Source organism: Armigeres subalbatus, chromosome 2, assembly GCF_024139115.2.
Source record: "Armigeres subalbatus isolate Guangzhou_Male chromosome 2, GZ_Asu_2, whole genome shotgun sequence".
NCBI lineage: Eukaryota > Metazoa > Arthropoda > Insecta > Diptera > Culicidae > Armigeres > Armigeres subalbatus.
The window spans coordinates 159,967,434-160,029,909 of record NC_085140.1 but is presented as its reverse complement, the minus strand read 5'-3'; the positions used below and the strand labels follow the sequence as shown (position 1 = coordinate 160,029,909).

The 62,476-nt window shown below is 39.4% G+C and overlaps 2 protein-coding genes across 4 annotated transcripts; both read left to right on the top strand.

Annotated features, from left to right (window-relative positions):
* The first annotated feature begins 19,643 nt into the window (after positions 1 to 19,643).
* LOC134215383 (uncharacterized) lies at positions 19,644 to 49,306 on the top strand. 3 transcript variants are annotated; one of them, XR_009980135.1, is made up of 2 exons: positions 19,644 to 21,239; positions 49,171 to 49,301. XR_009980135.1 is itself a non-coding variant. In XM_062694584.1 (2 exons), exons 1-2 carry the CDS (start codon positions 19,648 to 19,650, stop codon positions 49,207 to 49,209), a joined length of 1,308 nt encoding a protein of 435 aa, XP_062550568.1. In that variant the 5' UTR covers positions 19,644 to 19,647; the 3' UTR covers positions 49,210 to 49,306. The 3 variants fall into 3 exon arrangements, 1 of the variants encoding a protein (XP_062550568.1); XR_009980136.1 differs by having other exon boundaries at positions 19,644 to 21,011; positions 49,171 to 49,293; XM_062694584.1 differs by having other exon boundaries at positions 19,644 to 20,916; positions 49,171 to 49,306.
* Positions 49,307 to 49,468: 162 nt separating this feature from the next.
* Positions 49,469 to 51,294, top strand: LOC134215382 (leucine-rich repeat-containing protein 15-like). Its single transcript, XM_062694583.1, has 2 exons — positions 49,469 to 49,554; positions 49,618 to 51,294. The coding sequence occupies exons 1-2, from the start codon at positions 49,526 to 49,528 to the stop codon at positions 51,056 to 51,058; spliced, it is 1,470 nt and encodes a 489-aa protein (XP_062550567.1). The 5' UTR covers positions 49,469 to 49,525; the 3' UTR covers positions 51,059 to 51,294.
* The last annotated feature ends 11,182 nt before the right edge of the window (positions 51,295 to 62,476 follow it).

The window sequence follows — 62,476 nt, the reverse complement described above, 5'->3', positions numbered from 1 at the left end:
GGGAATAGAATGTTGTCCGCATGTGTTGGATCCCGTATCTGATCATAAGGCTGAAACACCTAAGAACGGAATTGAACTCCATTGTCCGTGAGGATAACTCGTGGAACTGACGTCGACTAATTGCGCCGCGTTTGCTGTTTTGAAAGCTTTTGCGATTTCATATTTGGTTACCAAGTCGATTATTACTATATGCGCTGTGTGTACTTCTTGCGAACGGACTATTAGTCCAATTCAATCAATTGACAACATTTCCCACGGTATTTTGGCAGGTTTTGTCCCTCCCATAGCTGGAGTTATTGGAACGCTGAGTTGTTTGCACGCCTTGCAGATTGCACAAGCTTACACATGTCGGCGAACATTAACTGCCATCTTTGGCCAGTAGTAATCCAATTGGATCTTTTGAAGTAGGGGTAATGACGGCTTTGGCAGGTTTTGTTCTATTATTGTCAGGGGTTTTTTTATGACGGATTATGCTCAAATTTAGCCCAAACATTCTTTGCATTCCAAGAAGAATATTGTGGCCAAATTTCATAAAATTTCATCGGTCAACAAATCCCCCCTGCCAATAATAGAACAAAACCTGTCAAAGCCGTCTGTTCCCCTATGTGATCGAATCCAAGATGCGCGGCTGTTGGTACGTCGTGAAATCTGCGAATAATTCTCTTTCTCTGTCCTGTAGGAGCATCCTTCCTCCAACGGCATGCTTGAGCTCCTGTTTCATCCTTCATCGAACAGTTCTTAAGAAGTACTGTTCCTTGGAGCTTGAGGTCAGGTGTCAAGTTCTGGTCCGGTGTCTACAATTGCATTTTTTCTCCAATCCTGCTGAGGCAGTCGGGAACGATGTTACTCGATCATTTGCGATATTTTATGTCAAATGTGAATGCATTAAGTCTTAAGTTCCGTCGTGCAAGTCGTGGAGTTGAATTTTTCATAGATTTAGGGTAAGATAAGCTGGAATGATCGCTATATGTTAAAGCATGATCCTTCTACGTATCCTCCAAATCTCTTTATGGAGCGAATAACCGCCAGGCATACCTTTTCTGTTGCTGAATATCACTTTCCGCAATCACTTTCTCCTGTCCTTCGTTTTCCTGGACGAGTACCGCCCCTACTGCGAAATCCGAGGCATCACACGCTATACTGTCGTAATATGAAAATGTGACGTATAGTCCGTTTTCCAAAAAAAATGTGTTAACGAATAGTACTTATCGAACTCTTTACTCGAACTTTTTCAGATTACGGCAGTTTAGAAAACTGCTTTATATAGTCTGAAGTATCTGAAGTATTGAGGCGTACTTTAGCTTTGGTTTGATCCGTATAAGTTGCCGCTATTCCAGAGAAGTTCATGAAGAAACGCCTATACCATCCTGCCAGGATCCACAAAGATACACAAAGACTAATGGTTCCATATCGATGAACAAGTGATTCATTACTCTGGACAAGGCCTGACTAGGCGTTGATAAAATAAAAGGAGCCACCTTTAATTGATAATTGCCTCTTACATGGTATGGTGGAATGGGGATTCTCATCGATTTGTTTTCGGCGAAAAATGATAAACGCAGTCTTCAGGCGATCTGCTTTTGCCGAAGGGATTTGCCAAAAGGCCGATTCCAAGTCGATGGAAGAAAGATATCTTGAACCTCCAAGATTATTCATGATAGAGTCGATATGCGGGATTGGGTAGGCTTCCGATGCTACTACTGTGTTCAACTTTCACGCTCCCATGGAAACATAGTCTGCAAACATAGTCTCATGCTGCCATCCTTTTTCTAGCCTGCGACGATTGGGTTGTTCCAGGGGCAACAGTTTCCTTGATCAAATCTAGTCTTATCATTCGATCCACTTTTTTATTTATGTCTGTCAACAGAAGCGTGAAACCGGATAATAACTTTGCTTGACCTCATAAGAAGAAGCAAAAATATGTTTAAACTTCTGTACCGATGCATGGTCAAAATCAATATTATCTCATTTTTGTTTCTGAAGACGAAACTAATTAAAAGGCGCGCCTTCGAAAGTCGGTGTACGCCATTTCCCGAAAGGTATAAATAGCAGTAAAATGGATTTAGGTTAAGTTTAATAAATACCTGAATAAAAAACGACTGCTTTATTTCTTCTTAATAGCAATGTAGTAAAAGGATATGCACTAAACAAAGAATACGAGCATACTACAAAAGTACATTAATGGCCGTAGTGGTTCATCCCGACAAAAGTTAATATTGAATATTCGACGAGCAATGTTAATTTGCATTTAACTCTTTCCATCGAGGCCTATACTACCGTGTTATACGTATATTTGTCTCATGTCCTGTGTATTTTAGGATCGCAATGTACATGCAGCAGTAAAAATAGTTTTAAAATTCAGAATAAGCCACCTAGCGGTGGTGTATTATAAAATGTAATGGAAATTTTACACAAGTGATGAGTATCCCGAGCAGCACAAGTCAAGTGAATCTGGTTGCAGTAACTTAATTGTGACTTAATATGGTCATATATAAGTTTCTGTGATCTATGTAAAACATGTGTGCTGCTTGGGATAGCAGTGCTCATGGGTCATGTACCCTGTGTTGAGCCGTTCTGCAACCGATGAATGGTGCAGAATTTGGTGCAAAATCTTACCATGTTTGTAAACGACTGAATTTTAATTAACTGGAAGGGTTTATTTTCGGCTTACAGTCTTTTTGATGAGCTGAATGATTTTTATGTAATCAACCCCGACGTTTCGGTGTTTGGTTGACACCTTCTTCAGGACCTATTTGTTTAAAGGAAATGCATAGGATACGTAATTTAAATTGAAGTCTAACTACAGACTTACCTGAATAAAATCTTCGTTGTCGAAAATCGTCGGCGATGATTGCATATAAATCATTCAGGTCATCAAAAAGACCGCAAGCCGAAAATAAACCCTTCCAGTTAGAAATCTTATACTTTCGAATCAACTCTAGCAGCAGAGCTGCCAGCAGGGTTGAAATATGTCAAAGTCAATGCATTGAAATACATAAATCTCAGCATATTCTACGGTCAATCTCATCGCCGCCGTCGTGAGTGTGACTATGGGGCAGCCAAAAAATCAGTCCAGCAACCAACCATTCAATTTACCATTCAACCCAACACAAGTCGCTCTGACAGGCTGCTCAGATCGTGCGTTACTGCATGAATGTGAGTGGCCCATATAATCGCGGGGTGATTTTTTGTCATTTGCTGGGTGAATGTGTACATTTGACTGTGATGAATTTCATATCCGTGGCGCACTGGGTGATGTGAGTTCTGTTGTTTACTTCTCTCCCTCTTCGGGAATGTGAGATCGATTTCAAGGAAGGAAGAAAATAAAAAAATGAAATAAAAAAACATCCCCTTCATCCAGTGTTGCCGAATATTTACAAACCTGGCTGGCAGACGTTGTCTTGCACAGTAGGCGAAAATGCGCGTTGTTGACTGCCATGCGAATCTTTTATTTAGTTTTTTACGGTTTTCTCAGCTTACTCGACTTTCGCATACGGTTGTGGTTCAAATTCCGAACATGACTCATATTCCGAACACTCGCTTTTAAACGGCCAGTTTTACTTTATTTGTGTATTTTCTCCACAGGAGCTCAAATTCGTTTTTAATATTGATCATCAGTGCGAAAAACTAATGAAAGTTTTAGGGCGCTAAAACGCCAGTGTTGAAATATGAGTCATGTTATACTACATGGAAACTACAATACAGAAAAACTTTCCTTCTTCCGGTTAAATTTTTTTAAACTACACTGATAGCTGCCACTTCATACCTTTTCTCTGGTTTTTGGCATGACATTCTACGATGACAACACCAAATATCAGATTTTTATTTCAGGGTATTTAAGATTTTTAGGCTTGCGGTAGAATTTTGACAGCTGCGTAAGAACTTTGTGGAATCCGAAAAATGGAAAACTTTGAAAAAATTCGCAATACGTTTCTAGAATATTCAACCAGCCGTATTCGAGTTATGAGGATACGACAGACCATTTCATTTGTATATAAACATGCAAAACGGAGCAAATTTTATAAAAAAAAATATTGCCTGGGAATTTTTTACACGGCCATGTAAAAAAAATCGAGTACAGATGATTTTTAATGTATATTGCGGATTTTCCTTCTTTTCTTGAATTAATAATCAAGTCCAGATTGCTTGCGATTAACTTATGCTTAAAGAAGATGATACTATTTCACTGCCAATTGTATGATTTGGTATATTGTGTGGCAAGTACAATGGATACACTAAGCCCACAGAGCCGAGAATGTTTCCCACCCGAAAACATCCTAGGCCGGACCGAAAATCGAACTCGCCATTTCCGGATTGGCAATCCTAATGCGGTTAATATCACTTTTTTAATTTGTTTATTTAATATAATATAAATATAACATTAAATATAATATATTATTAATAGTATGATCTCCGAACGCACTTCTTTTTCGACCGCGTTGTCAAATTGGCACTTGAACCAGACCCGGAAGCTGAAAGATTAGCCCGTCGCTGATCCGCAGGTAGATGGAATATGGCTTCCTTAATCGCAATAGCAACCTCTTCCAGTGTTACGTCGTCTTTCTTACGACGGTTTTTTTATATACCTGTTTATTATCACGTACAACCGACTATGTCCTGTTTTCTGGCTTCGAACTCTTCTCTGAAAGCTCGATGAAGTCATCATCCGAGGATTCCGATGATACTTGTTCTTCTTCCTTTCCAACTACGATACGTGGTACCATTCTCTTGCTTTCCTGGCTTGTTCCGCGAGCAACGTGCAACGTACCTCTTCAGCAAAGTTTTTCGGCATGCTTTGGGTTATACTTTAACGCAATGTGCCACTTGGTTTACGATGAACTGAAACTTCTAGTATGCAAAAATATACGTTTTCCCATACTAATTTCCATACAAACTTCAAACGCGATGCAGAAAGCGAGGAAGCAACCAATCGGTCCCAAATTCTGCACAGTTGTTCAGGACCCAGAATGGCTTCGAAAAACCATTTATTTGAAAAAATGACCATGACGCCCCACTCTAGTGCACAGAGTACAACTTTTCCGTCTGTACCTGACAACGCCAGCGACTGAACTGATGTATAATATGACTTAGCCAAAAGGACTTTCCTGCCAACCGATCATTTCGGCCGAATGTCCCTTTCTGTCCATTTCGGCCAAACGACATTTTTGGTCAAATAGCCTATTCGACCAAACAACTTTTGCGGCCTAATAGTTTGTTCGACCAAATGACTTATTTGGGCAAACAACTTTCGGCCTAGTAGACTTCGACCAAATGACATTCGGATGAATAATTTTCGGCCACAATTCCAAATCACTGAACGTAAATCGCCGAAAAATAAATAAAAAATGAGCCACCTGTATCGAGCCGCAGGACTGATAGTGAAGTGGAGCACACTGTCCTCCTCCGGAGATCGTCATCCCATTTGGCAGCATCGTCATGCAAACTGGATTGCACGGCTGTACCGCAGCGTATAAACCAGCCGTACACATCGATGTCGATAATCAGCATCATTATTTTGTTCGAAGCTCGTTATCTGGAGGCAGTGGCGTAGCCAGAAAATTGGTCGGGGGGAGGGGGGGGGGGTTCCGAACATTTTTTTTTCGAAAAAAAAAATTTCTTCTAAAAATTTTGTGTTTGGGGGGGGGTTATGCCCAAAACCACCCCTGTGGCTACGCCACTGTCTGGAGGGACAGCTAACTGACTCAATGTAACTGATAGGTCCTCATATTCAACACAACAACAGCCATGCCAAGCCCCTTTCATACTCAAATGCCACCAGAGTAGGACTTCCAATCTCGAGAAGGATTTTCCTTCGTGATTTAGATGCTCCATACCAATAATTCACAAAATTAATTCAATAGGACAGGGCCAAAGGTGCTGGTTGAAAGAGATGGCGCCACAACATTTGTAGTAAAATGAATTTTCTTGTATGGACAAATCACCCGTTCTCACTAACTACGCATCACAGCGATATGTGACCTAGGTAGAAAAGCTTCAATTTTTTTTCTGATTTTTTATACCCTTATTGCATTTTGCAACTTTAAATAATAAATGAGATCTGATTACTGCTCCATATTAACCTCAAGCGGTTTACTACAAATTTCTTTATGACTGCTCTCCACCTAGAGTGTACAAAAGTAACATTCAAAACTTACGCCATTCAACGACAGTTGTCACTGCTGTATATGCAAAATTATATTGATATAAAAACGAAGCATCGCCACCTTTCGCTTGGTAGTGTCAATACCGCAATTTATACCAGCAGGTGTACAAGTGTTGTTGAAATGATTTGAAAGGGCCTCAAGCGGAATTTCAGCTAGAATGCCACTGGTCTCGTCCTATTAGTTCCCATTCACCACTTCGGATAAATTAATATGTGTTTAATAATCTGCCATTAAAAGAGTTTCCTCAAACAAATTCGGTAATACGTTTCTTTATTCTTCTTTATTCTAATTCAAGAAAGTTGGGAAATTTGCAGTTCACAATTATTTCCATGGAAATATTAATGGTTTACATCAGCCTTCAAAATCGAATAAAACTTCAAAAATCGCAAAATATCGGTAGCTTTACTTATAGTTGATATTGAATACTATGGGGAAATAACTTGAGTTGTTGGATGAAGTGCATTCGCGTTATTATGTTAGACAAGCTCATCGTGTATAATTTTAATAGCTGATATGTTTTACCTAGAACAATGTCAAAACCAGAACTTTCCAGTAGCAATACTTTGAGAACACCATCACTAATGCTTACACAGGCTATTGAACTAAATTAGTCACACCCATTACTCAAAACATTTTAGAACATGTAGCATAACAAAGCCATACAACTACGGAACATAAAACTGATTGAAAATTAACAGTGAAAAAAATGTGTCAAAAATAGTATTAATCAAAGACTGGATAATTTTTTACGTATTTTAAAAACCACTAGATGAATCTAACAAAAAAAAACAAACGATATCGAAAAACGGGAAATTGAAGGTGAGAATTCGGCAGACAACCTCCACAGATGAGTGTTTTCAGCGCTTTTCGATTGCTAATCCGTTCGATGTAGCTCCGTGTCGCGGGTGATTAATTTGATTCAATTAAGTAAATGTTACCATTCCTAAACTTTTATAGTTTTGTATTCTTATGTTTACTATTTCAGTCTTTTGACATACTCTGAAGTAAGAAGATTATCTCCGTAGTATGAAGCTAGCATCATTTTTATCAAAACAACAAAACCACCTGAGTTTGAATTATTAAAACATCCATAAATTGTGAAAACTAAGAAAAGTTAAACACAAACAACCAAAATGCAATAAGTATAGAACAAACTACAGCAACACAAGCATACAAATGAAGAAAGCAACACTACAAAATGAACAAAACAGCACTGAAAACAAGAACACATGATGAAAAGCTATTTATTTCCTTTCATATATTACAGAAGCGAAGCAGAAAGTAAACAACCAGATTGAAACACATTTTTTACACTCACACACAATCAAAAAGAAATAAAAGTATTATTTAAGAGTGAATAAGCACGCTACATCTAAGCATGAAGGTACAGTCCAGACAACCAATAGAATGGATTGCAAGGAGAAAAGATTAGTGAAAAAATAGAAAACTCAGCAGTAACAATGAAAGGTGTACTATTTAGCACTAGAATAGAGAATTGAAGTAAATCGATGAGAAAACTAGGAAATAAACTAGCGGAAACAAAACTGTAGTTTAGACAAAATATATTTTTTACGAACTTTTTTTTCGAGACAAAAAAAATCGTAAAAAGAAGGAAGAACGAAGAACCGGAGCAAAGTGTTGCTGAAAGTTGCTGAAAAAACACTGAGCCGAATGCGCATTTCCCTGTCCTCCCTAAGAACAGAAACCGCTTCCAGTATTTTCCATATTTTCCCCATATTCTGGCAATCCTTTCATATTGATTTAGAGCACAACTAAATAGCTTAAGCTTTCTTGCAACTTCTAGCACAAAATACATTGGCGTAATACTTTTCGAATAAATATTTTTAAGAAATTTTATAGTTTTATAGCGCGTTATATCCCTCCCAATTGAATGATACCAAAAATGAGTTGTAAGTGAGAAACATGTTAATTGTGGCTAAAGTTTGAAGTTTATTACTTAAGTTTGATTTCCGTTGATTAATTGTATTGTTGCTTTACATTGAACGCCACAGGTAAGGGTAACGTTCGACAACTTTCTTAGCAAAGCGAACCATGCTCACACTGAGACGAGAAGAGGTACCGACGCACTGAAAGAAAACTGATGAAGCAAAGTGTAATAATGTGTAAAATAGCGACACGGTGAGCACGGCAGAAGCATGAAATCCAATACGATTAAAGATAAATTTAAAACAATAAAATAAAGAAACGAATTTTATACAAGCTATATTTAAGGTTAAACTAAGACAAACACAGAGAAGGACACGTAGAGCAAACCGGAAACTCTATGTTACGTAAGATAAGGCAATCTGCTAGAAGCTAGTGAGGATTTTGTAAATGAATTCCATTTGGTTTGGGAGCACTGGTGAAGTTAGTTGAAGTGCGGCCAATTGATCGCGTTTGGTGCTGTTGCCGTGGGGAATTTTTGTATTCTTCCGAACGAACCGTTGGATAAGTGGTGCCATCTTGTACCGAGGGGCGCCATTGGCGGAGGAAAATCTGTGTGTGTTCTGTTCCGTGTGTTGAACAATGTAAATTTAGAGGTCTGATTAGTGGTTTTTTATATAGGAATCAAACAACAAGTAACAAGCGTCTCTATCGGTGGAACTTAGTTTCGTTGGAATGGGTGCGAAGACAGAGTACGCGCAGATTGCAACGAGAATGGATGCTGTTTCGAATTATTTATATTTGTTGGATTTTGGACGGGCATCTGCTGCTTTACATGGATCCCAAGTAACAGTTATGCACAGATAAAAATATGTTGTGATTTTAAATGTATTTTTATGCACATATTTGGAGCATGCAAATAAACGTAACATTCAATTGATCTCACTATTCTTTTAAATCGAAATAAATTTAAACGGAGCATACTTGTAAAATTCAACCAAATTTTATTGAATATTGAATGTTAATTCGTTTGAAGGGAAAGGCTGCAATTTTACAAGTCGTTGAATTTTCAAAATTATTTGCTGTGGGGTTCTATAATGCTCTTGTCACAATGTCACACAATGTCACAAATGTTTTATTTCCTCAGATTTGTTTACAGGCGCAGAATTCAAGCCAAACAAATTCTACATTCCCATCAAGTCATTCCTTAAAACTAACACTACTGTCTCATCGGTCTCAACTCACACGTCTATGATCTTCGTCTTGATAAAGTAAATGATAAAGCTATCATAGACATATTTAGTGGGACATAATCTTCCGCTACTGTCATCCAGCAAGCCGATTGACGCAGCTGACCACTTCCGTGTATAAGAAGCTTGATCAGGATTTCATCTAACCAGCTATAGTATTTTTCAGCTCATCGCCTTGTTTACTATTTAGGATCTTTACAAAACATTTCTTAAGTATTTTATTCTCGGTATTTTTTATGTCGTTTTATTTCCATTTTTAATGTCAAAATACTATTTCGTTGCGGATACCCAGCAAATATTTTACTAACATTTTTTTTAATGCGTGATTGATTTGAAAAAAAGTCACACATATATAATTATCTTCACATTAGGGATGGTAATTTCTAATTTCTAAATTCTGAGCCTTCCAGCTCACTTCAAAGGAAAGACTACGTCAATACTGAGCAAAATTTAACGATAATTACTACACCATATTTCGTATGAAGCAGCAGATAAAACAATAATTACCTGAATGTCTTGATTTACAAAGTGAAACAATAATTGTACCAATAAAAATAATAATTTTTAAAATAATTATTGTATTACTTTGTCTACTACACTACAAACAATAAATTTCAAACGCCCAGATATCCGAAAAAAGAAAACTGGAACAGAAATCCTATTCTTGTTGTAATCAGATTTGTCGAGACAGCATTCCAACGCCAGAATCGTTTCTGCTAGACTAATTCTATGTCTTTTGCTGTTCATAAGCTGTTTTTCGTTGTTGGAATGAATGTAGAAACAATGAGTCGCGCGATGTGTAGAGTTGGAGGCAAACGGTCAACATTTTCATCACTTTTCATGCATGTACCCATTGAGACACACACCCACACACACACATTCTTACATACACAAAATCTTGAAGATTCTTTTGGAAAGACTTTCGGAAAATCTTTTTTATATTCTCTTGATATTTTCACTGTAATGTCTTAAAAAATTTCGTCGTTTTTAAAGAGTGGAAGAAAGTATGCAACGGTGAAGAGTAGAACCTGAATTTGTCAACCAGAACAGAAAACGCATTTTAAACAAGAGACACGAAGGAAAAAACAAACGGATAATCATCACAACCAAAAGAAAATGATTACCATAAATGTAATTTGTTATATTTAAGATCATTAATCAATTAAGGAGTGCATCATAATTTTTAGCATGCGCTAGTTTTACAATCATCATTTGTTCTTCTTTTTATTCTTCGTCTGTAAGCATTGTAAATCAACTCTTTTTGTGCGATTTGTGCACTGAAGCGAAAGGATACATTCGTTATATTTTTTTTACTTTACTTGAAAGAATCGATGGGCTCGTCGCCATATGAGGAGAATAAATGAATATATTTGCCATCAGCGAATCCCGTTAGTTGAGTTTTGCTTGAGGATATTTCCCAGAAAAAAAATAATGTTACTTTGTTTGGTGCAAAACTATCGAATTAAGATTTATTAGACAAGAGAGCATAGAATCTATCGAGCGGATGCAAGCTAAGACAAATTACAGCCAGAGGAATAACACGTGTACATAGGAAAATTGAAGCAAATAAGTAATTATAAGTAAATAAGTGATATTTTTCAGTAGTTTTCAAACGAAAATAATTAGTGAGTAAGGGAAAGCGAACGAGCGGCCGTGCTAAAGATGAGAGAAAAGCTATTTTTATGAAAAATTTATAACTGTAACCGTATTTGATAGGAGCGAGAGTGAGTCTGAGAGATGTGAACCACGTGGCAATGGTTTTAGTTGTTTAAAACGTACCAGTAGTAGGAGAAACGGTGGTAGAAAACGGAACTATTTCGAGACATGTTTGTTTGGATTGATTGTAGGTAGATGAAGAGCAGGCCATTCAGTTGATCATAGCGAAAGAAGAGTATCGGGCAAGTAAGAAGAAAAGCAAAGAGCACGGAATTCTTTCGGAATTTGAAATTCTCATAGTTGTTGATATAAAATTTAAATCGAATAATTACTTTGACATCAGTCTAAGTTGCTTTCAAGACTTATTCAGATTGTAAAAGATCGTAAATAAATTTTTATGACAAATTTTACTAAATGTTTTGGCATCACGTAAGATATTCATTGTTTGCATCTTAATGTTCTAGCTTTTTAAACAAACTACAACAGGAGAAAATCGTAAACCAAAATGCTGTAATACTGTAAGTATTAATCAACCGTATATTTGCTGGCTTTTCTGCTACTGATTCGAAAAGAAGAGTATATTTATTATTCATTCGAAGCAAAGAATGACAAAAACTATGAATATAGAAAGCAAGGCTTTCGTTGTGCAAGATATATTTAATATAGTAATTGAACCGTTAAGTACATGATATGACTTTAAATCAAAAACTGCTTATTATTCATTGATCGAAAGCATAATATTTTACCAGGAAAGCACAAAGATGAGTCGAAACACACCTTCAAATGAAAAGAACGGAAACAGATGTAATCTAACAATCAGTTGCAATTAATCAGTATCAATGTTTGATTCCAATAGGATGGCCCATCGCAAGCCTGTATAAGAAACTTGTTTGTAATGAAGACCGACGAATGTGGCGACGGGGAACCTCTATCGATTCTTATCATAATTTGGAAACTACCTTCAACTTGGAAGAAGTGAATGAAAGTTATAGCTTAAAATTCTGCTATGTGCATATTAAATTTAAGGAAAAAATAAACGTACGTTCCTGTTACAAAAATGAACCGAACCGTGTAGCCTTTTGTTAATTACATCCGACATAGTCCCCAAGGTCTCCCCTCAGAATGGCAGCCCAGCCGAAAGTTTCAAAAGTGCTAAACTACGTAACGACATGGTCCTCCGTTTCCTTACCTCGGTGTCGCAGCGCGCTCGGTCGTTTTCGGTGCAACACCCTTCCACGCTCCGTTTCCTGCTTATGGAGGAGAAGCGAACATAACGAATACTACATAATTATTTAAACGAAAATGGTTGTTTACTATTTGACATGACAAGCGAATTGAGTATGTCATTTGAACTGAGCGCGAATTGATCGTCTAAACATCTCTATTTAATTCACTTGAATGAAAAGAATGTTGAACAAGTTGAATCAAACTTTTCACTTGTTTTGTGACAACGCAACATAAGTGGTTCCAGATGATTTTCGGAATGCTGGTAGATATTTTTACAGCATTAACCCATTCCTCAAAATGTTGCACCTTCCACTTTCGTTAGACACCCTGTAAGCGGTGGTTTCGACTTTTCGTTTTGATGATGAAACCAAAGCAAGCGTTTTTCGGATCAAGGGAGAATCTGTTTTCGTTGTCCATGGTTAGGAGCACCCTTGGGAAATCGAAAATTCTTCATTTTTTTCCGAGAATTATCGCACAACAAGACGTATAAAAATTGTTTGTCCACAGCGGGACTCGAACCCAGAGTATTAACAATAATAGCCGTAGGGATGCGCTTACTCACTTTGTTCCACATAAGCTAGTATCGTTCGCATTGATGATGACACGAAAAGTCTAGAATATGAAACCAACTTTCCGCGGCAATCGATGTGAGCAAAAAATTGTTTTCACTCTCCAGACTATGACAAACGGGTTGCTAGGGAAAATTCTTCTAAGTCTTGACGTTTACTGGCCTTGTGGATATTCCTATATATGCCGTTTAGAACTTCCTTTATAATTTCCATTCAGACTTGAGAAAATCTTAAGGAACTTGAATTTGCTTATAAAGTTCATTCAGGAATTACCACAAAAAGTTAAAAAAAAAATCTTCCAGGAATTGGTACGGAAATTTCTTCTGGTACGGAAATTGGTCTAGTAATTCCTTAGAAAAGTTTAAAAAAAATGTCGGAAGAAATTTACGAAGCAATATCAGAGGGAATTCTTGGAAGAATTTTCGAAAGAATATCTGAAGAAATTGCCAAGGAAGTTTTTCTAGAAATTTTCGAGGCAATACCTGAGGAAAGTTTCTAAGCAACATCGGCCCTTAATCTTCTATGTGCGTCGTCCGTGAAAAATGTTATCCTATTTTGAATAAAAAATAACATTAAATGAGCTGTATGACCCCTAAATCCCCTATAATTCAATATGGTCTATCAATTTGTTGACCTGTTATTACACAAAATACAGGAAAACAGGTTGAAAATTACATCAAAATTGGTTAGGTACCACTAAAATACCTTTTCCTTTTCTCTGCTTTGCACCAATAGTTGCGGTAGTGTTCCTATAGTTGCGAGTCCCATGTGAAAACAATGGGATTCGCAGCTATAGGAACACGAATTAAGAAATACCGCAACTATTGGAACACTGCACTATTAATTGGAGGTATCATTTTAGGTAACAATGATGGATGCTGCTGCAATTATAACCCCTTTCGGATCAAATATAATTAATAAACTTCCATGTGCACCCTTAAGGTAAGTGAAATGAAGTATAGGCTTGGTGTGAACCAACAAATAGTGGTGGAACGTGCTTAGTTCCTCTACTATTGGGTCTTTTACCCCTTCAACAATTGTATTCAAATCTTCCGAAATTGTGTATGCCAAATTATTATACAGTTTCTGTAAGGTTCTCATTAGGGTGGCTCAAAAACACTTTTTCAAATTTCTTGATGGGCCGCCCTCTTATTCGGTTCTATTTGAGCATCAGGGCGCTCTGGACAAAATTTCAGTTAAATAGGTCAACGTTTGTTTGGTGCTAAACTCGTTGGAAATTCATATGAAAAAATGTATACAGAAACATCCAAAAACAGTGATTTGCAGTTGGACGGCACAATTTACGATCAAGAACCATGATACTCATTCAGTTCTTATAGAATTAAATACAGAATGTAAGTGAAGATTAGAGTTTTTTAAACAAAGATATTAGAATTTTACTGGAGTGTTGTAGGGGTGAATTTATTTCTTTTCAAAGGTAGAAGAAACGAAATTTGCTCAAACCCCACTTCAGAGAAATTCTAACTACTTAGCCGGGCAAACTCTAATCTTCTCGCGATTTTCTGCATAACATTCTGCAGTACTGGAAAAGGTTGCGATCGTCATAAGGCAGAGAGCAAAGCGCCTTTCTCTATTTCAGGCGATCAAATGAAAGAATCGTGGGTACTTTGATCAATTTCGCATAAAAGACACTCATGAAAGGATGTTGTGCTTTATTTTAAAATTTAAATTTCTAAGTTGTTTTAATAGATACATGCGAAAAATAGTGACTAGTCGATAAAACAATCATACTTCTTTAATTCACCGAGTTGAAAGTGAAAATAAACACAAAAATAAAACAGATATTGCACACTTTCATGACCTGTTACGGAATATTTTTATATGTATATGTTACGGAATATTTTTTGAGATTTTTGTAGCATGCCATTCACCCTTCGCGTTTCAATAGATTTTGAAAGTGACATCTCTTATTGAAAATGAGAAATTCCAGTACTGACATTCTGTATTAAATTCCTTAAGATCTGAATTAGTATCATAGTTCTTCATCGTAAGTTGGGCCGTCCAACTGCAATTCATTGTTTTTGGATGTTTCTGCATACATTTTTGCATATAAACTTCCAACGAGTTTAGCACCGCCCAAACGTTGACCGATTTGGCTGAAATTTTGTCCAGAGCATCAAGGCATCAAATAAAACCGAATAAGAGGGCGGCCCATCAAAAATAGTTTTTCCCATACTAATTTGAGCCACCCTAGTTCTCATGCATAACTGTATTAAAATCTGCCATCCGATGTTTAGGTGATAGATGTCGTAACGACTAAATTTGCCTATTGCCTACCTTACGGTATTCACAAACGATTTATAGTGAAAAATGCACCAACTTTTCAAAAGCTGAAAAACATCCACCACTAGAGCCAAGATTTGGAAAATTTACCAAACATGAAGTCATTTCGCCCGAGAATCTTGATTACTTAATTAGGAGATTATGCATAATTATTGTTGTTTTTATTTATCTTGAATGGAACACTAAAGAATTAAGTTCATTTAATTACTATTTGATCTTCGATACTTTAATTCATTTATCTAGAGAGTGTATTTAAAGTCGAGTCAAGTACAAGACACTGAAGACGACCACACAGTTGTGGTCGAAATACGTATCTGCAAAGATAACGAAAATTAACTGGTGGAATTAAATGGACAGTACTTAATTCGTCTTAGACGGTTTAATACATTCCACTAAACGAGCTTAATATATTTTTCTATTTAAAGCTGTTAAACTTTATTTCACGTGAACCATTTGCATCTTTGGATCATTATGGGACTAGGGAAAGATGGGACTTTTGCAACAAAGCTGCAAATATTAGTGCAAAGATTACCCGAGATGTCTGAGTCATTTACCTACTATCAAGTTAAGGGAAATTTTAAAACGATATGGAATTGAGTAAAGTGACCAGTTTTTTCTTGGATCAATCAGGGACACTTTATGCATTATTTATTTTCAAAGCATTCAAGCTTAAATATTTTAGTTTTAATAATAATTTATTAAAATTGAAATTAAACCGTTTCAAAAGATTTTTGTGTCCTATCAACCTTCAACATTTTTTTTAATCTTTGTTAATGTGTTTTTTTAATCTATAGATTAAGTTCAACACCGACAACCTTCAACACCCAATATGATGCCAACTACTCGATTTCTTAGATACAATTTCTTAGGATTTTCTTAATATTTTTGATAGAAATATTTTGCAAACTTGATCTCGTGGCCTTGCGGTTTGCAGCGCCGGTCGTCTGAGCGTATGGTATAGTATATGTGTATGAATGTTGCGCATTATAAGCTGAGAGTTAGATTCCCGCTGCAGTCGTGGAAATTCTTCGATAAGCAAAACATTTTTCACTGGTCTGGTCCATTGGGTATTTTCCGTTGTCCTTCATCTTACGTAAGTTTTTAGTCTGGAAAACCAGTGAATGAAGACGGTGAAGTTGTTTTTTTTTTCAATTCTCAACTGCTTCAGGCTTTTTCCTGATTTGAATGATTTTTGTATATTTGGATGCTTCAGATTTTACACATTTTCTGGTATACTGATTTCCAGATCCTGGAGTAGTCATGACCTAAACTCTTCAAAATACTTCGACATATTTTTAGTTCCGTACATCTAACTAATTTTCAATACCCCCAACAGTATCCAGACCCTTAAGGTTTCAAAAGCTTTTAGGATTCTGGGTTTTTCTACGGATTCCATAGTCTCTTGAATTCACTGTCTGGGACAGACCCGCATAATATGAGACGTCTGGTCACTTTAGGATTTAGGATAGACCACATTTACGATCCTCAGTTTTAAGCGAATTATAAGAAATCTATTAAATAAAGCTTACTTCACTTTTGTGAATTTCACTAATAATATACCGCAAATAATACAAATAAGTGTTGAGCGGCAGAAAATGAATAATTGGTGTTCCGGAGACGAGCCAGCCTCGAGCTGTAGGTCTCCTAAATAAAGACAAAAAAAAATTATTGTTTTTTTTTATTCGAATTGAATACTTAGAAGATTATTAGGAAGAAAATAATAATAATGTATATATTGAGGTTTATTAGATTTAATAGACTTTTCCAGACCGGTCCAGGATGTTTTTGGGTGGGAATGGGAAACATTCTTGACTCCCTGAGCATAGTGTATCTTTGTACATGCCACGCACGATGCATACTCATGCAATGGCGCGCATAGAAAGCTTTCAATTAATAACTGTGTAAATGCTAATAGAACACTAAGTTGAAAAGAAGGCCAAGTTTCAGTTGAAATGTAGAGCCATAGAAGAAGAAGAAGACTTTAAATCGGGTACTGAATTGATTCAAGTACTTCCATTCGATACTTACTTGGTATCGGGTATCAAAGTATCGATTCCAAAAGTATCGTAAGTATCGAATATTTACTCGTATTTACTAGTATCGATTAATCCCTAGTTTCAATATATTAAGATATGCAAGAATAAATGTGCTCAATCGCAGTACACTAGGCCAAGTTTTGAGCCATATACTCTCTTGCAAAAACTACACTCTATTCTTCTTCAAACATTCTTTCAATTGCCTATAATAGATCTAACTATGATCTATTGCATGTCGTATTTTGATAACATCACCATGGTTTAATTCCTAAAAGCGATAGAAAAATATTACCTGGTGCATTCGGTAATACCATCCCACACAACGTTCCTTCCATCACTCCCTCGGGATGCATAGATCACACAAAACACAACAGCAATGTAATTAATGTTTGTTTGTTTCTTGCCTCGTTGATGATGAAAATTGCTGATGTTGGTGCTACTGCTACTAACTACTGCTGCCAGTGGGATGGGAACTGCAAATGGAGGACTATAATTTAGGATGCTGCAATATGATGAGGGTCTGGCTGAGAAGCACAACCGAGATAACATATCCAAAGAGCAACAAGTTGACAAATATGGGGTTTTCGGTGTTTTTAATCGTGTGTAATTTGAGTTGCGTCTTGAGATCGAAACTTTAGCTCTGTTTGTAGTAGACGAAAGGTAGTCATGCAAATTGTATCGATAAAACGCCAAGATATATTGAATGTAAATAAAATCTATGCATCGATTATTATTTATTTTCGCCTTAGTTTTTTCTACATGTCAATTTGAGGAGCAATCAAACATTTACAAGTTCTTTTTTATCCAATCACATTGCATCTTACTCTGGGACATTATCGCCTCGCAGTTTAGTGTTCTTCAAGTAGTTCCACAGCTATTAAATGCGAGGTTCTTAAGCGAGGTCACCAGTTATCGTACGTATATCTTGAGGCTAATGCCTTCAGCATGGCCGTGCTTTATTTTTCTGAAGTTTTGGCTGTTACGCCCTTTTCAAATTTCCATTTATTTATTTATTTATTTATTTATTTATTTCGTCAACCGACGTAGACTAGTACAAATACATATACATGTTTTTTTTTTCTTTCGTAATGCTATAGTAGATTATGGAATACAATAAAAAACATAAAAAAAATATTTTTTTTGCTAAAGTTGTTTGTAATTATGAATTTAAATTGTTTAATTTCTTATGTTTGTTTTTTGAAAATATTGTTTAATGTTATGCCGAGACATTGTTAAGTCAATAGCTTCGCAGTGTTGATTATAAACAGCCATCATTCGGTTAAGAGGTCCAAATTTGGCATAATTTGTTCGGCGGTGGTTAGTGAAAAATAATGGCCTATGTCGAAGTAGCCGAGAAGGTATGTAAAAATTTAATTTCGACAAAATTTCAGTTGAGTCAACACGTTGAGATACTATATCGTTAACAAATGAAACCGTTGCAAACTCTCGACGCTGTTTCAATGTTTGTATGTTTATAAGCATGCAACGTGATTCATAAGATGGAAGAGGAAATGACGTCCAACCTAATTTACGAAGAGCGTATAGTAGAAATTGTTTTTGTACTGATTCTATTCTTTCTTCATGTGTGGTTAAGTAAGGCGACCATACAATGCTACAATACTCCAGTATGGATCGTACATATGAAATATATAGTGTTTTGATTGTGTAGGAATCCTGAAAGATGAAACAGAAGCGCTTGATAAAGCCTAGCATATTATTAGCTTTGTGAATGATTGTGTTATAGTGATCAACAAGAGTTAGTTTTGAATCTAAAATTGTGTGTGCTTTATAGCAGATAGTATCGCATCTTACTGCTAGATCAAGTAAAGCCCCCACGTTTTATGATAGAATAAAACAAGGTAGTACTAACTAATGTAATTTGTTGATTATTTTCGCAAATAATTATGCTTTTCTAGCACGACCTAATTAAATATTTTATGGGTAAATTTTATAAGAGCATATCGGCTATTGGTATACCTATCTACAATTCTAAAATGAGTATTTGAAATTCGTTTATGCACAAATCTAAAGTCGACCAAAGACCAAAAATCTAAAAATAGTTGAATAGTGCAACTGCAGATATTGTCTGTCACTCTATTATACCCGTCTTTCATAAACTATGGACATCTACTAACAAATTTGAGATTCAAATGCAAATGTTGTTACATAATAAAATGTATTATCCAAACGAAGATCCTGTTCCATTCATGATATACATCTCCAGAGCTATTTATGCTTCAGGTTTTTATAGCATCCAAACCACCAATTTCGTTTTGTGTTGGATGAACAATCCGATAAACAGCTTATTGGTTTCCAATTTGCGAAACAATGTTCATCATTCAACAGGCACAAAAACGGTCTCCGTCCGTTTTCGAGCACGTCCATTCATCCGCGTAAATTATGCTCACAGCGATAAAGATAATGGCACCCTAGCCAGAGACCCCGCCATTGAAAGTAAAAGTGAACTCGCCGCGGTGCTCTCGCCACAAGTCATTACGGACCTTGGAATGATTGGATCCACGCTACTGGTCACAGTATAGTTCATAACGGCTCAGCGATGAGGTTGCACGCGTTTCGGTGGGTTTCGATAGTTCAGGGCTTTCTTACGTTGACGCTCGTAGTCACCATAGCCCACGTCGCGTCTGAAGTGGTAATTTGTAATTATGAAAAATTCGAGCTGTACGACAGTATGTACCAAAAGAAAAAGGACGACTTTTGTGTATTCAACGAAGTGTATATGTCTGGCAATATACGATATGGTGATTTCATGGCTAGCAGTTTGGATTTTCAGAAAATTGCATTTACCAACTCGAAGTTTCCGATTGTGCCACCTTCGCTTTACCGAAACTTTGACGACATACGCGAACTGTATGTCCGTCGATGTTCGCTAGAATCGATAAGAATAACCAGGCTGATTGAAAAAATGTACGCGGGCAGTAATCAAATCACATCCGTCATTATGGACGGAAACGGATCAAACAACTTGAAAGAATTGTATTTGGAAGCAAATATGCTTCAAGACCTCGCAAATATCACCAATTTGCCAAACTTAGAAGTGCTCGTTTTGGAGAACAATCCACGCATTGGAAATGTAGACCTAGCGATTTTTTCTCGAATGACAAAATTGTGGAAATTGGATCTGGAAAACGTGGGCATGACGAGATTTATAAATAGCCTCAAACTAAATCTGCAAGAATTGAAAAGACTGGACTTGTCGAACAACCAACTTACCTACATCGATATGCAACTGTTTCAAACAGTCTCCAAATTGGAACATTTGTGGCTCAATGGAAACAAGATCTTCTACATGGAACTGGAGCCGATCAGAACGTTCTTGCCGGATATCCGCAGCATTGTGATCGACGACAACTATTGGGGCTGTCAACAATTGTCTATAGTTAGCAAGTATTTACTCGATAACAACATTATCATTAGAAGTAGCGAATGTAAAACACGAGCTGTCCATAAAGTATGCTGCTCGGATACAACAGACCTGATCGATCATCGCTACATAATTGAAATGAGCATCAAAAGTGAGATAAAGTTTCAAAATCAAATAAAAAGTCTCAAGCTGGAAAACCATGTCTTGCGCGACACCGTGGAAGGAATGCGGCTTCAAATAAACACTCTGATACAAAACTACACAGGAATACTGGAGGGTCTGAAAAATGTTGCACATTCTTCGGCAGCATTACCATTAATGCCCAAATCCGTCGAGGATTATTCGTACTATGAGAGCGGAGAGCCGGGGCAAGGTGCGACATCGGAACGTAATGAGGATCAATCTGGATCCGAAGCTGAAGAAGACAATTTGACCATTGAAAAGGTGAACAGTGATGAACGAAGCCTTCCGAAAAATGAGGTGTGAAGTGGTAGGAAGACTGTGATCGTGGATAGCTGCCATATCTAACGGAGAGAAATGTAATGAGTGAACTTTGTCGACATGATATACTTATCAAATGATCATACAATGTGCTATCAAAATTCGTGCTATAATTAGATATCAAATTATAAAGAGAGCAGTGTATAAGGAACCATACATACATCCGTTCCATGTTATAAGGTAGCAAAAGAAGAAGCGTCATTTTATTTTGAAGAAATCAAAGATTGACTCGAGTCATTAATGTACACGAAATACATATAATAAAGGTATGAATCCCAATCTACACAATAATTGTTAACATCAGATAGGAGTAAAAAATCGTGAGTAAATATTCTTGACTGATAAAACTTGACCAGATCGGCGAATCATGATACCTGGTTTACATTTCGTCTTTGAGTGATGAAACGGCCTCTCAATGAAATGGGTGCTTTAATGGCCATGATGCAACTCAAATGAGTTGCATAATACCGTGGGGCATCGAAATCCGTACACTTAAGCACCTTAGTACATGAAAAAGTCATTAGAAAATAGGAATCGAATGTAAATAAAACGTTTGTCATTGACACAGGCGCATGGAGGCTTCTACTTTTGAAGTGTTTCACATTTACTCATTAAAAACTACGAAAAACATGATAAAATAATGAATTAAATCAACTACTCTTGACTCGAAATCCGTCCACCGTGGACGGATTACGAATCTAAGGATCAAAATCCGTACAGCTATTTCTTAGCTAAATATCTAAATTGAAACAGTCTGATTGACTAAACTACCACTGTAAATAGTTCGATATGCACCTTGAGAAGCGATCCCTTCGATTTGTATTCCGCTTATCTTATATAATGATTTGCAATTAGCAATTAAAACACAGTTACTTATGGTGCCATTATGCTCTACCCGAAAACAAAATGGCGGCACAAACTCCGCATTTGGTGGGTGGAGATTTGTTTTTGATTTTTGTGGTTTTAATTTCAAATCCTTCTTTCCAATTCTATGCCCTAAAAGCTTACTGTCAAGTATCTGAACAGGATAAGATTAATTATTCCTACATTAATTTCCTTTAACCTCCTTTAATTGATTGATATCTCATGGGGTGGACGGATTTCGGTGCTGTACGGATTTCGGTCCCGCACGGTAGTAGTTTGTGCAACTAGTTGCAAAAAGATGATTTTTTTCAGCACGAGTTGTACGATAAATATAACGAGTGCTGAAAAAATCGAGTTTTGCAACGAGTTGCACACGCTATTTTTTGCAATGACGAAAAATAGGCTTTAATATGATAAATCTGTACCAAAATGGTACAATTTACATGATCAATCTTGCCAAAATACCATGGTGCTGCAGGAAACAAACATATTCCATGTTATCGTGCCACATTGTATGCTCGACAGACCATAAAGCGATAGAAAAACCTGCCTTTGAAGAATTTGATGTCATGTCCATCAAATTATTTAATTTACTATGTGACACGGAGAATACACTATTTGAACACTCACCCAAGCTAATTGAGCTAAATAAGGTCATGTAACTACTGTTCTAATGATGGCATCCAAATGAGTGCTATAATAGATTTTTTGCAATTCCTGATCATAATACCTGGTTTACAGTTCGCCTTTGAGTGATAAAACGGCCTACTTTTCCATACCAAAGAAATGGGTGCTTTAATGAACATTATGCAACTCAAATGGGTTGCATAATATTCATTATAGCACTCATTTGGGTGCTATAATGAAAACCCAACATCAGAACAGTAGTTACATGAAACCATTTTGCTGAATTAGCTTGGGCAGCTGTTCAAATAGTGTATTCTCTGCGTCGCGTAATAAATTAAATAGTTTGATGGTCATGATATCAAAAAATTCCAAAGGCGAGTACATCTATCGCTTCATTATTCATCGAACTATGCAATGTGGCACGGTAACATGGAATCTGATTGTTCTCTGCAGCAACATAATTTATTGACAAGAATGATCATATGGAGTAAAGTAGAGTGTACAATTTTGGTACAGACACAGATGGTACAGATTTATCAAATTTATGTCCATTTTTCGTCATTGCAAAAAATAGCGTGTGCAACTCGTTGCAAAATTCGATTTTTACAGCACTCGTAGTATTTATCCTAACGTACAACTCGTGCTGAAAAAATCATCTTTTTGCAACTTGTTGCACAAACTATTATTATGCAACCCATTTAAGTTGCATAATGTTCATTAAAGCACCAATTTCATTGGTACGGAAAAGTAGGCCGTTTCATCACTCAAATGTCAACTGTAAACCAGTTATTATGATCAGGAATTGCAAAAAAGCCATTGTAATACTTATTTGGGTGCTACAATGGAAAACCAACATCAGAACAGCCGTTACATGACTAAATTATGCTGAATTTGCTTAGGTTAGTGTTCAAATAGTGTATTTTTTGTGTCGTGCAATGCATGAAATAGTTCGATGGAATCTGATTGTTCTCTGCAACAACATGACTTATGATCATGTGCAGTAAATTAGACTCCTCAATTTTGTAACATATTTATCATATTAAAGCCTATTTCTAGACCAACATTTGAAAAGGGCGTAACAGCCAAAATTTATTCCTTCTGATTCTTCGTCCACATACATAGCTATATATGTAGACGAAGAATCAGAAGGAATAAATTTTGGCTGTTACACCCTTTTCAAATGTTAGATTTTTCGTTGTCTGCAACTCGTTGCACAACTCGATTGTTGCAACTAGTTGCACAAATTCCAGGCACCATTACCGCTAGGTGTATGACTCTGTTATTTCTTATTCAAATCTTTAAAAAAAAACTGTGATAGCATCACTTCAAGGTCTTTGGGCAGCGAATTTTTGACCCTTCCTTCGGAAGTGTCTATAATTTCATTTTGTATGCGTCACAAGAGATGTCGTTGGGTAGTAATAGATTAAAAATTAACCACAAGAATCAATCGATTAATTTGCGACATATTAAACATGTCGGAAAATCCCGATTAATCTATTACATAGCAACTAATCAAGTACTCTCGATTTTCATCGATTATTCAATCGATTAATCGTTGGAAAGCAATATATTCAAAATTAATCGATTATCACAACGATGAATCGAATAATCAAAGTAATCGATTAATTTGCGACATCTCTATTTTTTTTACTCATTTCGTTTATTTTACAGGCTCAGATGTTTACAATAAAACTCTAGGGAGCCAAAAGCTCATAAACAATTCAATTTTATTCTGAAGTTGTTTCTGATGTGCTGTGAGAAGCATTCCTGCGAGAGGTTTTCTTCGGTGGCGACCGGTCTATGGAACCTGCCGTAGTTAGATCTAGTCGCTGATTCGCCAATCGTGACTGTTTTTTCTCCTCCTCCTTCCTCAATGCGCTTACACAGTCTGTGTAGCCCCTTACTCCTTTCTTCACAAACCAGATCCGATCAGTTTTATTTTTGAAATTCATTGTTTCCGCCATCTTTTCTGCTTTTCCCTACTTTCTTGCCATGATCCTGATTTTCCCGACTCCTATTCTTCCATTGTGGACATAAGTCCTTCCGATGGCCTTCTTCTCGACACACGAAGCATTTATTTCGAAGCTCTTGGTAAAATATTCTGCCGGTCCAATTTAGTACTTCAAGCGACGGTGGAACTTCCTATGATCAAATGATCCAATCCTAAGTTGGGCGGAAATCTTTCCCGGATCACGCGCTCTGCTTTTCCGTATTCCACCAGATGCGACAATAACTCACTATCCGGTAATTCAGGTGGTAAGTCAAATACACGGATGTAGTGGACATTACTGCCTGCAATCACCATATTTACTTCAACTGTTTTTCCACTAGAATAATGAAACTTTTTTGGTTCCACATTCTTCTTCAATGCATCCTGCATTGCATCCAGTGTAACAAATTTAACAAACAGTGATCTGTCCATTGCTGTTTTGTAAACAGTTTCCATAGACGATACATCCACATCTAATTGCTGCACAAACCCGGCGATTTCAACCCAGCTCGGCCGGGGAGCAGAAACAGGGAAACGAAATTGAACCGTATTCTCTATCATTTCGCACTCTATTATCTACCGCGACAAGCAGACAAAGCAAAAAAAATCTAAACTGATCGGTACCTACCGTTTTGACTCGAAGTCCGGACACCTAAGCAGTGCTGAATTTTCATTTCAATATTTCAAACGGAATTAAGTACCCGACACTGAGTGATAACACACCCTGTCAAGATTAACTTATCAAATTTGCTGTAGTGTATTAAAAATGGCATTTTGTGTGCATGAAATAGCTAATATAATCGAAAACATTGAGCATCGCTTGATTCGAAATCCGGACACAGTATAAGGGATGCTTCAAATACCGGACAATTTTGCTTCGAATTTCCGGACACCTCGAGTTTGGCCTATATTTATTCTCAATTAGCCAATTTAATCCGTTCAAAGACAGCTAGGATAAAGCATTCATATTTCTCGATTAATATAAATCCGTAAAGTATGGTTTCTATACAGATTTGTATGGAAATATGGCATCCCCCGGTTGTGTGAACCATCCGAAGTTTCTGCTCTGAGATTGATCAGCTACCAAAACACAGCCCTTGAAACCAAGCGAGATCATTTAACTGCATGGCAACAATGGGAATCTAATAATTTCATAGAATCTCCCCCCTCTCCCTTTCAAGGTAGATCAATAATAACAGAAATAAATATGATAGGGGGAACTGTGCCGATTCCCATCTCACTGAATATATATTCATCTCATGGCGAAACAAAGAAATACGGCACCAAATTCTTCGATTGTTTTCATCAACCTGCGTGCTCACTGCGGGAAAAACACAAAATAATAAAGAAATCAAACACCTTTGATTTTTTTGTTTTTGATGGGATGAACATCGAAGAATTAAAATTATGCATTATCTTATTATTGTTAAGATATACTTCGAAATAAAGACATTAGTGGAATATATGTGTTTTTGAAATCCGTTTCACTTTGCTAATAGAAATCAAGGATTGAAAGGAGTGATTGAACAATTGAATTCATGCGGGCGTGTCCGAGAAAAGTTGAGTTTTTATTATTTGACGGGTGTCGTTCACAACGTGTCTTTTTATACAATTCTGTTAAAAAAGCTAGTTTTACGACCGTGCTTTTTTTTTCTACAAAAATGTGAATGGTTAAAAATACATTTGAAGACATCCTTTCACTAGAAACTGAAGGCAAATTTTGCTACTTGTGTACGATTAATAGAGTGATATCATTTACAATATGTGTATAAGTATATTTCGATAAGCTGAGAGCAAGCAATGTTCCTTTTAGGGTGTAGCAACTCAAATCTAATGAAATTGTAACTATGCTTACTCATTACGAATTATTTGATTTCAATTAACTTAACTGATAAACAGTTATTTAACATCATTTCTGTATGTCCGGAAATCGAAGCAATTGTAAAAACTTGCCTCGAAGTCCGGACATACAGAAAATGTAATAAAAATTATAAAGCAATGAATTCCCAAGCAATTTCTCCAATTCATGATAAAGAGTGCTATCATACTATGTTAATGAATTACTAATACCCCTTGCAAATGATACAATATAGAAAATATGAGCTTAGATTTTCTAATGTTGAGACTTAAGCTGCATTCTAAGAAAAACGAAATTCACCGTTGATTATGACATGCCTTCAACTTTTACCTCTAATTTTCAAGTTTTTACCACAGATCACGGATTACTTACATTTGTTATAATGGTTCCAAGTCTAAGAATCGTTTCCTGCATTGATAACTCAAACAACTTGTTGAGATGGTAAATAAAGTCAAATAACAATTGAAGTGTCCGGCTTTCGAAGCGTCCGGCAATTCGAAGCAAAACGGTACAACGGTTGCCGTAGTCCGAAAACAATCTGCTGCTAGATGTCCACGATTGAAGAAAGCAGAATAACAACTGTGGTGCGACATCTCAAGTGACGACAAGCTAGACTAGTTGATTCTGTTCCATAAATGACTTCTGTTCCATAAATGATTCAACGAAGTGTATATGTCTGGCAATATACGATATGGTGATTTCATGGCTAGCAGTTTGGATTTTCAGAAAATTGGTCATGGTTCGCGTGAAGCTTTTTTTTAACTGATTTTATTTGCTAATTATCTACTAGGTACATGCATTCCTCTCTTAGACTAGGTGTTCCGGTACTAGGTACACTATTATCCTTATTTGCTATGTCACTTTTTAGTTATTATTAATACATTTCAATTGCCTCTGGCAGTTAGGATTTTTCCTCTAATTGAATTGAACCATGTAGGAATTACAATGTTTTTAACTTACACTAAACCTAATTTATACCCTTAGACAAGGAGCTAACCCTTAGACAAGGATTTGTACCCTTAGACAAGGAGTTAATCGTTGCAATAGAAGATTGCAACGATTTTTGTCTAAAATTGGAAATTATTTTGTTGGACATTTGTTGCAATGTCTCAATATTAGAAATCCTATGAAGTTCATTGGTACTATACCACGGAGGCAACTTCAGAATCATGTTCAAAATTTTATTTTGAATCCCCTGAAGTGCCTTCTTTCTGGTATTGCAGCAACTAGTTCATATTGGCACAGCATACAACATGGCTGGTCTAAACATTTGTTTGTAAATCAAAAGTTTGTTCTCAAGACAAAGTTTTGATTTTCTGTTTATAAGTCGATATAGACACTTAATATTTTTGTTACATTTGGCTTGAAGGCCTTCAATGTGATTTTTAAAAGTTAATTTATGGTCTAGCAGAAGTCCTAAATATTTAGCTTCGCTAGACCAACTAATTGGAATCCCATTCATAGTGACAATATGTCTGCTAGAAGGTTTTTCGCAAGTAAGTGGAGAAAATATCCAAAAGATTTTTGACATCCTGGTGGTAAATCAGGTAAGTCAGAAGGAAAAATGTTATACAATATGGGCCCCAGTATGCTGCCTTGGGGGACACCAGCCCTTACAGGTAATCTATCAGATTTTGAATTCTGGGCCTCTGGGTCTGCCTCTGCTGCGATGTCCCGCTGGGTTCCAGTCTCAGTCATTGCCAAACAATGCTTTCTCTATATCAAGAAGAGCAATTCCAGTCGAATATCCTTCAGATTTGATGAGCCGAATTAAATTCGTAACTCTTAATAACTGATGGGTGGTTGAATGCCCATGGCGAAAACCAAATTGCTCATCAGCAAAAATAGAATTGTCATTAATATGAACCATCATTCTATTTAAAATAATCTTTTCAAACAGTTTGCTTATTGAAGAAAGCAAACTGATTGGGCGATAACTAGAAGCCTCAGCCGGATTTTTGTCCGGCTTCAAAATAGGAACAACTTTGGCGTTTTTCCATTTATCTGGGAAATATGCCAATTGAAAACATTTGTTAAATAAATTAACCAAAAAGGATAAAGAGCTCTCAGGAAGTTTTTTGATAAGTATGTAGAAAATACCATCATCACCCGGTGCTTTCATATTTGGGGCTGTCCATAAACCACGTAGACTCTTGAAGGGGGGGGGGTTCAAAAAAGTCTACGATAGTCTAGGAAGGGGGACGGGGGGGGTTACCAAAAGTCCACGTAGACTTTTTATTTTTTTAAACGATTTATACAGCAGCTTTGTGAAAAGTTCACTCGTTTGATATTTTTTAGGATTTTCCGGTTTTTTTCTCCATGAAAATGTAATGAAATTCTTCTGTGTTGAGCAGGAAAATTCTCCAAAGTTTTTCTCCAAAAATTTCAAAATCTTCACTTGGATTTTATTGTAGATTCTACTAGATTTTTTTTACTGTCGGCAGGCACATCTTTGGAAACTATGGAAATTAAATAATGTTGTACTTCAACGGATTTTTTTTTGGAATTTACAAAGGATGCATTTTGGAATATCAAAGAAAAAGTCTTTGGAATGCCCAAAAGATATTTTTTGGAACTTGTAAAGGGGATTCTCCGAAATTTCCATGAGAAAACCTTCAGAATATCCATCAGAGTCCCCGGAAATTTTTTCTTAATTTCGGAAATTCTTCGGAATTTTTGCGAGGAATTCTTTGAACATATAAAGAAAATTCTTCGAAATTCCCGTGGATAATACTTCTTAAATTTCTTTGGCAGTTCTAATGCAAATTCTTTGGAATTATTGATGGAAAATCTCCGGAATTTCTAAATAAATTGTTGAAAACTTCCACGAGAAATTATTTGAATTCCCCACCAAAAACTGTTTGAGTTTCCACAACAAAAAATTGTTTGCAGTTTTTGTAAAAACCTTTGTAATTTTCATGAAAATTTATTCGATTTTTTTACGAGAAATTTGCAAAAAAATTTAACTGGAAATTCTTCATAATTTCAACCGAATATTATTCAGAAAATTCTTTGCAAGAAAAAAATTGCGAGATGAATTTAAAAAATAAAGTGTATTTGCCAAATGTTGAACGGCTAATTTCTTCGCCAATTGCTGAACGCACGTGCATTTCTTATGAGAGTTCTACAATAGACGACAAAATTAGCCGTTCAACATTTGGCGGTTTCCCCTAGTAAGAAACCATTCTAAATTTCCACAGGAAATATATCGGAATGTCTGATTAAACTTAAAATTACCTCGGGAAATAATTCTACATTATAACGGAGAAACACTCGGTTTTTTAACGGGGAAATTTTTGGAATTTAGAAGAATATTCTTGGGATTTCAATAGATGATTATTCAGCGGAATATTGCATGAAATTTCCAAGAAAAGCATCGGAATTATCACGGAGAGTTATTTGGAGTATTATCTGATAGCTTTCAAGGTTATCAATCGGGAAATTTTTATGAAAATTCCACGCAAAACTTCTTGGAATGTAGACTTGACATTCTCGGAATTTTAACTCGAAATTTCTCGAAAATCTGAAAATTCTTCGTTTTTCACAAATTTGAACCGGCATTCAGTTATAGGACAGATGCGTGACAGATTTTAAGCAGTGGCGCGCCGATGCAAAAGTGTCGGCGATGGTGGCGCACACCTCTAGGAGGGATCGAATGCAACAGAAATTAAATTACTTGGCTTTGAAATTTGATTTCTGGAGCTATGGACAGAAGAATAAATTTGATTTCCTTTCAAAATGATTTTTGTTTTGTTGGATTTTGTTCAGTTTGTTTTGGTTATGTTTGAAATTCGAGTTTTATTGTAACATGGGAATGGATTTGAATAGCTGAATTGCTTGAAACGTGGTTGATTTCCATATTTTACCAATCACATATGATGTTTTGTAAAATTTGGAAAAGTCTACGTAGACTTCAAGGGGAGGGGGAGGGGTTTCGGAAAAGTCTACGAAAGTCTACTAGGGGGGACGGGGGGGTTTGAAAAGGTACAATTTCGGTCTACGTGGTTTAAACGAACGTTATTTCCCGTTGGAGAATGGGTATGAAAGTCATTCATCGTCGGTAAATTCTCAGAAATGAAATCTTGCCTGCTTGCAGCGATGCATTATTATTATTTATTCAGACTAAGGCCGAAGTGGCCTGTGCGGTATATACACGCTAAAAATGAACTACTCAAAATTGAGTCGAATCCGGCTCATTTTCGTTAAATACGGGACAACTCAAAATTTGAGTAAAAGATACTACTACTTCAATAAAATGATGATTGCACTTAAACTAGGAGTCTGTTTGTCGTAAAATGCACTTAGATAGATAGATAAACTTGATTCGCATCTGTCGTATTAAAAATTGATAAAAGGCCAAGCTTAACTTTCGCGAAATCATCATTTTATTGAAGTAGTATCTTTTACTCAAATTTTGAGTTGTCCCGTATTTCATGAAAATGAATCGGATTCGACTCAATTTTGAGTAGTTCATTTTTAGCGTGTAAGAGTCTTCTCCATTCGGCTCGGTCCATGGCTACACGTCGCCAACCACGCAGTCTACGGAGGGTCCGCAAGTCATCTTCCACCTGATCGATCCACCTTGCCCGCTGCGCACCTCGCCTTCTTGTGCCCGTCGGATCGTTGTCGAGAACCATTTTCACCGGGTTTCTGTCCGACATTCTGGCTACGTGCCCGGCCCACCGCAGTCGTCCGATTTTCGCGGTGTGAACGATGGATGGTTCTCCCAACAGCTGATGCAACTCGTGGTTCATTCGCCTCCTCCACGTACCGTCCGCCATCTGCACCCCACCATGGATGGTACGCAGCACTTTCTTTTCGAAAACTCCAAGTGCGCGTTGGTCCTCCACGAGCATCGTCCAGGTCTCGTGTCCGTAGAGGACTACCGGTCTAATGAGCGTTTTGTAGATTGTCAGTTTGGTACGGCGGCGAACTCTATTCGATCGGAGCGTCTTGCGGAGTCCAAAGTACGTACGATTTCCAGCCACTATACGTCTCCGAATTTCTCTGCTGGTGTCATTTTCGGCAGTCACCAGTGAGCCCAAGTACACAAATTCTTCTACCACCTCGATTTCGTCACCACCGATGCAAACTCGCGGTGGGTGGCTCACATTGTCTTCTCTTGAACCTCTTCCTATCGTGTACTTCATCTTCGACGTGTTGATGACTAGTCCGATCCACTTAGCTTCCCTCTTCAGTCTGATGTAGGTTTCCTCCATCTTCTCAAAGTTACGTGCCATAATATCTATGTCGTCGGCGAAGCCAAATAGCTGAACGGACTTATTGAAAATTGTACCACTCGTGTTAATCCCTGCTCTTCGTATTACCCCTTCCAAAGCGATGTTGAATAGCAGACACGAAAGACCATCACCTTGCCGTAATCCTCTGCGCGTTTCGAAGGGACTCGCGAATGCCCCTGAAACTCGAACTACGCACATCACCCGATCCATCGTCGCTTTGATCAACCGTGTCAGTTTATCCGGAAAACCGTGTTCGTGCATTAGCTGCCATAGCTGGTCCCGATCGATTGTATCATATGCGGCTTTGAAGTCGATGAATAGATGATGTGTGGGCACGTTGTATTCGCGGCATTTCTGCAGTACTTGGCGAATGGCGAACACCTGGTCCGTGGTGGAGCGTTCGCCCATAAAACCGGCCTGGTACTGCCCCACGAACTCCCTTGCAGTTGGTGCTAGTCGGCGGCATAAAATTTGGGAGAGTACCTTGTAGGCGGCGTTCAGCAATGTGATTGCGCGGTAGTTGCTACAATCCAGCTTATCGCCCTTTTTGTAGATGGGACACACGACACCTTCCATCCACTCCTGCGGCAAAACTTCCTCCTTCCAAATATTGGTAATGACCCAGTGCAGCGCTCTAGCCAGTGCCTCACCACCGTGTTTAAATAGCTCTCCTGGTAGTTTTTTTTTTTTTTTTTTTTTTATTTTTATTTATTTTTATTTATTTATTTTTTGTACTGTTTTCTCAGGGAGTAGGAAAACCACCTGGAGGTAAGCTCCTTTCAAGCTTTTTCCTCCAGCGGGCACAAAACCTCTCATCTTTTCTCAAAAACAAGTTATTTTCACAAAATTACAATGCCATTTTTATATATCAGTATGATCGGTGAAGGATGTTAGCAGCGTTGGCGTGATGAGTGCAGGCGGTGGGTGGCAGGTGGTGGGTGGCAGGTGGCGGGTAGCGGTGGGTGGCGATGGGCGGCGGCGAGCTATGGAGGCGGATGACAAGTATAAAATCGTATTTCTCACATTAGTAAGTGACAGAAACTGGTGGTGATTTTTGTTTTTGAAACGTTGAGTGCTCGAAGAACTTAAGCTCCTAGTGAGATTAAGATATCTCTTTGAAGGGAGCTTTAAAAAATGGTTTCCGAGTATTGCACTGGATTCGCTGGTCTACAGTATGTAGTTTTCAAGGTGGTTTTTAATCCATAATGTTACATTTCGTTTAAAAATGTGAGGATTTCGCTCAGATCTTATAGATACTGGAAGGGCATTGTATTTTGTTCTACCGTAGTATGTTTGGGATTTTTCCCGTATTCGGTATTGGGGTGACTAATAGATAGGGTTGGAGGGTTCCTTGCTTCGTAACGGTGTGAACTGCGATGAAAATGTTGATTGTGAAGCGCTGTTGGATTGTGGAGCAGTTTTTGGATTTGTACTAATGTTTGCAAATCTCGCAAGGCAGCAACTGGTAATATTGATTGAGCTGCCTCGGAATAAAGGCTATAGGTGGAATACAGCCTCGGCTTCTTATAAATGATCTTCAAACAACGATTTTGTGTGGTCTGGATCAATTTGAGCTTTGCTTTACTTGCAGCTCCCCATATGGAAACTAGATAGGAGACTTTCGATTGCACGAACGCGTGATAAAGCAGCATTAGATGTTTCGATGGTATAAACTTGCATATTTTCCATAATATTCCGCATGTTGAACTGATAGTTTTCTGTAGTGTACTGATGTGATTATTCCAAGACAACGTTGAGTCAAGTGTAATTCCCAAGTGTTTGAAACTATCAACTTCATCAATTTTTGTGGAGTTCACCACTAGGTTTTCATTTCTTGAGATGATTAGGCGAGGCGAGTGGAATAAAACATACTTCGTTTTGGTCAGGTTTAACGATAACAGATTCTCCGAAAAGAACTCCTGAAGTTTGTCCAGATCTTGTCTCATTGAATTGACGATCTGGTCAGCGTTTGTACCGATGTATGAAATAGAGGTGTCATCGGCAAAAAGTCTTGGTTTTCCATGCAGGCGGAGATGCGGCAGATCATTGATATAAAGTAGGAATAAAAGTGGGCCTAAGTTACTACCCTGTGGTACTCCTACCGATAAACTTCTGTATCCGCTAGTAAATTTACTAACAGATACGAATTGTTTTCTGCCAGTCAGATAGCTGCATATTAAACTGTTTGCTGTTCCTCTGATTCCATAGATATTGAGTTTCTGGAGAAGGATGTTATGGTCAATCGTGTCGAACGCTTTCTTGAGATCAAGAAATAGAACTCCGACTATCTTACGCTTATCCATTGCATCGTAAATTTCATCAACCAGTTCACTGGCTGCAATCAACGTATTTGACCCAGCGCGAAAACCGTACTGGTGCTGATACAGGATATTATGAAGTCCAAGGAAATTAGTCAACCTGTCCACAATAAGTCGTTCGAGAACTTTGTTGAAAACCGATAAAACAGAAATCGGTCTGTAGTTAGATGGATCCTTTTTAGAACCTGTCTTGTAAATGGGAATCACACGAGCGGTTTTCAAATAGTCCGGGTAGGTACCAGAATCTATACTTTCATTGAAAACATTCATTAGGATACTGGCGAAAAAGTCGTAATGGGTTTTTAGAAATGATGCAGGAATTCCATCTAGTCCAGCGCTTTTGTTGTTGTCCAGTTCTTTAATTATCACGATGACTTCTTGTTTTGTTGTGGGAATCAAGTAAATGGAGTTACTGATAGATTGTAGGCTTCTGAATTTGTTGAAATCTCGCTGGCTAGGTATTCGGGAGGCTAGCTGGGGTCCGACACTACTGAAGAACTCGTTGAAGATTTCGGCAACATCATGAGGGTCCTTAGTATTGCAGCCGCCATGCTCTAGTTCAATCTGTTGAGATTCATTAGAGTTACGGCCCAAAACATTATCTAACGTTTTCCAAATATTTTTTGGATTAGGGTCGCGTAACAGCTTTCCATAGTACAGACTCTTGGCTTGCTGTTTAGCACGCCTGAGTAATTTTGACACGTACATTAGTTGCTCTTGCAAGTGGCTATCACGGGATATCTCTTGCTTCTACTTAAGGTCCTGTCTTTCAGCTGCATAAGTTTCCAAAGATCGAAGGTCATCCAGGGACAATAACCTTTAATTTTCGCTTGCACTGTAATTTTTCTCGAGCATTTTTCTTTCAAATGCTGGTACAGTTTAATGACGTATTGCGGGAGGGAGATTTTGAATCGCCATTGTGAACTCTTCATTGAGTCTAGTGTGATCGATTATAATTTTCTCCAAGCTACGGGTACAGATAGCCCTAGTATTCTGGAACGTTGAGAGTACGAAACAATGGTCACTAATGTCAGAGTATATTGTTTCATTGACGACGTGATCGAGAAGAACATTCGAACAGGTGACATGATCCAGGATATTATTACTTTCAGGTCTTGTTGGGAACGTGTTTGTAACTTTGAAATTGTAGCAATTCAACAATGTTAAATATTCCTCAGTCAACCTATTGTTCGTTTGGTTGGTAGGTATATTGATATCACCAACCACGATGCAAGATGACCCATGTTTAGTAGAAGACAGAACTGCGTCCAGCGTTTGAAGAAAATGACTAGTATCAAACGACGGTGGTCTATACATAGCGAATACGTCAAAGTAAGAATCGTGAATAGCAATTCGCAAGGAAATGCGGTGGAATCCATTGATGTGTTCGTTTAAAAGCTCGCTATATATCAACGATTGGCGTACGTAGACAATAAGACCTCCTCCCAGGGATTCAGGACGACACGAAAACAAGCTGTTGTATCCGTCTATGTAATAGAGTTGCCGACGCTCTTCTTTCACCCAAGTCTCTCCAAGTACTACGACATCGATCTCTCTATCGTAGGTTACCAAAAACTCCTTTATTTTATCAAATTTTTCAAGCGAATTCATGCCACGAATATTAAATTGTAAGACTCTTATTGATACACGGTTTGGTAGATTCGATAGGTTTTTATTCAACTATGAAATAGTATTAAAATAATAGTTGTTGTGATCGAAATCGGTAAATAATCAGATGCGACTGGTACCGGAAACTACTCATGCAGAGATTCTTTTTGCAGCCGGAGCTTGTGGCGATGAAGTTGAACTAGTGCTAGACATATTCAGTAGCCTCTTCTGAGACGCATTTGAGAACGTTTCGAGATCCTTAAGCGAAGCTATTTTTTCCACTTTTGCACCGTCATACCGCTTAATCAGGACTTTTCCATCTCTACCCATCCATACATATTTCAGATCAGCCAAAATTTGAAGATCCTTGGCCTTTTGAAGAAGATTTTTCCCGTATGATGTTATTTCGTCACGTATTGTAATCCGGTTCGTTGATCCGACAAAAGCATCACATACAACTGATGCTAGAAGAACTCCATGGGCACGCTTTTTCTCGAAGAAGTCTTCCTTGATGTTTTCATCACTGAAACGAACGATAATCGGTGATGCACTTCTATTAAAGTTCCTACTTTGAATCCGCTTAGCATCAGCGATGCCTTCTGCATTGCACGAAGCACCGACAACGTTCATGATATGGTGTACAAGTTTTCTGGTGTCTTCATTTTCCAACGACGGAACCCCAAGAATGATAGCGTTTTTTGCCAGCGATGAACGGTTAACTTTATCAAGCTCACTTTCCAGCAGGTCTACAGTTGATACTAATTGGTCGTTCTTATTTTGCAACGCGTGAACCTTGTTGAGTTGGTCAACCCCAGGGGCTTTGTTGTTCTTCAGCCGGCCGATCTCCTCCTGGATTTCCTGGAGATTCGGAGCCGGTAAGATTATGTCCTGCGCGCGTTCTCCCAGGTCCATTACCATACCGCCATGTTCGTCTGCTACATCGCCATTCAGGTGTTCTTCGTAGTGCTGCCGCCACCTTTGGATCACCTCACGCTCGTTCGTAAGAAGGTTCCCGTTTATGTCCTTACACATATCAGGCTGTGGCACGTGGCCCTTACGTGAACGGTTTATCTTCTTATAGAACTTTCGTGTGTTATTAGCGCGGTACAGGCAGCGATGCATAGAAGGGCGTGTTTGAAAAATAAGAATTCGACGAATTGCTCGGTACCCGGTGAGAGTTAGGAGCAAAATTTGTTCGTTGATTGTGGTGGGTATGAATTGCTCGACCGGCAAATGATTGCGGATTTTGAGCGTTTGAAATATGTTTACCCGGCGAATCTGGGATCTTATTGGAATTTCCCGTCATCAATTTTGCACGGGAAGTCAAAACTTTTTTGCGTGAAGGGCATTCCCAGAAATTGGATTTATGATTGCCACCACAATTTGCACACTAAAAATTTATTGAAATCTTCTCTCACAGGACAGGCGTCCTTGGCGTGAGAGGTTCCACCACAAATCATGCATTTAGCATCCATGTGGCAATATTTCGTTCCGTGACACCACTTTTGGCACTAACGGCACTGAGTGGGATTTTGGAAATTTCCCCCAGGCTTGCGGAAATGTTCTCATGTAACTCGGACATGGGATATAATACAGGCCTTTTCCAAACTTTTTATATTATTTAGTTCATTTTTGTGAAAGTGAACTAAATAAAATACTTGAGATAAACCACGATAAACCCTTCTGGGAAGTACCAGAGCGAGATTTCTTTTTCATCTTTATTACTTGGACTGATGAAAATTTCAATTCTAATCTCATCCAGTGATTTATCATCCCTGGGGAGTCCTTTCAAGACAACTTTGAACAATCGCCCAGTTTTGTCGTTGTATGTGAAGAATTTATGTCGCTTCTAAGTTAAATACTGAAGAAGACGTTTCGTCAAAGGATCCCGGCAAAACGCGGCAGTCACCCTTTCTGGCAATCTAAAATGAAACCTTGATCCCCTGAAGGTTATTCAAAATCTCATTCCTAAATAAAATTGTTTTTTTGCATGGATCGAATCACTTTAATTAGAGGTAGATTCGATTTGCTCAATTTAGTTATGAATCAAATCGAACTGATTGCTCAGTTCAATAGGAGAAGAATTATTAACAATATTTAAGTTGGAAGGAACATCTGAAGTTTCCAGCTACCTTCTATTTGTTCCGCGCTTTGGCAGGACGGTCTTGAAACATTGTTTCTTATAAGGAAGTGGAGAATTCAGAGACTCACCCTTCCTTCCTTTTATTAATACGCATTGCTGAGTGTGGAGACGTGACCATCTATGAGGTTTTTCCCAGAACAGTGTCCCTGCAGGATTACCACCGCTTGTCGAAATTTTGCTTCCGCAAACGTAAAACGAAGGCACGGGTTCAAGCAAAGATCGTAACGGGATCAGTGGGTACAAATAGCGCTGAGAAGCACTGCTGAAATTAAAATAGCTTCGGGTAGTATTAAAAACTTCCTTCAGCAAAGAGAGAAAAGAACCGCCCAGCACGAAAGCACGATGCGGTCTGATTTAATGATCATTACTCATTTGGGTGCTATAATGGAAACCAACATCAGAACAGCTATATTTTGCTGAATGACTATATTTTGCTGAATTAGTTTAGGTTAGTGTTCAAATAGTGTATTTTCTGCGTCGCGTAATAAATGAAATAGTTCGAAGGCCTTATCAGCTACTGACTACCGATGACAGTTATCTAATTTAGCATTTTATTGTACAGAAATTTGACGTTAAAAAGCACCACAAATCAAGACAAAATTTTCAAAACGACTTATCTGCTTTTGTAAACAAAGATTCAAACAATGATTTGACTAATCTGATCGCTCTCCCACGCAAACCAACACCACCAATAGGTAGGTGAAGGTTTACGCTACCTGTCGATGGTGTTGGTTTGCGTGGGAGAGCTCTCAGATTCGTCAAATCGTCGTTTAAATCTTTGTTTACAAAAGCAGATAAGTCGTTTTGGAAATGTTATCTTGAAATAATGATTTTGAAACCATGCGGGGTGAGATGCGCCAGTAGGTGGGTTAAAACGCGCATGTGCTCATCGTACTGATTTTCATTTAAATTGCTTACATTAAGGCAGTTAATCGAATGTTTCAGCTGTTTCGATCATACGTAATGAGCATGGGCGTTAGAGTGATTCAAATTTTGACGGAGCTCAGCTCCGATACCATCCTTACCAGCTGCTTTATTGGTCTTTAGCTGTTGGATGGCATCCTTAACTTCCCTCAAGGTGGGGGTTGATAGGCTTCTATCTCAGCGCCATTCAAATGTTCCTCGTAGTGCTGCTTCCACCTTTCGATCACCACACGTTCGTCCGTCAAGATGCTCCCATCCTTATCCCTGAACATTTCGGCTCGCGACACGAAGCCTTTACGGGATGCGTTGAGCTTCTGGTAGAACTTGCGTGTTTCTTGAGAACGGCACAGCTCTTCCATCTCCTTGCAATCCGCTTCTTCCAGGCGGCGTGTCTTCTCCTGAAAAAGGCGGGTCTGCTGCCTCCGCTTCCGTCTGTAACGTTCCACGTTCTGCCGGGTACCTTGCTGCAGCGCGACCGCTCGCGCTGCGTCCTTCTCCTCCAGAATCTGTCTGCACTCTTCGTCGAACCAATCGTTCCGTCGACTTCGTCCCATATACCCGACGTTGTTCTCCGCTGTTACCTTGCAGCGTCGTTAATGGTTGCTTTGACTGTATTCCAGCAGTCCTCAAGAGGGGCCCCATCAAGCTCACCCTCTCCCTGCAACGCTGCCTCGAGATACTGCGCGTATGCAGTGGCGACATCAGGTTGCTTCAGTCGCTCTAGGTCGTATTATCGATGTATAGCAGTGATAGAAAGTGATATGGAAATGCTAATATCATCTTCCAAACTTAGACGTACAAGTAGATTCAGAGGCGATAGTTTAGAATTGATAGTTCCGTTAGGATATGGGATATGGCATATGACTTGTTACTCGAGTCAAGTACGAGACACTGGAGACTACCACACAGTTGTGGTCGAAATACGTATCTGCAAAGATATCGAAATAATTGGTGGAATTAAATGGAGAGTACTAAACTCGTCTTAGACGGTTGATGCAAAAAACGTTTTTTTTTTAGTTTGTCATGTATAATTAGAGTAAAATAAAATAAAAATAGCAATATTTTATATTACTTTATCGTATAGATCAGCGGTTCTCAACCTGGGGTACATGTACCCCTGGGGGTACCTTTGCTAGCCGCAGGGGGTACCTCGGACAAAAATGTGTAATAATGGATAATTCCAATCAAAATATATTGATAATGTTTTGATAATTGTGGGTTTTTTATATAAAAACTTTGTCTTGTACATAATCTGCATAGCGATCAGTAAATCAAAGCCAACTGAATCCTGACCTCCACAACCAACAACCACAACAACAAAATGTTGAAGAATATGTTAAGAAAATGCTTCTTAACTAAGATCTAGAGTTCAAAGGTTCGAAAGCCTTCGTTTGAGAGACATGACGGTTTTTTTTTTCGAAAAGCTCCGTTGTTTCGTTGCAAGAGCATTAGAAGCATATTTCAACGCTTCTCTAAAGCGATCTTCTAAGCTGCTCGAAGGTCGCTTTTCAAAGGTTCCTTTCAAAAGGCTGTGAAGGATTCCTTTAGGGGCTCGTGAGCCTAGTTCTTAGAGCCTCCTTTCAAGAGACCCGGAAGCCTTTTTTAAAGGTGCCATTAAGCCTCCTTCAAGAGGCCAGGAAGCCTCCTTTCAAGAGGTCAGGAAGCCTCCTTTCAAGAGGCCCAGAAGCCTCCTTTAAAGAGGCCCGGAAGCCTTTTTTCAAGAGTTCCGAAAGCTTCCTTTCAAGATGCCCGGAAGCCTCATTTTAAGGGGCCCGGACGCCTCCTTTAAAGAGGCCCGAAAGCTTGCTTCCAAGATGTCCGGAAAACTCGCTTTAAGGAGCCCGGACGCCTCCTATCAAGAGGTCTGAAAGCCTCCTAATAAGAAACTTGGAAGCCTCCTTTCAAGAGGCTTGGACTAAGCCTTCTTTCAAGATGCTCGGAAGGCTTCCTTCAAGAGGCTTGGGACCCTCCGTTCAAGAGGTTCGGAAGCCTTCTGCAAGTGGCCTGGAAGCCTCCTTTCAGGAGCCCGAAAGTCTATTTTCAGGCTTTGAAGAAACTCGGAAGCTTCCTTCCAACCCGAGTAGATGAAAATAGCTCAATAATATCAAATGTTGATAAGATAGCAAAATGTGATATGGACATGTATGATAAAAGAGTTAAAATATCAGACGACAATATCAATATTTTACACTAAAATATCATGAGGAAATCAAGTTGTGATATTTGTAAGAAGTGATCAATATCACGTACCATTAGTTTGTTCTTATCAATAGCATATCACGATGTTTAAATTATAACTCGGTGCATTTTTTTGATTTTTGCCTGTTATTATATCTCTTATTTCAATCAAGTCCATATCACGTTTTGTTGTTCTGTTCATGGCTTCTGTCCGGGAAGAGGCTCGGAAGCGTCCTTTCCTGAAGCTCGGCAACCTTCTTTCAAATGGATCGGAAGCCTTCTTTCAAGGGGCTCGAAACCTCCCTTCAAGAGGCTCGAAAGCCTCCCTTCAGGAGGCGCAGAAGCCTACTTTCAAGTGGTTCGGGGCTCAAAAGCCTCCCATAGACCTGTAGGAAGCTTGATGGGTAATCTTAATGCGAATTGGAAAGTTGCCCGGAATAATAAAAATTTCAGCTCACTTCATGGAGAGTCGTTAGGGATATACGCTGTTAGTACACTATGGGCCATATTTCGTTAGTTTCCATGTCCTTTTTTAGTTATGCTTATTTTCATTTACAGTAAAACATAGGGGGTACCTCAACTAATGCAAAAGTTCGAAGGGGTACCGCTCAATAAAAAGGTTGAGAACCGCTGGTATAGACTATTGAAAATAAACACAATGAGGATATTAACCCTTATTCAAGGGTGGCGCGGTTGTGACCCCTATGGGCGTGCTACCCGCACATCCCCTAACACGGAATTTCGCAAAGTTACGATCTTTTCACGAAAAACTATTTAGTACCAGTTGTATATGGATGGAGGTGTCCGCTACTACGCCTACCAAATATTTTTCCAATGAAGGGGCTTAATTTTGAGAAATCGAACCTTAGATTGCCTTTCACCATACTGGTAGAACTTCTTGTGTGCTAATGCATGGTGGGTGATTCATCAGCGTATTACGAAATTGGAATGATGGGAAAAAGAGTATGCTACCTTTCTCTAAAGCATGCTTTTGTCGTAATAACCTAAATTAACACGAATCATTCATCCAGTGGTTCCTGACTGCTTCTTTGACGCATTTGCCTAAGCCAAAAAATTAGTTTAATGACCAAGCCAAAAAATGAATCATAATTCATTTGTTTGGAGGATAGCAATTGCCTGCAGTAAGAAAAAAGCAGATATGGTTCTTTTGTGAAACAGTTCAGTTTCAAAATAATCTTGAGAAAGGTGTTTTTGGGGTATGGTATTCTGAGAGTTGAGACTTTGTGGGGAATGTAGTCCTGGGGATTGGGGAATTCAAAGAAATATTTTTTGGGTTCATGATATTCGGGGGAATGATTTTGTGAGGAGTAGTTCATTCTGGGGAAATTGCTTCTGGAGATCAACAAACAATAGAATAGAACTCATTTTTGTCAAATATAGGGGAAACTGGGGAGACTTGATCCCCTTCCCGATGTATTATAGCCAAAAATGAATAAAATTACGCGATATTCGCACATACTCTAAGAAATGTGTAATTTATCTTTACTGATGTGTTACAGTCTGTAAATTGTTGTTATTATTGATACACAATCGTTTTTTTGGTGCTGTCAAAAATCTAACTTATATAAATATTCGGGGGAATTTATCCCTCTTCAAGAACTTGCTTTAATAAAAGTAGAAAGGTGCTTTCAGATGATTCAAGTATTTGTACTCCAGATTTTCCGACTTGTTGTGTATAGTTATGAACGGAATTCAACAGCGCATCCAATCTTAGAATTTGGGGAGCCTTGATCCCCTTTCTATGATATCTACTCAATCAATATTTTTTCGAGTCTACCCTTCATCAAATCTGTCGAATCTACACAAAAATAGCCGCATGAGAACAAATTTATATAGGGGGAAAGACGGCTTTGGCAGGTTTTGTTCTATTATTGGCAGGGGGGTTTTTGTCGACCAAATTTTATGAAATTTGGCTACAATATTCTTTGATAGGTCAGTCATAAAAAACCCCCCTGCCAATAATAGAACAAAACCTGCCAAAGCCGTCATTCCCTATGTTTTAATTTTTCGTCAAATGTTTGTATGGGTGGCTAATGGGGGATCAAGTGTCCCCATATTGATGCAACAACTTGAATTCCTAATATCTTAACATTGTTATTGAATGTCAACATTTTTACCAGTATAGATCCTTTAGGATATTTACGGCTCTGTGCTGTGAAAAAAAATATAAGGTACACTGGGGCAAGATGAAACGGTTCTTTTCAAAGTAGAATTTTGAAGTGCTGTAAAAAATCACGCTTTGATAAATTTTGAATCCGTTTGCAGTTGCATTATAAATTACCTTACCAAACTTTTTTACAAATATTTTGTATACTAAAATTATTTTTTATACGTACGTTTCAACTTGCCCGCGTATCGGGGTAAGTTGAAACACTGCGCTATATACAAACAAAGGATAATTTTGCCGTATTAAAAACAAAATATATGTAGGGGAAGGTGGGTAGACTTGATCCCCGGGGAGACTTGATCACCCCCTGTTTTATCGAGAACTAAAGTAGTTTTGTTCTAGCGTATTTTTTAGTACAGATCCTCTAGACAAATGACCTTTATGTGGTGAGTTATGTTTTGGATTGACAACCTTATTTATTCTGCAGGGCGGTTTGTATGTTTTGACCTTCCTAAAGATTGTTTTTAATGGCCACGCAAAATTTGAATAACTTTTCATAACAATGACCAAATGCTTTCGTTTTTTCACAGCACAAAGCCATAAATGTGCTTAATGATTTGTACTGGTGGAAATGTCAACATTCAACAGTTTTAGGATATTTGGATTTGAAGTTATTGCCTCAATATGGGGACATTTGATCCCCCATAAGTCACCCATACAAAAATTTGGCGAAAAAATTCAAAAAAATATAAACATGTTCTCAGGCTTCTGATTTTTTGTAGATTTGACAGATTTGATGAAGGGTTATTGGCAGGAAACATTATTTATTGAGTAGATATCATAGAAAGGGGCTCAAGTCTCCCCAAATTTTAAAATTGCATGTGCTGTCGAATTCAAAAACAAAAATCGTTCATGTATACGCACAGCAATTCGAAAATTCCGCGTATTTTGAAGGAATAATATTTAAAAAATGGGAGGGCACCTTTCTAATTGTATCAAAGCAAGTTCTTGAAGAGGGATCAATTTCCCCCGAATATTTTAAAAGTAGACTTTTGACAGCACTCTAGAAAATCGATTGTGTATTAATAACAACAATAATTTAAGGACTGTCATACATCAGTAAAGTTAAATACTATATTTCTTAGAGAGTCTGTGTGGAAATCCGGTAAGGTACCCCGGGGCAAGTAAAAATACGGGGTAAGTGGGTACTATGGCTGCCGATTAATCGGTGAACGTTTTTAATGGTAACAATGTTCTAGAAAGATGAAGCAACGAATTCGCCTGGCACAAAAAAATTGGAATCAAAACCATTTGCGGCACCATACTAATGGTATTGTTTAATCATGACTTTAAACTGCCGACAAAATCTATCACTTTTATTTTAATTCAATGGATTTCCAACAAAATAGTCGTTCCTAAATTCATCATTGATGTGGAAAGTGAATACTTTGAGCAATTAAATAATTGTGTGACATCAAAAACGATTTAAGAGTTTTGATTAAAGCCAAAATCTGCCATTTTCACTTTCCCTTGATTTTTAACATACGTGGGGCAAGTGGGACATATTTGAAAAACATTTTTGATAGAGCCATTTTACCTGTTTTTAGATTGGTGTCTAGTGAAAAATAGCTTCGAAACTCATAAATCATATGGATCTGATTCAAATGCAGTTGATATCGTTGGTTTAGTTGTTAAGAAGTAGTGTACAGTTGATTTACCAAATGAGTATTATACTTTCCGAAAATTATCTGCCTCCTGGAAAAAAGCAATTGTTATAACTATGCAAAATTTTCCGTTTACAGTGCAAACAATCTACGTATTCTACAATAGATCAACAGGTTTTGTCTTGTATTTTGTTATTTTTAAACTTTGCATAAGATTAACAGATTTTAAGATAAATAAAGTGCTTAAGACATAAATTGACCATTACGTTCTATTACAAATTTACAATACCGCCTGAATAAAAACGTTCTTTTTGAGGTTCTAATTTATGTAATAATTTGTGTTAAACAGAGAAACATTCATTCGAAAAGTGAACAAAGATTTGCTCATCTCTTCCATCTAACACATTTGGTAAGAAAGTAAGCTAATGTAAAGCCAGACAACAGACAATTAAAAGGTAAACCGGCTGTTGTCTTGATTTCATATCTGCTAACATTTTCTTTTCTTTTGCTTTCTTTTGCCAAAAACAAAAGTCTGACAAGCAATAAACCTCTATCCATGATCTGAAATACTACGACTCAGAAATTACATGAGCATTATATCTATATTTTTCAAATTAGTTTCGTTCGACAGTATAGAACAGAATAGGTCCCACTTGCCCCGTTTGAAGGGGTAAGTGGGTCCCACAGGTAAATTTATTTAAATCACTAACAAAATTTTTGTAACTGAATAAATGGCTTACAACACGTCTACACTTCAACAACGGAAGTATATAATAATGTATCCGTGGTTAATGTCCCGAAATACCCTGTTTTCTAAATATGCTTCAGCGATTTTGCTGAACTAGCGTTTTTCTAGGTCCCACTTGCCCCGGGGTACCTTATATTTATTTATTTTTGGCTGTGATACATCGGAAATCAGAAAAGGGGAACAAGTATACCCAGTCTCCCATAATCAGTGAGACTCAAGATGCATGAGGTTGTAAAGTTGACTATACTGTCAGAGTTCGCATAAGAGGCCCATGTAAATTTTTGACGATTTGATATTTTATTTCAGAAATAAGCTTAAAATTGTCTCCTGTTTAAGAAAAACTGATGAAATAGTTGGTTTTGTTCTAAAAATTTTGAAATCGAATCCCACTTGTGTTGTCTCATATTGATATTTGCTCGCATAAAAGTCACACAAAAACACACAAAAATAAACTTAAATATGGTTCATTTAATTGCCCTTTAGCCATATACACAGATTAAGGTCACTCCTGACAGAATCCAAGTTTCAAATGGCTCGCGTTTTCGGTGGCACACCACTCGATACGGAAGCAACGCACAACTGTCATTTTTTTTTTTCACGCATGCTGCAACGCAGCAAAGCTGAATCAACAAAAATGACAGTTGTCCACCTCCGTATCGAGTGATGTGCCCCCGGAAACGCGAGCACTTTGAAACTTGGATTCTGTCAGTAGTGACCTTAAGAATGTAAGGTCAATTTTTTGGAAAGATTGCAAACGTTTAAATGCTCTATGTTTTATTTTTTGAGAGCCAGTGCTCACTACGAGGAAACGTAGAATGTATGTGTTTTGAATGTATTCATGGACCATTTTGAATTCTGAAAAAAATATTACTTTTGATTGCGCGGGTGACGTTTTGAATCGTTGTTTCAACTTGCCCCGCACCCCGCATTTCTATTTACCCCCAATGGGTTGAAAATGCGGAGCAATTTCAAACGCCCAAATAGAAAAATTAAAACGGGACATTGAATAATTACCTACCACGAAAATTTGATGAAAAAACTATTCCAAACGTCATTTTGAGACCTGTTTCATTCGCACGTAAAAAAGTTCGTTTGAATTTTGCAAAGGGCGAAAAAATGGCAGGGATTGATTTTAGTAGCTGCTATCTTTCGGAAATGGCAGTCAAAAAAAGCGTTTAGGGATTTTTTTTTTTTTTAATTATCAGGTCAATCGGTCATTTCCGATCTAAATTACAGCTTCCGTTTCAACTTACCCCACATTTCAACTTGCTCCGGTGTACCTTACCAAATGCAATTGTTAGAAGAGTTGCTCACCCTCCGCCTTAATGATGGAAAGATTGAACGGGTACTGAAATAAATTCCCTTAAGCATGGGCACTTTACAATCTGTGCGGCCCGGTTCTGCCGAACGAGCTATCCGTCACGGAGTGAGCTGTCTTAAGGTCACTCCTGACAGAATCCAAGTTTCAAAGTGCTCGCGTTTTCGGGGGCACACCACTCGATACGGAAGCAACGCACAACTGTCATTTTTATTTTTTCACGCATGCTACGACGCAGCAAAGCTGAATCAACAAAAATGACAGTTGTCCGCCGCTTCCGTATCGAGTGGTGTGCCCCCGAAAACGCGAGCACTTTGAAACTTAGATTCTGTCAGGAGTGACCTTAACGCGCGTGCTACTCCGTTCGTTATCCCACGAGGGAAGAGGCAATGTCATGGCCTGCTATTTACTAGTCGGTGTTGGCAACCAAACCGTTATGCGATATTTACATATCTGTAATCAATGCACTCTAAAAGTCGATTATCCAATTCCTAATATATCTCACCCTCACACAATCCAATCATATTTAGAAATTGAAACTACCTTTTGACCCCGGGAGTTACTGATGCCTTAGAAGGGGGCTAGCCTAGACCCCGAGCTGTTGGCCTAGAGCCAACAACAGCTCATGGGGTGGACACCAAAGGCATCTTTTGATCCCGGGCCCCAGGGCGTTGTAAGCGTGGGGTTGTTTTCGGCAGGTGATTCTTTGACTAGGGGAGAATAATAAATTTTATTTGCCTTTGAATACGGGGTGGATGAAAATGGGCAAAGCACAGGACTAGCTGGTGAGTTATCCGGCGATTTGATGACTTGGTCGTTTCCATAATGGCGCTCACACGCTCCGGTGTGCTGGCGATCGAGACGATCTTTTTCTCAAACTCATCCATACCAAATCGTAAGCTCAGGAGAAACGTTCTGCTATAGTGGAGTTCCCGCATATGGACGTTGCTTTCGTTGATTTGGCCCCTACGACGATGGACGGAAATACCTGCCGTGTCCCTACCAGATTGTTTGACTAAACATCAATACAGTCTGTCTATATCAAACACTTATTAGGAAAGCTTTGATCACCGCGTGACTTTATCGAAATTATTTTATTGGCTTTTTTCGGTGATAATTATACTACTCAAAGCGAAAGGGAGTAGATGAAAGTAATGAAGATACAGATTCGATTGACACCGCAAGCGAGCGGCAAGTGTGAAAATGAATAGAAACTGAAGATTAGCAGAGGGCCATATGAGAGAACAAACATTGTTGAAATCGCTGTTATTCTGCCTAACGTCCACCCAGGAACGGCTTGGATAGTGACGTGGTGATCACTGTACCAAGACAGGCAAAATAACAGCGATTTCAACCTGCTAATATGCTGTTCGGCAAGCGTAAACAGTTCTATTGATTCGGGACAAATTTCCAGAGATTCATACAAGAGCGCGCTAAATCTCTTCACGCATAACTCTCGCAAGCTCATACTTCGCCCAAATTGAATGTATAAAGCCAATAAATTAATTTCGATAAAGTCACGCGGTGATCAAAGCTTTCCTAATTATAGAATCCAATTGGCGAAAATTGATGAAATACAGTTCGAATAAGATTCAATTTGGGCGAAGTATGAGCTTGCGAGAGTTAAGCGTGAAGAGATTTAGCGCGCTCTTGTATGAATCTCTGAAAATATGTAACGAATGGATAGAACTGTTTACGCTTGCCGAACAGCACTTTAGCAGGTTGAAATCGCTGTTATTTTGCCTGTCTTGGTACAGTGATCACCACGTCACTATCCAAGCCGTTCCTGGGTGGACGTTAGGCAGAATAACAGCGATTTCAACAATGTTTGTTCTCTCATATGGCCCTCTGCTAATCTTCAGTTTCTATTCATTTTCTCACTTGCCGCTCGCTTGTGGTGTCAATCGAATCTGTATCTTCATTACTTTCATCTACTCCCTTTCGCTTTGAGTAGTATAATTATCACCGAAAAAAGCCAATAAATTAATTTCGATCAAACACTTATGTAATATCCAAATAATTCGCCGTAATTTTATCAATTTGAACGAGAGTTGAAAGATACTTGAAGCAGCACATTTGTTTCTGAAAGAATAAGCTGTCATGTGAATGGAACGTTTCAGTAGTTCTTACAGTATTTTAAAAGTACACTAGAAAATTTCTGTGCACATGCTTTAATAAATCATGTTTACTTTAGTTATCCAAACTCAATCCTAACTACCCCGAAACTGCTATTACTGTAGTAGTAACGCACCGATGAGATCCTCGGTATTTATGAGACTTTATAGAAGTTCAGAATACGTAATAATTCCAACACGAAACTTTTGTAGATTTTTCCAAAACTATGATTCAGAAGATCTTAAAAAGTTGCTCCCCCCTGCTCGAAATCTTGGCTACGCCCATGCCACATAACGATCATTTGTCTAGAAGATCTATACTTAAAAATACGCTAGAGCAAAACTACTAAAACAGGGGGGATCAATTCTCCCAACATTCCCCTATTGGTGTTATTCAGTTCTACACTATATTATTCTTGTTTTCATTGATTAAATCATTAACAACATTTTTTTTTCGTTTTTCTCATTCATTTAGGTCCTGCTTCCTTCCAGAATATATATCCACGGTAAATGAATACGAATAATTTTCTGTCGAAACTCAAGTCAGCTTGCTGTTAAATTATAATTATTACTATTTATTCAAATTGTATTTATTATACGAGTAAGATTGTTACTACTTTGTAGTTCTTTCATCCGAAATGTCCATATGCTGTTACTAAACGCACATCGCACATTTTAGACAGCTTCTGAGAGCACCGATTACACAGCCTGTAGCACGAGAGCATACATTTTTCCGCGCCAGACAATACGAGCTGATAACGCCCTGAGAGAACATAATCTCCACGCAAACCGTTTTGTATATAAAACAATCACAGCTGCTGTAAAAAGCAATGTTGGCGACGTCGTTCTGGTACTTCTTGTGAGTAATAAATACAAATCTTCGACTAACAATGTCGATCAGAAGGAATTTAACTAATTTTAGTTTCATCGGACTGTGTATTTTGGTGAGGATCGTTAATGGACGGCGCGATGTAAAGTTCAACTGTACCCTGACGGCTAATTACTATGATTGCTTATTCCGCGATGTGATTATTCGAAGTGAATCCGAAGCGGACAGCATATTTTTCGGCGAACAAAACTTCAACGATACCAGCATCGCATTCCGCGATTCTTCGATGGTTGTGCTGCCTAAGAAAGTGTTCGAAACATTCCCGGCGATCCAATATCTTTCGAGTGATGCATGTAACATACAAAAATTACTCGGTGGAACGTTTGCTAATGCTCAGCGATTACAAGAGCTCCATCTGTATAACAACAAGATATCGAAGCTCAACAACTTTGTGTTTAATGGAGCATTGCAATTAGAAATATTGTCGCTGTACAATAACACGGTCAAATACCTCGAGGAGCATGCATTTGATGGACTGGGTCATCTGCGACAACTTTACATGGATGATAACTTGATTGAAAAACTTCCGGAGAGCTTGTTTTCCGGTTTAGAAGAGCTTCAAATTTTGGAGCTGCAAAACAACAAAATCAAAGAGATAAACGATGATCAGTTTATTTTGTGTTCCATGTTACGAGAATTAAATTTATCTGCAAACTTGATAAATACATTCAACATGACACAACTGATCGGATTGAACAAACTGGAGACGCTAGATATCGGGAAGAACTATTTGGATGAAGTTTTCGTTACAAAATACTTGCGTACCCTCAACGCACAGGAGAATCAAGTCAGCCGCATACTAATGGATCAGGGTGACTTTTTCCAACTCACTCACCTCAATTTATCTCGAAACAATATTGCCAACATCAACAATATTTTCAAGTTTCGTAATCTAATTGATTTGGACGTGTCCTACAACGAACTTATCACGCTGGACTTTGTCATATTTGCCTTTATGAAGAACCTCAAGGACATCAAGCTGAACAACAACCGCTTGTGGATAATCGATAACGGCATTCCGGCTCCTGCCAAGTCCCTGCGAATGCTCAACCTAGCCCACAACAAGTTTCTCTTCATCGATTTGGCCGTTTTCGATACGTTTCCGGCCCTGGAGAACATCTACCTCCATGGAAACGAGCTAATCGATATGCGTATCGAAGAAGTCGAACAAAACTTCCCCTACCTCTCGCTGGTTTCTACCGACAACAACGACTGGGATTGTATCAATCTGATGAACATCGTTACCACCCTGGAGCGTGCCTACGTGAAGTGGTCGACCGGCAACCGGAACTGCACGAAGCCCGAGCAGCACAAGTTTATCTGCTGCACCTCGATGGAGCATCACCTGCGGGAGAAAATCGTTCGGCTTACCAAGGAGATTTACAAATCGCGTAAAATGATAAAGCAGCTTATTATGGAGAACGCCGAGCTGCGAACGGAGGTCGAAATGCAATTTCTCCCGTCCGGTGAATAGAACAACTATTCGTGGGAAAACTGTGGAAAGCTGGAAAAATGTGCGAGATAAACTTCCAGCATGGCATGCATCTCTACTGATTGTTTGGTTATGATCCGATAAGGGACAAATGGAAAAATTAAATTGCAACTCGGATATGTGCGGCAACGTATTGTACAATTTGAAATCGTTCATGTTCTTGATCGCATGTCAATAAATTAACGTTTTGTATTTCAACGTATGATAATTAAAGTTTAGTTTTGGAGTATAGTTTTTCAATCTATTAAAAGAAAGACCCATAATATTGGAACTATTTCCAAATTGAATAATACATTTGAATCATTCGAGATATGCTTGTGAAAATTCGTAAAAATATGTAAGAATTGAACAAAACATTTTGAGTTAATTTTGAGGATAGTATTCTAATTTTTGAATTGGTTGTAAAATGTAAAAATGTGTTCTATAAACCCGTTTCTTGTTGTTATGGTACTACTCATGCCAAATTTCCATACGTGTCCTAATTTCAGTTTTGATGATTTACTTTACACACCACTCGTGATTTTTGCATAAGGAAAGATCATATAAACCTGTTGGAAACTATAAAGAATGTATCTGCTGAAGGAATGACGAAAATCCATCCAGCTGTTTTCGAGTTTTCGATCATACATATATGTGGATACAAAATATGTATTTATTGATGTTTTCTATTTTGAAATTTAAACAATAGTTGTCAGGCTGTAACTAGAATTCTACTAGGCATTATCCACAAAGAATGTTAGATTTCGAAGACTATAATCGAAATTCCAACAAAATCAATTCTCATACGAAGAGTTAGTAATACCCCATTTTACTTCAACACTTGACCTAACCCTTAGGTACGTACACCCGATTCTTTTTTTACATGGGGGATGCGTTCCGTGTAAAAAAAGTTTTCAGTTCAAAATTTGAAAATCCGTTTAAAAAAAGTTTTATGATTTCTCGACAAATCATGCAAAATGGAGCAACTTTGCAAAAATTTGGTATGGGATTTTTTTTACACGGCCGTGTAAAAACAGAATCGGGTGTATTTCGATCTCAACAGTAATGCTACAGTTATTATAGAATTAATTGGTGTGGCACTAAATGGTCTAATAAGAAGAAAAGATATTCCACTAAAAAGATCTGGAAAAACAATGGAAATTTGTATAGTCCAATAGTATACTACAAGATTGATTCAGATGAACAAAGATGTCGATGTCATCCGCAAAACCAAAGAGCATTTAAGATTTGTTGATAATATAAGGTTGCGTTCTTTTGCGCATTAGATTATTGAATTGCACCTTCCAGAGCTATGAAGAATAGCAGACTAGAAAGCTCATCGCTTGTTTGGAGGCAGCAACGAATTGCGGCAGAAACAGTGGTTTTGTGACGTAAGTCGGTGTGCCTGAATTGCACCCTAACAGTCCTCAGCAGTTGCGGCGAGCTCGAGCATCGCAGATAGAGCTCTCCAGCAATCAACACACTCCCAGCTCAGCAATCCCCGTGGGCGGACAGGGGTTCCCAAGCAATATTCAGCGGACGCAGGTCATTTTTTTTACCGAAGGTAATGGAAATTTGCCAGCAGACATCTGGGGAGGCGAACCCAGGTAGTGTTGGGATGGGATCACCACTCCCACCCCACTAAAATCAACTCCTTCCTCTCCAGTCATTCCCCCGGCCCGCAATTAAGCAATACTTCGAGGGATGACTATTGGGCATTGCGCCCCCTCCATGACGTACACAAGTGCACGTATGTGCCTCGATTCTCCGACACTCCCCATGCAACACACACAAGACACACTGGCACCACATGCACACTTAATTTTTTTTTACCGGGATCTCAGCAAAATGCTCAACTTTTACCGAGATTCGCACAGCCGTGCCCCAGCAAACATGTTTTTTGCCGAGATTTCTGTCAAAATTGCTGGAAATCAGCAAATAATTTGCCGAAAATCAGCTAACAAACATAATTTTTGCCGGAATATCAGTTTATTGTTTTGCTGGCGCACGGCTGTGCGGATTTTTGCCAAGCTGCAGAAATAAAAACTAAGTGTGTGTGCCCCAACAATCACCTGCCTATGCCGCTTGAATGATTGCAAGAGGACTACCAGGGGGTACCCCATGCCGCCATCTCACAACATAGACAGTCCTCAATCAGTATGGTGTTCACCCCGTCCTGCAACAGGGTGGCACCACTTGTCTACCAAGCCGGAGGCGACCCTAGTGGTGGCTCCTATGCCGCTCCTACCTCAGCTACGAGGCAGACCCTTTCATGTCTCCTATTTCTGAGGTGCCGCAGAAGCATCAACACCCCGACACTCCTGCCAGTCATAGCGAGACTTTCGTGTCCCCTACTTCTGAGGTGCCGCAGAGGTATCTGCCCCCCCCAACACTCCTGCCAGGCCTAGCGAGACTTCACTCAATCCGTCCCTGGCAGCCGGATAACACTACTGCCTTAGCAGCCACTCTGACCATACGTACCATGCGAGTCTGACTTGTGTGCTCGCTCATACATTCAGTCCCAATCGCTTGCACCACTCTCTTGACATTCAGTCACTCACTCAGTGGGGGTTGTAATACCCCCATCTCCCATTTTATCCATTCTGTGCACCTCCTGTGCATCGATTGGGCGTGGAACAACCGGCACGTCACGCGTTCCTAACACTCACCTACCCGAGCTTTGATACTGCCAATAGGTCTCAGTCAGGTACTTTGCAGGCAGCACCCACCTATTGATATTTCGAAGCCCAGGTAGTCCTCAGTCAGTGTGAGGGTTTCCCCATCCTGCAACGGAGTGGCACCACTCACCTTACATGTCTCCAATTTCTGAGGTGCCGCAGAAGCATCAACCCCCGACACTCCTGCCAGTCGTAGCGAGACTTTCGTGTCCCCTACTTCTGAGGTGCCGCAGAGGTATCTGCCCCCGACACTCCTGCCAGGCTTCACCAGACTTTGGTCATTCTTACACTACCGACCATGCGTACCATGCGAGTCTTTCTTGTGTGCTCACCCATACACTCGGTCCCTCACTCTGTGGGGGTATTACGAGTAATATTCCTAATTCCCATTCGCTTGCACCACATGCGCACCACTTGGGGGTGTGTGGGTACCATCCACTGCCACCCGCTTGCCACCAAAGCAGTCCTCACTCTGTGGAACCTCCACAGGCTCCGTTAACAACCTGGCTAATTGTTTCACCCCCCAGGGGTTGGGGACGCCATATTGTCAGCTTCAGTGTTGTACTGAGCCTGACGATATGGCCGGATATACACCGTTACGCACTACTTCCATATATCCATATCCCAGTTTAACGGGGCGCAGGTCTGGCTGTTGACAGGTATGCGGAAGGATGGAAGAAATAACAGAAGCAGCGGACGTGAATGTTAGATGTAAGATGTGACAGAAGAAGCAAATGAAGAAAGAAGAAAAGCATACACAGTGAGGATGAGAATAGGGAAGTAGAAGAGGAATGAGGTATCGTATGAATGGATTAAAATAAAATAAGTTTGCACACTAAATTATGTTTTGTGGCGTTTATTGTTGCTAGCCGGACCGACTAATCCCCCTTTTGATACGGAGAGGTCGTTTCACAACACTGGCGCCCGACAAAACGAACCATTTAGTTTGTGTTTTGTAGTATTCTGAATTTTTGGAAATTTGTGTTTATTTGGTGGCACAATTTCTGTTTAGTAACACGTTGAGAACCTACCACTTATTTTATTAGTCGGCTAATTTTAGACCTCAAGGATCATGGATCCAGCAAGCCTGACAGAAGAGGAAATAGGTTACGAATTGACGTTGCGCCACGTAACCAATCTCGGTTCACTTCCTCGCAGAGCCAGAGCCCGTTCGTTTGCGTGCTCTAATGCAGAAAGATGAAATTAAAAACACAATGTATGACAATTCTTCCCATGTTATGGAAGCGGTTGACAACATCAGTCAATGTCAATCGAAAGTGAGCAAAATAGTTTCAGAACTCGATGGAGCCTTCAAGCGTGGTGACCTTCCAGCAGTGCGTGTAATACGATCGCGATTAAATCCTTATCGAGATCGGTGGATCCTCCAACTGATCACAGTGAAACGCATGCCACATTGTCGCTATTAGTGCAGTTTTCGTTGAAGGATACCGACGACGCATTGGGCAGAACGATGAAACAAGTGAAAACGAAAGTGAATAGTAGTGAAGGTGCGAAGCAAACTTTCGAGCATTCGACGATAACGGAGATCCAAGGGAGCAGTCAGGGGGGTTCGTAGAGTAGTTGTCTACACATCTGACTCTGAATCAGATGGTCATGGGTTCGATTCCCACCCCCTCCACATCCCTTTATAGAGGGAAAGTCAACATGACTTTAAAAGAAAGCTAAGTCTCCGGACGTAAAAAAGAAACATAACAATAAGTCTCTATGGCAGATTTTCAAAAATAAAATATATACAGGTCGATAAAGAAGATCACGATTGTAAACTCCACGGAGTATAAATAGAAATAGGTTGGACATATGGCCTGCGATGCCGGTCCAGTTAGGTGGGGTGTGTGCGCAAAAGAAAAGCACCACCCCAAACAGAAAGAAGAAGAAGAAGAAGAAGAAGAATAAGAAGAAGAAGAAGTCAGTCAAGTGAAGAAAATCAAGATTTCGTCATCCAAACCGAGGAAGTTAGACAACAATCCAGATCGACGCCAACAATGACCGATCCGTTAGCAGCACTTCCGGCGAGAAACAGTCCAAATGTCCATGGTAGTCAACACGGAGCAGCATCTCTAGACGTTCAACGAGTCCATCGAGGAAGAAGTTACTAGGATGCGAGTCAACGTCCAAACTGTCCAGAGTAGCAGGTATAGCCTACAGGAAGAATCCAGCATGCGTGAGCCAACATTCAGTAGCTTCGCTCCACCTCCGTATGAGTCGAGAACAGAAGCAGTCGAGCCAGATGTTAGAGAGGTCTACCACCAGCAAGAGTACAATCAGCTCCGTAATGAGTTGCTGCGCAACCTGAACCAACGATGGCAGAACTACGCTCCGTATCGAAACCAAGGTTAGCAAGATAACGTTCCGAGCCCACTTTTCGAGGAAAGGAGGACGCTGAAAGCAATTCACAACTGGCCATTTCGCTACAAGGGAGAAAAGGATGGCTCATCAGTGAACACATTCCTGCAACGGGTAGAAACATTCGCCGCATCAGAAGAGATCGCAGATGATTTGCTGCTAAACATTTGCTGTTGGACGATGCTCTCAACTGGTACATCAACATGTAGGTATGCCACAGGAAGATTTTAAACGCTTAATCAGACACGAATTCCTTCCAGCAAACTATGCTAAAATCCTGAAAGCAGAGGCCTATCACCACAGACAAAGCGAGGAAGTGCCGTTCAACAAATTCTACCAGGACATCACGACCCTATTCCAATACGTTGATACACCGATAAGCGATCTGGAGAAGCTGTTCTTAATCAAGAAGAACATCGCCGCTTCGCAGAACTCCATTCGTTTGCTGGTGAAAGCATGCAAGGAACTGGATGAACTCCGGAAGCCGCAGCAACACCTGCGTGTGGTGCTTCAATAGAACCAGCTTTAGCCATAGTGGTTGCACATACATCTCGGCGATCAACCTCAAAGACGCCTTCTGGCAGCTACCGCTGGAAGCCAGTTCTCGACCAGTCACTGCGTTTACGGTGCTACAGTTTTCCAGTTTAAATTCGTGCCGTGTGGTCTTTGCACGGCGAGCCAGTTTCTAGCGTTCGCCGACTTAGAGCCCCATGTGTTTCATTACCTAGCTGACATAATCATCTGTTCCCGTACTTTCGATGAATCGCGATACCACTCACGAAGCTAACGAAGTCAAAGTTTCGGCAGCTGAAGCGGAAGAAGCATTCCCGAAGCTTAAATCAGCTCTAGTATCGGCCCCAGTTCTAGCGATGCCTGACCATAACAATTCATACGTCATAACATGCGACGCTAGCAACGTGGCAATAGGTGCGGTCCTCAATCAGGAAGCAGACGTCTCCGTCGCTTAGCGTCTTTCTCGCAAAAGTTGACATCCTCCGAGAAGAAATACTCAGTTACCGAGCGGGAGTGTCTCGCCGTCATCAGAGCCATCGAGAAGTTCAGGTGGTATGTGGAAGGAACGAAATTCACGGTGCACTGCGATCATTCGGCGTTGAGTTATGCATGAAGTCCATGAAGAATCCGACGGGGCTTATGAGTCGCAGGATGTTGTGACACAACGCATTCGATTTCGACATCAAATACCGAAAGGGAATTATCAACACGGTTCCAGACGCACTGTCGAGGATCGTTAACGTACTAGTGTTTTCGGTAGATGCTACGGCCGATCAATGGTACCAGCAGATGGTTCAACGAGTGCAGCATTCCGGATTTCCACGTGGTGAATCAAAAACTGTACAAGAGCTGCAATTGCAAGAACCAAGAAGGAGCAGCAGAGCACAAGTGGAAGAAGGTCGTGCCACTCAATCAGCGAGCAGAAGTAATTGCAAAGTTCCACGATTCAAAAAACATGGCAGAATATCCAAATCCACTTTTACTGGCCGAAGATGATTGAAGAAGTAGCGCGATATGTCAGAAGCTGTGGAACTTGTAAAGCAAAGCGAACAAAGCAATGATGCCAAACATCGGAAATCTCAAGCCCCGCGGGTGCCATGGGAACTAGTGTCTATTGACTTCGTCGGTCCGTTCACTCACTCGCGCGTCGGAAACACGGTGATGGTCGTCATAGTGGACTGGGTTACAAAATAAGTCATCGTTCATCCAATGAGGTCAGCAGACTCGCTAACAATGGTGGAATTTCTGGAAACACAAGTGTTCTTGCGATACTCACGGCCACGGATCATCCTCTCCACAACGGGAAGCAATTTATTTCTGCAGCTTTTAAAGCTATGATCTCCAAGAACAACATCATTCACATGAAGACCGCGTTCTACTGTCCGATGGTAAACAATGCCGAAAGAGTGAACCGCGTACTGATCACGTGTCGTCGCAGCTCTAAATGGAGCAAAACACGAAGCCACCGGTGTCAGTCTGCATTACGCCAACTTCGGCAGGGAGGTGATATTGCACACCGATGTTACACTCAGCAGGAGTTGAATACGCCAGATGATCCCAAGGTAGCTCAAGACGTTTGCATCAAGAATAACCACGAGAAAACCAAGCTGCAACCTGAGGACACGGAACATCACGTTCAAGGTCGGCGATCTCGTCTGGCGAAGAACCTTCACGCCGTCATCCAAGGTGGATCACATTAATCGTAAGCTCGATTCCAAGTTCGTTCCAGCTACAGTGCTCAAGTTTATCGGAAGCAACCTATACGACGTACGGAATGGCAATCGTCTGCACCACGCCAAGGACATTAAACCTGACTAGTGCAATATTTAACCAGCTATGTAAACAGCAAAAGCTGTCAACAATAGATTATCCATGGAGAATCAACAAAATACGCAAGGCGGTTAAGATTCATCGGTGCAGAACGAGGAGACAACACCCAAGGGAAGCAGAAGGTACGCAGTGAAACAACAAGCCGACAAGCTCCGGAAACACGGAGAACCTAGACGGTGCTGCTCCACGCAGAACTTCATTCTCGTCACCGAAATCTAGCTTCACCGTTCAGCGGCATCAACACGACAAACGTTCTAGCAAGGCGTCAGTCAGGTGTGATGAGCAACAACATTATATTAAACTACCTCTTCATCTCCTAGACACTCCTTCAGCTATGTACGCAGCAATCGCAAACAACATACGCTAGGCGGTCATTACATCAAACAATACCAAGGTCAATCATGTTGCAAATTCGTGAGTTATATTGCCTCAAAGGAAATGCAAACTTATTTTTATAAATGTACTTTATATAGAGAAGAAGATTTGTCGCAGTGAAAATATCTGGTCCGTTGTAAATCATCCTTCTCGAAAACCGAAGCACGCCGGATAACAAAATACGAAACGAATTGAGCTTAAATCGCCTGTTTGGCGAATGTTATTGATATAGGAGCATGTTATTAATGATGGAACAGATACCCCATATAATTAAAAAAAAAATCATTAGTTTTGACTAATTTACTAACATGGAGCAATGAGTATATTTATAATGGTTCAAAAAAAACCTGTTGCACCCAAATCAGGTATGAATTCAATCAAGGATGTTAACGATCATTCAGTAATTTGCGTTCGATCATTTAGTAGTTTGTCAATAACACATTCCAGAAGCTAAATTTCAAATCATGTTGTATGGTGGACTTCTAGTGCGAAGGTTTTTCTACAACTTTGCCTAATGGTTCGTTATTAGAACTCAACTAATAACGGAGTTAGAGCGCTAGTTGCAGTAACTTAAACTAAATGATTGGAATTTTGTTATCATTTAGTCTAAGTTACTGGAACTATAGCTATAACTCCGTTACTAGTGGAATTCAAACAACGAACCATTGGGCAGAGTTGTAGGAAAACCTTCGCACTAGAAGTCCACCATACAACATATTTTGAAATTCAGCTTCTGAAATGTGTTACACCCGATTCTTTTTTTACACGGGGGATGCGTTCCGTGTAAAAAAAGTTTTCAGTTCAAAATTTGAAAATCCGTGTAAAAAAAGTTTTATGATTTCTCGACGAATCATGTAAAATGGAGCAACTTTGCAAAAATTTTGAATGGGATTTTTTTTACACGGCCGTGTAAAAAAAATCCGTGTAAAAACAGAATCGGGTGTATTGACAAACTACTAAATGATCGAACGCAAATTACTGAATGATCGTTAACATCCTTGAATTCAATATCCTACAGGAGTTTGAAATAAACTTTGAAACATGTGAATTACTTACTTGATACTTGATACTTGATGAGCTACCGCTCTTCGATGAACCTACGCCGAATGGAGTATCCTTCTCCACTGGACTCGATCCTGGGCCAATCGCTTCCAGTCGCCCTGAACTTTGAGCGCCCTCAGGTCCTCTTCAGCTGCAAAAAGCCATCGTGTACGCGGCCTTCCACGAAGCCTGCGGCCTCTTCCGGGTTCTCTACTAAATGTTATCTTCACTTGACGTTATTCCGGCATACGAACAACGTGACCAGCCCACTGTAGTCTGCCGTGTTGAATAAGCTTAATAATATCCATCCCTTTATACACCTGGTACAACTCGTGATTCATGCGACGCAGTCAGATACCGTTCTCCTGTTTACCGTCGAGTATTTTCCGCAGCACCTTACCGTCAAACACTCCGAAAGCTCTCCGATCAGCCTCCTTTAACGTCCATGTCTCATGGCCGTATAAAGCCACCGGAAGAATCAGAGTAGTATACAGCGCGAGTTTTGTTTTCATTTGCAGACTACGGGACTTAAGCTAGTTACGAAGTCCGTAATAAGCCCTATTTGCAGCTGCAATACGCCTTTTCACCTCGCGGGTAACATCATTATCGCACGTCACTAATGTTCCAAGATACACAAATTTTTCCACCACTTCAAATTTTTGGCCATCCATCACCATTTCACTAGCACCACTACTACTGAACCCACGTTGATTGCCAGCGGCCATGTACTTCATTTTGCTGGTATTGATCGTGAGTCCAATCCTCGCTGTCTCCCTCTTAAAAAGCGCAAAAGCCTCTTCCACGGCACGGTGATCAATCCCAATAATATCGATATCGTCCACAAATCCCGCAAATTTTGTTTTAATATGTATATTAATATTTAATATGTTTTAATGTCGATATTTCATCCGCAACCCTTACACTTGATTTCGATCCGTCCAACGTTATACGAATCAGCCGTATCAGTTTCGCCGGAAAACCATGTTCTAGCATAATTTGCCATAATTCATTCCGTTTTTCGTACGCCGCCTTGAAATCAATAAACAGATGATGTGTCTGCAAGTTGTACTCCCGGAATTTATCAAGGATTTGTCTCAGGGTAAGCATTTGATCCGTCGTTGATCGGCCCTCACGAAAACCTGCTTGGTATTCGCCGACGAAGGACTCTTCAAGCGGTCTCAATCTGTTGAACAGAATACGGGACATAATTTTGTACGCCGAATTAAGGAGAGTTATTCCTCAGATATTGGCGCACTTCAGTCTGTGCCATTTCTTAGAGAGAGGGCAAATGAGGCCGTCCAACCAGCTAGCAGGCAATTCCTCGTCTTTCCATATTTTCGACATAATATGGTGCAGAACTTCATAAAGCTGCCTACTGCCATGTTTGAGAAGTTCAGCCGGGAGCTGGTCCTTCTCCGCAGCCTTAATGTTTTTCAGCTCTTTAACAGCTTTTTTACCCTCATCTAGTGTAGGCGACTCCACGCTTGTCCATCGTCGCTAATATTTATTCTGCTCACCGATGCACCGTCACTTCCACTATTCAACAAAGTCTCGAAGTGTTGCTTCCACCTGGTAGCCACTTCGGGTTTATCTGTCAGCAAATTTCCTTCTTGGTCGTTACACATGACGGGAGATGGCGCTGTCTAACTCCGCACGCCATTGACATTCTCATAGAACCTCCGCATATCATTCTGCTCCATTCTTTCCTGCGCCTCACTTATAACTTGTTCTTCATACTCTTTTTTCTTCCTGCGGTGGGTTTGTTTTTCGGCTGCTCTTGCTTCCTTGTACCGATCTCTATTCGATCGGGTACCTGACACCAACATCCGACTTCTGGTTACGTTCTTCTCGTCTGTCACTCTCTGACACTCCACATCGAACCAACCCGTCCTGGGTCGCTTCTGTGCAGTGCCTACCACTTCTCGTGCTGTTGTGCTCACCGCTCCATGGATCGACTCCCATAGATCGTTGATGTTGTCGCAAACGTTGATTGCACTTATCCGTTCGCCGAGCTTCTGGCGGTACGCAGCCGATACTGCCGACAATCGTTGGATATTGTAACGCATCGTTCGCTGTGATCCCTCGTACGATACAGTTTACAACCCTGATCGATTTCTACTTACAATGAGGTAGTGATCAGAGTCAGTTTTCGGACCTCTGAATGTCCGCACATCGATAACATCCGAGAAATGGTGCCCATCCACCAGAACATGGTCTATCTGGTTGCAAGTTTCGCCATTTGGGTGTCTCCAGGTGTGCTTTCGGATGTTCTTTCGTGCAAAATAGGTGCTACTGATGGCCATCCCTCTGGCAGCAGCAAAATTTACTAGCCGTAGGCCGTTGTCATTGGTAGCGGAGTGAAGGCCAGAAGGTACCAGACAGGCGCTCGAGGCGTACCTTCTCACTCTAGCTGATGTCGGGAGGACAACAGTGCCAAGGTTGCACTACCAGCTAAGTACATAACCCTTAGCTGGCGGTCTTTTGTCTTCGGACGACCCTTGGAAGCGTGAGATAGGAACTTGTGGGGACCAGAGCTATGTTGGGCGCTCCTTCCTTGATGTCAACCCACCATTTTGCAATGATAATTGCTAAAATTGCCTAACATCATAGAATGTGCGCC

Excerpts from the sequence above, each read along its gene's own strand:
- LOC134215383 (XM_062694584.1), top strand. The coding sequence starts at position 19,648 with ATGAGGTTGCACGCGTTTCGGTGGGTTTCGATAGTTCAGGGCTTTCTT. Across the intron at positions 20,917-49,170 it reads ACAATTTGACCATTGAAAAG|GTCCTGCTTCCTTCCAGAAT; the intron begins GTGAACAGTGAT and ends TCATTCATTTAG.
- LOC134215382 (XM_062694583.1), top strand. The coding sequence starts at position 49,526 with ATGTTGGCGACGTCGTTCTGGTACTTCTT. Across the intron at positions 49,555-49,617 it reads ACGTCGTTCTGGTACTTCTT|TTTCATCGGACTGTGTATTT; the intron begins GTGAGTAATAAA and ends AACTAATTTTAG.